At 49.7% G+C, this 71,487-nt stretch overlaps 1 protein-coding gene across 1 annotated transcript; it reads left to right on the top strand.

The window, feature by feature from the left end:
- The first annotated feature begins 19,307 nt into the window (after positions 1-19,307).
- LOC143651335 (cadherin-15-like) lies at positions 19,308-56,871 on the top strand. The gene is given in 12 exon segments (XM_077122289.1): positions 19,308-19,527; positions 19,913-20,110; positions 40,963-41,072; positions 44,874-44,972; positions 45,344-45,529; positions 46,216-46,469; positions 46,819-46,965; positions 47,046-47,152; positions 47,155-47,574; positions 47,663-47,796; positions 47,959-48,076; positions 48,079-56,871. Coding segments are annotated over 12 exon segments (2,076 nt in total). The 3' UTR covers positions 48,162-56,871.
- The last annotated feature ends 14,616 nt before the right edge of the window (positions 56,872-71,487 follow it).

The following is a 71,487-nucleotide window of genomic DNA, read 5'->3' as shown; positions in this document are numbered from 1 at the left end:
CTAACATACAGAGTTACGTGGCTTTCCAAAGCCTGTGGCTTTCCAAATGCAGCTGTCTGGTGGGCACTTGATGACGCAGCAGGGGGGCAGAGGAGTACCTGGGTCAAGAGAGAATGACGTGGGTGCAGTGGGCCCAGGGCAGCTGCGGGGATGTGACAGGCAGAGGCAGAGAAACGTCAGGGCGGCCTGACTGGGAGGCAAGGTCGGAGGAGAAGCAGAGGCGTGGGGTTGTGGAGGCCCATGGGATTGGGGCTTTCCAGCAGGGCTGGTGAGGAGACTGGGAGGTGTGGAGAAGTCAGGAAGGACCAGAACCTGCCCTGTCTATGGGGCAGGGCCACCAGGGCGGCCGGGACCTCTGGGGCTGCAGGTCAGGGTGATGGGACCAACCACTTCCATCAGGCGAGGCCCGGGGGGAGGAGAGGGAAGAAGCGGAGTGCACACGACTTTTTAACAAAGCCTGAGGAGAGCCAAGGCTGCAGCTACAGGAGGGACACTGGGGGCCGATGGAAGGTGTTTTGGTTTCTCAGCTGCTGAAGCAAATGCACACCGTGGGCTGCCTTAAGCCGCACGGTTTATTGGTTCATGTCTTGAGGCCAGGAGATGTCCAGATGGAGGCGTTGGCGCAGTGGTGTTCCGTGCTGGCTGCCGGTGGCCTCGGTGCTCGGCTTTTCATTGCCAGGCAAGGCGCATTCTGATGGCCTCTCCCTTCTCTTCCGAGTTCTGTGGACTTCTGGCTTCTTGCTCTTCCTGAGGCTTCTGCTCTGTGTCCAGTTGCCTCTGCTTATGGGGCTTCAGCCCAGCGGGTTGGGACCCTCCCTCAGTCACTGTGGCCACACCCCAGCTCATGTCCTCAGAGGTCCCACCTCCAGGTGGGTTCACGGCCCCGGAACCTGGCCTTGGGCTCTGAACCTGCCTTCTGCGGCCGAGTCCCCAGTGAAGGGGGTTGTGTGTGGGTGTGTGTGTTACTCTAAGTGTGCAGGAACCTGGGCTGTTGTGAGTGTTGGTGCCGGTGGAAAAGGAGATGGTGAAGAACTGGAGAGAGCAGACGACATAGACAAGCAGGTCCTTGAGGAGGTGGGGTGGTGGTTGCTACAGTGGGACCCGGGAAGTGGGGGAGGGTAGTGGGGAGCCTGAGAACCCAGCAGGTCTGTCTCTGGGCAGTGAGGAGAGAGGTGCAAGGATCCAAGGTGAGAGCACATGTTCGTGTTAATGCACAAGTAGTTTTATCATGATGTGGTTTATGATGATACCTAAATACAAACATTATTCAATGAAGAAAACTTACATGATCATACACAGCTGCACACAATGGATAGTACCACCACCTTTTGTGAACTCAGATGCAGGTTATGGTATCTTCAATGTTTATTGCATGCTGTGAAATGTGGCAGTGCTCGTGCAGGGGGCTGCTGTGAATGTGAGTGGCGGGCTGTGAAGTTGTTTTACTTCCTAGCAGATTTGGAACAGCAGAAGGCAGGCCCTGGCCAGCAGGGTGGGCTTCGATTCACAGCAGCCCCCTGCACGAGCACTGCCACACTTCACAGCATGCAATAAACAATGAACATCCCATAACCTGCATCCCAAGTTCACAGAAGGTGGTGGTACTGTCCGCTGTGTGCAGCCGTGTATGATCATGTAAGTTTTCTTTATTGACTAATGTTTGTATTTAGGAATCATCATAAACCACATCATGATAAAACTACTTGTGCATTAACACAAACTTGTCCTCTCACGTCAGATCCTTGTACCTCTCCCCTCACTGCCCAGAGACAGACTTGCTGGGTTCCCAGGTTCCCCACCCCCCTTCCCCTGCCCTGGCCACTGAGGTGGGCGCCCGGCCCCCCAGGCAAACCTACCCTTCCCGGGCCCCACTGTGGCCACCACCACCCCTGCCTCCTTGAGGACCTGCTTGTCTATGTCGTCTGCTCTCTCCAGTTCTTCACCATCTCCTTTTCCACCAGCACCAACACTCACAGGAGCCCAGGTTCCTGCACACTTAGGGTAACACACACACCCACAACCCCCTTTGCTGGGGACTCAGCCACAGAAGGCAGGTTCAGAGCCCAAGGCCAGGTCCTGGGGCCATGAACCCTCCTGGAGGTGGGACTTCTGAGCACATGAGCTGGGGTGTGGCCACAGTGACTGAGGGAGGGTCCCAGCCAGCTGGGCTGAAGCCTCATAGGCAGAGGCAACTGAACACAGAGCAGAAGCCTCAGGAAAAGCAAGGAGCCAGAAGACCTGGCAATGAAAAACCAAGAACCGAGGCCAACGGCAGCCAGCACGGAACACCATTACCCCAATGCCACTGTCTGGACATCTCCTGGCCTCAAACCATGAACCAATAAACCGCCTTGCTGAAGGCACCCCACGGCGTGCATTTGCTTCAGCAGCTGAGAAAGCAAAACACCTTCCCTCGGCCCCCAGTGTCTCTCCTGCAGCTGCAGCCTTGGCTCTCCTCACACTTTTTTAAAAAGTCGTGCACACTCTGCTTCTTCCCTCTCCTTCCCCCGGGCCTCGGCTGATGGAACCGGTTGGTCCCATCATCCAGACCTGCAGCTCCAGAGGTCCTGGCTGCCCTGGTGGTCCCGCCCCACAACAGGGCAGGTTCTGATTCTTCCTGACTTCTCCACACCTTCCGGTCTCCTCACCAGCCCTGCTGGAAACCCCCTGCCCCGCGGGCCTCCACAACCCCATGCCTCTGCTTCTCCCCCGACCTCCTCTCCCTGTCAGGCTGTGCTGACATTTCTCTACCTCTACCTGTCACATACCCACAGCTGCCCTGGGCCCGTGGTGCCCACGTCACTCTCTCTTGACCCAGGGTCTCTCCTCTGCCCCCCTGCTGCGTCATCAAGTGCCCACCAGACAGCTGCATTTGGAAAGCCACAGGCTTTGGAAAGCCACGTAACTCCGTATGTGAGAGCCTGGACTTGACGTCTTTGTCCCCAAGCACACTCTGCTTCCAGGACGCCTACTTCGGAATGGCATGGCAATCCCAAACTAGAAATCTGTGAGTCCCTGACCTCTCTTCCCTCATCCTCGTCACCCAAGCTCTGTCCATTCATCGCCCCCAATGACCGCCATGGCCCCTCTGCCACCATCTCCGCTGGCTCAACCACCAGCCTGTCCCTCCTAACTGTTCGCTGTCCTGGCTAGGACTGGTTAGAAACTGCCCTCTGCCCTCAAAGCTCAGTCCAGGCTCCTGAGTACGACCTCCAGGCCACCAGGACTGGCGACTGGCTGTCACTCCAGCCCTACCCCTGCACTTCCTCCAGCCACAAGCCCAGCCCCTCCTCACAGCCCGCGTGCCTCCCTCCCTCCAGGCCCTTCCCCTGGGGATGCGTATCCTCCAGGATGTCAGCTCTGGGCTGTCACTGACTGCCCTGCCAGACCTTGAGATGTGGATGTAACCTGGCACCTGGGAGGACAGGGTGGTCACCTGAAGGTGACCTCCCCATTTCACAGATCAGTGGTCGCAGCGGGGCAGGGGAAAGCACACACTTACCACTCTTTCCAATGCCTGCAGACATGCTTTGCTCCACTTCCATTCACCTGAAGGGAATGTCAGAACTGTCCGAAGGGCTCATGAACACACTGAGCCCTGAATCACCACAATAGGCACAGCCCAGGGTGGAGATCCCTCTCGCGGAGCTCCTGGGCGTGCCCCCCAAGCATCGGCACCACAGAGTACCCCAATCTCCTCCCAAGAGCAAACCTGGGGGGCGCCGGCAAGCCAGACGGGAAGAGTTCCACAAGTGGGGTCAGGGCGCATCGCCCAGCCCAGATGCCGGTCGAGGGCCCAGAGGGCATCACAGGTCACCAGACAACAAAGTCCTGATACCGAGAACAGAGATACATGCCGCATCAGACAACAAAATCTTTAAAAAATTAAAATCCAAACTTAAGAGGCAACTTACATACAAACAACCAATTCAAAACAGGCAGCAGGTCTGGAACATCCCCTTCTATCTCAGCTTCCTATGCACGGGCTGCAGTGACACCACCTCAGTGCACATGCTCCTGGGGACTGGCACGGGGCAGGGGGTAGGAGGTTATTCTTTCTTACAATAAAGTTTGCCAGTTAGAAGTTTTCAGTTCCCAGCCGGAGCGTCAGTGAGGGCATCATCAAAACGAGTCTGTCCCGTTTCCCCCAAACGTCCTTAGAGATGGAGAGTCGTATAGGCAGAAAAGGAGAGTCAGGTGTATGTTCATGGCCAAGGGTGACCACTCTGGGGCTCATACGAAGGTGACACTGACTGAATAACTCTCTCGACGAAAGGTGATGGCTCGGACACGAGCTGAGGATGAACCACATAAGCTGCGCTTGCTCAGACCACCCCCATCATATAGCCAAGTCTGCGCCCAGACTTCCAAAGGGATTTGTCCTCAAAATCAGTGTCTAGCTTTGACATTGGGGCCTGCCTTTTTTTATGTAAGGAATCAGAACCCTACTTTGCTCCTTCAGGCTCCCCACACCCCAGAGCCCTGGCTATCCCTCACCCCCACTCCCAAGTAGCCCCTGCTGGCTCTGGGCAGCCCCCTCCCCATGCCCTCAGGTGTACCCACCTCCCTCCCCAGGTGCAGCAGCCAGTGCCTCATCCCTCCTGCCCCCAACTGCCCCCTGCATGGAAGAGCCTTCCCTGGCTGGGTGTGGGGTGGAACTCTATCCCCACTGGCAGGGCAGCTCCAACAGCACTGGCAGAGCTGTCAGCACAAAGCAGACTACCCTCCTCGGCTCTGCAAAAACCACTTGTACACTGGGACAGCTTATCTGAACTGTCCATCTTGTTGGCAACCTGTGTCAACCCTTCTGCCCTCTGCACCCCGCTGTCACCCTGTGTCTATGAAGCTTCTGCTTGGACTTCCTGGGATCCAGGCATCACATCCTGAAGTCAACAGGACCCCTGCTCTGCATGGCTGCAACCCCAGCACCTCTGCATGTTCCTCCTGGGCTTCCCAGACAGGTGTCTTCCCGCGAGCCTGTGCACTTTCCAGTGTGCCCAGGGAAGGCTTTGGTGAGCCGGTGGAGGAGCCGTGGGGACCCACGCCAAGCAGACTCTGGGTAGAGGCTGCGCCACTGAGAACGGGGACTTTTTGGTAGTTGCTTTGACACCCAAGCCCCACCCTTGGGCCTCCCATGCCCAGCAGTCACAGAGCTTCCAGGCCCTTCCCTGCACCCTTCACTATCAGTCCTGAAAAGCTTCTCTCCTTTAGCACAGCCTTCCCCTCCCAAATGCAGGGATGCCCTGGGACCCTCAGGCCATAGCGCCTGCCTGCGTGCTGTACCCTTCGGTGGAAAAAACTCATCCCAAGGGAGCATGTATGTGCCTCATTAATGCCGCCCATCCAACACCTGTGCCCCCCCCCGCCCCGCCCCTGGCAACTTTACAGATGCCCCACTGTGGGGGAGACCCCAGTGGCAGGGCGGTCACTTTCCCTGCGCACCTAGTACAGTGGCACACCACAGCGAGTCCCTCTTTGGGAGTTACTCAAAATGCAAAGAAAGACAAGGAGAAGAGGAAGGCCAAAGACAAGGTAGCTATTACCCAGTCTTCTCCTGCCCTTCAGATCCCACGGCCCCCAGAGCACCGCAGGAGCCCAGGACTGTTCCACCAGGGGCACGCTGGGGGCTGCGCAGAGACCCGGCCCCAGCGGAGGGCGATGGGTGCAGAGGCCGCCTCACCCGCACCTGTGACCCTGCAGGGAAAGAATGAGTAGCCGCGAGAGAAAAATCAGAGAAGCCGCAGGCCGGATGCCAGAACCCGCGCGCGCCTGCTCACCTGACAGGGGTGCGGGGCCTTGCCCGGGCGCACACCATTGCGCACCAGCTTGTCTCGGATCAGGATCTTCTGCTTCAGCCGGGGGTGGCTCATCCTCTCCCGGGTGCAGGTTCCCCGCGGAGCTGGCTCCAGCGGCCGAGTGCTCTGAAGGTTTCGGGGGACCCGGCGTCGGGGAGAGGCAGCGGCTTGAGCGTGAAGTAGAGGCCGGCGGTGGCCTCGATCTGCTCCCGCAGGTGGTCCACGTCCTCCAGGAGGCGGCGGCGGTGCATGGGCGCCAGCACCCCGATGGCGTCCAGGTCGGGGTCCCCGATCTGCCGGCACATCTCCAGGTCATCATAGCTGGTGTCCAGGAATGAGTGCGCATACTGCGCGAGCCGCAGCGCCCGCAGCCATTTTTAAACCACGCTGCTGCCCTTGCCGGCGCCGGCGCTCCAACTTCGGGCCTCGGCGTGCAGGGACTGACAGCGCGGAAGTTGTCATCGAGCCATGGCCGCGGGCGGCTCTGATAGAGGTGCGAGCGCCTCCGGAAGCCAGCCGCGGCCGAGAAGCAGCATCGAGCCCCGAGTTGTCGCTGACTCCGGGTGCCCGCAGTGGGTGCGCGCCGGGCCCTGCCGCCTGGGTACGCCCGGGGTCGGGGCCTGGCGGGGTCAGCGCATCCGGGGGCTGCTGCTCTGCCCGCGCGCGCCCGTCCCCGTCCGAGGCTGCGCCTCCCGCGTCCAGGCGCTTCCCCGCAGCCACACGGCTCCCTCCACACTCCCGCGCACCCGGTGTGCAGCGCGTGAGACACGCGTCCTCCCGCGGGGGAGGGTCCTGGGAGCCACCCGCGACCCGTGGCGCCTTCGAAAGCGCCCGGGTTCGCTGCGATCCCGCCTCCGCCCGGGCGGGCCCCGCGGGCCTACACCAGTCCGTCCGGGCCTGCGCGCCCCAGGCTGCTCCAGGGCCCGCCCCGGGGTCGGACGCGGGGGGCGGTCCTGCGGCCTCGGCTACCTTGGTCCGGTGGGGGCCGCGGGGTCACCTCCCGCTGCTGCTGCCGCTGGGCTCAGGGATGGGGGGAGCGGCACTTTCTCAGGGACAGCGCGTCCCATGGGCACCCTCTCCTCGCCTGAGCCTTCCCTAACTCTCCTCCGGTCTCCCTGCCCGTCCCCTCCCACGCTCTCCGGCACCCTCTCATTCTCTGGGCCCCTCGGTCTCTCTGTCGCGGTCCCCACCCACCCCAATCCCTGCCCAGGCGGCTCTGGCCAGCAGCCCCTTTGGGCCGCCTGGGCGCCCCAGAGACCCTCGCCTCCTGGCTCGGCTCTCAGGGACTTTTCGGAGCTTCTGGTCCGTTCTGCTCCCAGGGTGAGATCTTGTCGCTGTCATCTTCACAGCCTCCTAATGCGAGACTGTCCAACTTGGACCTGCCCTGCGTAGCGATAGGGGCAGGGCCTGGGGCAAGGCAAGGGTCATGGGCTAGGACAGGGGCAGGGGAAGGGCCGAGGGGTGCAGCAGGGGCAGTGGCAGGGCCAGGGGCTGGGTTAGGGCTAGGGGTAGGCGCAGGGCTGGGTAGGGAGAGGTGCAGGGCCAGGGGTAGGGCCAGGGCAGTGGCAGGGGCAGGGCCAGGGGGATGGCCAGGGGTAGGGCCAGGGCAGGGGCAGGGGCATGGCCAGGGACAGGGGCAGGGGAAGTTGCAAGGCCAGGGGCAGGGACAGGAGCAGGAGCAGGGGCAGGGCAAGGGCACGGTCAGTCCAGGGGCATGGCAGGGCCAGGGTCACAGTCAGGGCCAGGGACTGGGCAGGGGCAGTGGCAGCGGCAGTGGCTGAAGCAGGGGCTGGGGCTGGGGCATGACTGAAGCAGGTCCAGGTGCAGGGGAAGAGGCAGGGGCCAGGGCACCCAATGGGCAGGGGCAGAGGCAAAGGCAGGGCCAGGTGCTGGTTTAGGGCCAGGGATCAGGCCAGGGACTCTGGCAGGTTCAGGAGCTGGGCTAGGGGCAGGGGCAGGGCCAGAGCCAGGGTCTGTGGCAGGGGCAGGGCAGGGCCAGGGGCAGGGACAGTGGTAGGGGCCTGGTCATGGGCAGGACAAGGGGTAGGGGCAGGGCCGAGGTCTGTGGCAGAGGCACGGACAGGGCCAGGGACTGGGATGGGGCAGGACCAGGGTCAAGACAGGCAGGGTCAGGGACAGGGTAGGGGTACGGTAGGGCCAGTGGCAGCCACAGGGGCAGGTGTTGGGGCAGGGACAGGGGCATGGCAGGGGCAGGGTCATGGCTGGGTCAGGGCCCGGGCCAGAGTCAGGGCCAGGGACAACAGGGGCAGTGGCAGGTCAAGGGCCAGGGGCTGGGCCAGGGGCAGGTCAAGGGCCAGGGGCTGGGGCAGGGGTAGGGGCAGGGCCACTGATAGGGGCAGTGGCAGGGTCTGGGGCAGGGCAAGGGCCAGGGGCTAGGGCAAGGGCAGGGGCATGGCCAGGGGCAGGGGCAGTGATGAGGGCTGGGGCATTTGCAGGCACACGGCCAGGAGATGGAGCAGGGGCAGTGGCAGGGCAGGGCCAGGGGCAGGGGCTGGGGCAGAAACATAGGCAGGGGCAGTGGCAGGGGCTTGGCTGGGCCAGGGTCACAAGCAGGACAAGGGGCTGGAGCTGGGGTAGCTCCATGGGCATGGCAGGCCAGGGGCAGGGCAAGGGGCAGAGGCAGTGCCAGGGACATGGCCAGGGGCAGGGGAAGGGTCAAGGACTGGGGCAGGGGCTGGGGCAGGACCATGGGCTGGGGTAGGGGCAGGGGCAGTTGTATGACAGGGCCAGGAACCAGAGTTCCAGAGGGCCAGAGTTATGGCCAGCAGCAGGGACAGGACTGAGGGCAGAGGCAGGGCAGGGGTAGGGGCAGGGGCAGGGCCAGGACCAGGGCCAGGGCCTGGGGCAGGGACAGAGCAGGGGAAGGGGAAAGGCCAGGGGTAGGGGCAGGAACAGGGGCAGGAGCAGGATAGGGTCGGGGCAGGGTCATAACCAGGTGCACGGGCAGGACAGGACCTGGGCCTAGGTCAGGGGCAGGGGAAGGGCCAGGGGCTGGGAAAGGGCAGGGGCAGGCCCAGGGGCTTGGGCAAGGGCAGGGGCTGGGTCACAGTCAGGTGCAGGGGTAGGGCAGGGGCAAGGGCAGGGCCTGGGACTGGGGGAGGCACAGGGTCAGGGGTAGGGTGGGGCAAGGGCATGGGCCAGTGGCCGGACCATGGCCAGGTCTGGGTTAGTGAAGTGACTAGTACAGGGCGAGGGCCAGGGCCAGGGCCAGGGGCAGGAGCAGGGGAAGGGGTATGGCAGGGTAGGGGCAGGGGCTTAGCAGGGCCAAGGTCAGAAGCAGGACAAGGGCCAGGGCCAGGGGCTGGGGTAGGGACAGGAGCAGGGGCAAGGCCGGAGGCAGGGCCAGGGGCAGGAGGAGCAATAGCAAGCCCAGGGGCAGGGCAGGGGTGGAGGCAGGGCAGGGTCAGGACAGGGTCATCACCAGGCACAGGGGCAGGGGCAGGGTCAAGGGCAGGGGCAGGGGCTGGGGCAGTGCCAGGGGCAGAGGCAAGGGTAGGGGCAGGACCAGGGGCTTGGCAGGTACCAGGCAGGAAAAAAGGCAAGCCCAGGGGCAGAGGCAGGGGCAGGACCAGGGGCTTGGCAGGGTCGGGACAGGGTCATGACCAGGTACAGTGGCAGGGCCAGGGCCTGGGTCAGGGGCAGGGGCAGGGCCAGGGACTGGAGCAGGGGCATTGTCAAGAGCACAGGCTGGGGCAGGAGCCTGAGCAGGGCAGAGGGAGGGCCAGGGGCAAGGCTAGGGGCAGGGACAGCGGCAGGGGCCTGGTCATGGGTAGGACAAGGGATAGGGGCAGGACCGAGGTCTGCGGCAGAGGCACAGACAGGGCCAGGGACTGGGATAGGGGAAGGGCAAGGGTCAGGACAGGCAAGGTCAGGGACAGGGAAGGGGTATGGTAGGGCCAGTGGCAGCCGCAGGGCCAGGTGTTGGGCAGGGAGAGGGGCATGGCAGGGGCAGGGCCAGGGGCAGGTCAAGGGCCAGGGGCTGGGGTAGGGGCAGGGGCAGGGGCAGTGATGAGGGCTGGGGCATGTGCAGGGGCACAGCCAGGAGATGGAGCATGGGCAATGGTAGGGCAGGGCCAGAGCCAGGGCCAGGGGCAGGGGCTGGGGCAGAAGCATAGGCAGGGGCAGGGCAGGGGCAGTGGCATGGGCTTGGCTGGGCCAGGGTCAGAAGCAGGACAAGGGGCTGGAGCTGGGGTAGCTCCACGGGCATGGCGGGCCAGGGACAGAGGCAGTGCCAGAGGCATGGCCAGGAGCAGGGGAAGGGCCTAGGGCTGGGACGGGCAGGGCATAGGGCAGGGCCAGGGACTGGTACAGGAGCCAAGGCAGGGCCAGGGGTTGGTGCAGGGTAGGGGCAGAGGCTGTGCCAGGGGCAGGCCCAGGGTCTGGGGCAGGGCCAGGGGCATGGCCAGGGCAGGGCATGATGAGGGGCAGTGATTGAGGCAGGGCCAGGGCCAGGGGCTGAGGTAGGAACTGGGGCAGGGCCAGGGGCTGGGTTAGGGCCAGGGGCAAGTGCAGGGCAAGAGAAGTTGCAGGGCCAGGGGCAGTGGCATGGCCATTGGCAGGACCACAGGCTCGGGAAGTGGCAGGGGTTTGGCAGGGGCAGGAGAAGGGTCAAGGACTGGGACAGGAGTGGGGGTTGGGGCAGGGCCATGGCCTGAGGTAGGGGCAGGGGCTGGGGTACGGCCAGGGGCAGGGGCAGGGCAGGATAGGGACTTGGGCAGGGGCAGGGCCAGGGCCAGGAGCTGGGGCAAGGACAGAGCAGGGTAAGGGGCTGGGCCATGGGCAGGGGAAAGGCCAGGGGCAGGGCCAGGGGCAGGCTAGGGTCAGGGCAGGGTCATAACCAGGTGCAGGGGCAGGGCCAGGGCCTAGGACAGGGGCAGGGGCAGGCCCAGGGGCAGGGGCAGGGGCACGGCCAGGTGCTGGTTTAGGGCCAGGGATTGGGCCAGGGACTTGGGCAGTGGCAGGGCAGTAGCAGGGGCTGGGATAGGGCAGGGGCAGGGGCAGGGCAGGGACAGTGCAGGTGCAGGGGAAGGACCAGGGGCAGGGCTAAGCACTTGGGCAGGGGCAGTGGCAGGACCAGGGGTTGTGGAAGGGACAGGGACAGGGGCTGGGGTAGGGGCAGGGGCAGGGCCAGGAGCTGGGGCAGGGCCATGCGCTGGGGCAGGAGTAGGGCAGGGGCAGGGCCAGGGACTGGGACAGGGGCAGGTCCAGGACCAGGGGCTGGGGCAGGGTCAGGGTCAGGTCCAGGACTAGGGGCAGGGGCAGGGCCAGGGTAGGTTCATGGGGATTTGCAGGGCCAAGGGCTGGGCCAGGGGCAAGAGAAGGGGCAGAGGAAGGGGTAGGGTTAGGGTCATGGGAGGGGCAGGAACAGGGTCAGGGACAGGACCAGTGGCTGAAACAGGGACAGGGGCAGCGGCTGGGACAGTGGCTGGGGCAGGTCCAGAGGCAGAGGCAGAACAGGGGCAGGGCAGTGGCAGTGGCAGTGGCTGGGGCAGGGCCAAGGCCAGGGACTGGGTTAGGGGCAGGGCCAGGTGCCTTGGCAGGCCCAGGAGCAGTGCCAGTGTCAGGGTCAGGGTCAGGGCCAAGGGCAGGGCCAGTGGCTGGGGTAGGGCCAGGGGCATAGCAAGCAACAGGGCCAGGGGCAAAGGCAGGTGCAGGGGCCGAGGCAGGGGCTGGGACTGGGGCAGTGGCAGGGTCAGGGTCAGGACCAGGGGCTGGGGCAGGGACAGGGGCAGGGGCAGGGGAAGGGGCTGAGGCAGGGGCTGGGGCAGGGCCAGGGGCAGGGATAGGGGAGGGTTAGGTACAGGGGCAGTGCCAGGGGCAGGGCCAGGATCTGGGGCAGGACCAGGGGCATGGCAGGTGCAGGGCAGTGTCAGGGGCAGTGATTGAGGCAGGGCCAGGGCCAGGGACTGAGGGAGGAACTGGGACAGGGACAGGGCCAGGAGCTAGGGCAGGCCAAGGGGCAGGGCCAGGGGCAGGAGCAGGGGCTGGGGCAGGGCCAGGGGCTGGGTTAGGGCCAGGGGCAAGGGCAGGGCAAGGAAAGTTGCAGTGCCAGGGGCAGGGGCATGGCCATTGTTAGGACCATGGGCAGGGGCAGTAGCAGGGGTTTGGCAGAGCCAGGGGCAGGGGCAGGGGAAGGGTCAAGAACTGGGACAGGGGCAGGGCCAGGAGCAGGGGACAGGGTCAGGGGCTGGGGCAGGGGCAGGGCCAGGTGCTGGTTTAGGGCCAGGGATTGTACCAGGGACTTGGGCAGGTTCAGGAGCTGGGCCAGGGGCAGGGGCAGGGGCAGGTCCAGGGGCAAGGGCAGGGCTGGGCCAGGTTCGGGGGCAGTTCCAGAGCCAGGGGCAGGGCCAGGGGCCAGAGCAGGGCCAAAGGGCAGGGCCAGGGTCTGTGGCAGGGTCAGGGTCAGGACCAGGGGCTGGGGCAAGGACAGGGGCAAGGGAAGTGGCTGAGGCAGGTGCTGGGGCAGGGGCAGGGGCAGGGGCAGGGACACAGGCAGGTGCCGTGGCAGGAGCAAGGGCAGGGACAGGGGCATTGGCAGTGGCAGGGCCAGGGCCAGGGGCTAGGGGGAGACCAGGGGCAGGGGTAGGGGCAGGGGGTGAGGCTTGGGTAGGGACAGTGGCAGGGGCAGGGCAGGATACGGACAGAACCAGGGCCAGGGCCAGGCCCAGGGGCTGAGGCAGGATCAGGGTCAGGGTCAGGGGCTGGGGCAGAGGTAGGAGCAGGAGCAGGAGCTGGGGCAGTGCCAGGGGCCTGGGCACAGGCATAGCAGAACAGGGCCAGGTGCATGGTCAGGGGCAGGGTAGGGACAGGGGCAGGCCCGAGGGCTGTGACAGGGGCGGGGACAGTGCCAGGGGCTTTGGTAGGGACAGGGTCAGGGCAGGGGAAGGGACTGTGGCAGGGTCAGGACCACGGGCTGGGGCAAGGACAGGGGCAGGGGAAGGGGCTGAGGCAGGGGCTGGGGCAGGGCCAGGTGCAGGGGCAAGACAAGGGCAGTGGCAGGGCCACAGGCTGGGGCAGGGGCAAGGGCAGGGCCAGGGCAGGGCACAGGCTGGGTCAGGGTCAGGGTCAGGTGCAGGAGGAGGGACAGGGCCAGGGGTTGGGCAGAGTAGGTGCAGGGACAGGGACAGGGGCAGGGTAAGGGGCTGAGGCAGGGGCTGGGGCAGGGGCAGGGGCAAGGTCAGGGGCTGGGACAGGGGCAGGGGCTGGGCCTTGGCCAGGGGCTGGGACAGGGCCAGGGGCAGGGACAGGGACATGGGCTGGGGCAGGGGCATGGACTTGGCCAGGGGTTGGGGCAGTTGAGGGGCTGGGGCAGGGGCAGCCTAGTGACAGGGGCAGGGCCTGGGGAAGGCCAGGGGCATTGGCTGGGACAGGGGCAGGGTCAGCGGCAATGGCAGGGGCCGGGCCAGTGTCAGGGGCAATGTCAGGGCCACGTGCAGGGGCAGGGGAAGGGGCTGAGGCAGGGGCTAGGGCCAGGTGCTGGGGCAAGGCAGGGGCAGGGGTAGGGCCTGGGGCTTGGGGAGGCACAAGGGCAGGGTTAGGAAGGGGTAAGGGCCGGGGCAGTGGCAGGGTCTTGGCAGGGCTATAAGCAGGGGCAAGGACACGGGCCAGGGGCAGGGCCATGGCCAGGTCTGGGTTAGTGGCTGGTGCAGGTCAAGGGCCAGGGGCTAAGACAGGCCTAAGGGCAGTGCCAGGGGCATGGCATGGGAAGGGGCAGGGGCTTGGCAGGGCCAAGGTCAGAAGCAGGGCCAGGGGCTGGGGCTGGGGCAGGGCCAGGGCCGGGGGCTAGGGTAGGGACAGGGGCAGGGGAAATTGCAAGGGCAGGGGGAGGGGCAGGGCAAGGGCAGGGGCAGGGTCAGTCCAGGGGCATGGCAGGGCCAGGGTCACAGTCAGGGCCAGGGACTGGGCAGGGGCAGTGGCAGGGGCATGGCAGGGATAGGGCAAGGGCAGGGTCAGTTGCTGGGGCAGGGCCAGGGGCTGTGCCCGGGCAAGGGGCAGAGCCAGGGGCAGGGCCAGGGGTTGGGGTAGGGCCAAGAGTAGGTGCGGGGCAGGGTAGGGAAATGGGTAGGGCCAGGGGTAGAGCCAACGGCAGGGTCAGGGCCAGGGGTAGGCCCCGGGGTAGAGCCAGAGCAGTGACAGGGGTAGGGGCATGGGAACTTGCAAAGCCAGGGACAGGGCCAGGGGCAGGGCCTAAGGCAGGGTCAGGGCAAGGCCATTGGAAGGGGCTTGGCAGGGCCAGGAGCAGGGGCGGGGGGGCAGGGGCAGGGATAAGCTCAGGGGTAGGGGCAGAGGCATGGGCAGGGCCAGGGGCTGTGATAGGGGCAGGGGCATGGCTAGGCCAGGGGCAGAGCTAGGGCCAGGTCCTGGGACGGGCAGGGGCAGGGCCGAGGGCAGAGGCAGGGCCGAGGGCTGGGGGCTGGGGCACGGCCAGGGGCAGGAGTAGGGGCAGTTGCAGGGCCAGGGACAGGGCCGTGGCCAGGTCTGGGGTAGAGGCTGGGGCAGGGCGAGGGCCAAGGTCTGAGACGGGCCCAGGGGCATGGACAGGAGCAGGTACAGGGGAAGGGGCAGGGTAGGGACACGGGTAGGTGCTGTGGCAGGAGCAAGGCCAGGGCCAGGGGCAGTGGCAGGGGCTTCGCTGGGCCAGGGTCAGAAGCAGGGCCAGGGGCTGGGGCTGAGGCAGGGCCAGTGGCCTGGGCAGGGGCAGGGCACGGGGCAGGGCCAGGGGCTGATGCAGGGGTAGGGACAGGGACAGGGACCGAGGAGGGTCAGGTGCAGGGTCAGGGCCAGGGTCTGGGGCAGGGTAGGGGTAGGGGCAGGGCCAGGGTGAGGGGCAGGGGCAAGGGCACCCAAGGGGCAGGGGCAGGGGCAGCACCAGGGGCAGGAGCAGGGCCAAGTGCTGGTTTAGGGCCAGGGATCGGGCCAGGGACTTGGGCAGGTTCAGGAGCTGGGCCAAGGGCAGGGGCAGGGGAGGGGCAGGGGCAGTGGCAGGGCCAACGAAGTGGCAAGTGCAGGGCCAGGACCAGGGAAAGGCGCAGGGCCGCGGCCAGTGCCTGGGGCAGGGACAGGACTAGGGGCTGGGGCAAGGTCTGAAGCAGGGGCAGGAGCTTTGCAAGGCCAGGGGCAGGGCTAGGGACTGGGGAAGGGACAGGGTCCTGAGCAGGGCAGGGACAGGGCTCAGGGCAGGAAAAGGGACAGGGCCAGGGGCTGGCACAGGGGCAGGGTCAGGGCAAGGTGCTGGGTCAGGGGCAGGGGTAGGAGCAAGGCAGGAGAAGGGGCAGGGGCAGGGCAGAAGCAGTGGCAGAGCTGGGGATGGGACTTGCAGGGGGACCAGAGAGCGGGGTTAGGGAGCACGCGGGCGGGGAGGTTGTGCCCAAGGGAGGGATGCGCCATCCCTGAGAAAGTGCCGCTCCCCCGTCCCTGAGCCCAGCGGTAACAGCAGCAGGAGGTTTCCACGCGGCCCCTGGCCAGCTAGAGGGAGCCGAGGCCGCGCAGCCAAGCCCGGCGCGCCCCACCCCAGTGCGGGCCCAGGAGCGGCCAGGAGCGCGCCGGCTGGGACGGGCCGGTGAAGGCACGCGGGGGCCCGATCAGACGGAGGCCGGATCGCAGCGAACGCGGTGGGGGGGGGGTGGCTGGAAGGCGCCGAGGGCCTCCGGAGGCTCCCAGGAACCTCCCCCGCGGGAGGACGCGGGTCTCGCGCTGCACACCGGGTGCGCGGCCATGCGGTGGAAGCCGTATCGCTGCCAGGGGACACGGGAGACGCAGCCTCGGACGGGGACCGGCGCGCGCGAGCAGAGCGGCGGCCCCGGCAGCTCCCGGCTGCGCCGACTCCACCCCGCACCGCCCCCGGGCGCAACCCAGCGGCGCGCCCCCTTACTGCACCCAGGACCGGTTCCTGGAGTCGGCGGCTGCACGGGGCTCGCTGCTTCCGCTCGGCCGCCGCTCGCTTCCGGAGGCGCTCGCACCTCTGCCAGAGCCGCCCGCGGCCATGGCTCGATGACAACTTCCGCGCTGTCAGTCCCCGCGCGCCGAGGCCGGAAGTTGGAGCGCAGGCAAGGGCAGCAGCGTGGTTTAAAAGTGGCTGCGGCGCCGCGGCTCTCGCAGTACGCGCAGTCCTTCCTGGACACCGGCTACGACGACCTGCAGATGTGCCGGCAGAACGGGGACCCCGACCTGGACGCCATCAGGGTGCTGGCGCCCGTGCACCGCCGCCGCCTCCTGGAGGACGTGGGCCACCTGCAGGAACAGGACGAGGCCACCGCCGGCTTCTATTTCACGCTCAAGCCGCCGATCCCGGGTACCCCGAACACTTCCGAACTCGCAGGGAACCCCGCACCCGGGAGAGGATGAGCCAGCCCCGGCTGAAGCAGAAGATCCTGATCTGGGACAAGCTGGTGCACGATGGTTTGCGCCGGGACAAGGCCCTGCAACCCCATCAGGTGAGCAGGGGGCAGAGGTCCGGCCTACGGCTTCTCTGCATATTTCTCTCGCGGCTGCTCATTCCTTCCTTGCAGGGTCACAGGTGCGGGTGAGGCCGACTGCACCCTTCGCCCTCCGCTGGGGCCGGGTCTCCGAGCAGCACTCGGGGCGTCCCGGGCAGAACCGAGTCCTGGGCTCCTGCGGTGCTCTGGGGGCCGTGGGATCTGAAGGGCAGGAGAAGGCTGAGTAATAGTTACCTTGTCTTGGGCCTTCCTTTTCCCCTTGTCTTTCTTTGCATTTTGAGTGACTCCAAAGAGAGACTGGCTGTAGTATGTCTTTGTGCTCAGTGCGCAAGGAAAGTGACCTCCCTTCTGCCCGGGACTCCCCCACAGCGGCTCAATGTAAGGTTGCCAGGGTCGGGGCTAGGCGCAGGGGTTTGATGGGAGGGGCGTTAATAAGGTGCAGGCAAGCTCCCTTGAGATGAGTTTTTTCCCCGGAAGGGTACAGAATGCAGGCAGGCCCTATGGCCTGAGGGTCCAGGGCGTCCCACACTTGGGAGGGGAAGGCTGTGCTCAAGGAGAGGAGCTTTTCAAGACTGAGGGAGGAGGGCGCCCTGAAGGGCCTGGAAGCTCCGTGGCTGCTGGGCATGGGAGGCCCAAGGATGTGGCTTGGGTGTCAAAGTAACTAACATAAAGACCCAGTTGCAAGTGGTGCACAGTCCACCCAGAGTTTGCCTGGCGTGGGTCCCCATGGCTGCTCCACCGGCTCACCAAAGCCCTTTCCTGGGCACACTGGAAAGTGCACAGGCTCGCGGGAAGACACCTGCCTGGGAAGCCCAGGAGGAACATGCAGAGGTGATGGGGCTGCAGCCTTGCAGAGCAGAGGTCCTGTTGACTTCACGATGTGATGTCAAGAATCGGAATCCAACTTTGCTCCTTCAGGCTCCCCCACCCCTAGAGACCTGGCTATCCCCCACCCCCACTCCCGAGGAGCCCCTGCTAGCTCTGGGCAGCCCCCTCCCCATGCCCTCAAGTGTACCCACCTCCCTCCCCTGGTGCCAGCAGCCAGTGCGTCATCCCTCCTCCCCACAACTGCCTCCTGCAGGGAAGAGCCTTCTATGGCGGGGCGTGGAGGTGGGCCCTATCCCCACTCGCAGGGCAGCGCCGATAGGATAGGCAAAGGTGTCAGTGGAAGGCAGACCACCCTCCTCGGCTCTGTAAAAACCACTTCTTCTCTGAGGCAGCTTATCTGAACTCTCCATCTTGTTGGCACCATGTGTCAACCCCTCTGCCCTCTGCACCCCGCTGTCACCTTGTGCCTATGAAACTTTTGCTTGGACTTCGTGGGATCCAGGCATCACATCCTGAAGTCAACAGGACCCCTGCTCTGCACGGCTGTGGCCCTAGCACCTCTGCATGTTCCTCCTGGGCTTCCCAGGCAGTTGTCTTTCCACGAGCCTGTGCACTTTCTAGTGTGCCCAGGGAAGGGCTTTGGTGAGCAGGTTGAGCAGCCATGGGGACCCACACCAGGCAGACTCTGGGTGGACTGCGCGCCGCTGGGAACTGGGTCTTTTTGTTAGTTATTTTGACACCCAAGCCCCATCCTTGGACCTGCCACTCCCAGCAGCCACGGAGCTTCCAGGCCCTTCCCGGCGCCCTCCTCCCTCAGTCTTAAAAAGCTCCTCTCCTTGAGCACAGCCTTCCCCTCCCAAGTGTGGGACGCCCTGGACCCTCAGGCCATAGTGCCTGCCTGCATTCTGTACCCTTCGGTGGAAAAACTCATCTCAAGGGAGCTTGACTGCACCTTATTAACGCCCCTCCATCAAACCCCCGGGCCTAGCCCCAACCCTGGCAACTTTACATTGAGCCACTGTGGGGGAGTCCCGGGCAGAAGGGAGGTCACTTTCCTTGCGCACCGAGCACAAAGACATAGTACAGCCAGTCTCTCTTTGGAGTCACTCAAAATGCAAAGAAAGACGAGGAGAAAAGGAAGGCCCAAGACAAGGTAATTATTACTCAGTCTTCTCCTGCCCTTCAGATCCCACGGCCCCCAGAGCACCGCAGGAGCCCAGGACTAGGTTCAGTCAGGGGTGCGCCGGGGGCTGCACGGAGACCTGGCCCCAGCGGAGGGCGAAGGGTGCAGAGTCCGCCTCACCCGCACCTGTGACCCTGCAAGGAAGGAATGAGCAGCCGCGAGAGAAAAATGCAGAGAAGCCGCAGGCCCGACGCCCGCTCCTGCTCACCTGACCGGGTGCTGTGCCTTGCTCCGGCACACACCATCGCGCACCAGCTTGTCCCAGATCAGGATCTTCTGCTTCAGCCAGGGGTAGCTCATCCTCTCCCGTGTGCAGGGGTCCCTGCGGGGCTGGCTTGGGCGGCCGAGAGTTTGGAAGGCTTCGGGGACCCGGTGTCGGCGGGAGGCGGCGGTTTGTGCGTGAAGTAGAGGCCGACGGTGGCCTCGTCCTGCTCCCGCAGGTGGCCCACGTCCTCCAGGAGGCGGCGGCGGTGCACGGGCACCAGCACCCCGATGGCGTCCAGGTCGGGGTCCCCGATCTGCCGGCACACCTCCAGGTCGTCGTAGCCGGTGTCCAGGAAGGAATGCGCGTACTGCGCGAGCCGCGGCGCCGCAGCCACTTTTAAACCACGCTGCTGCCCGTACCGGAGCCGGTGCTCCAACTTCGGGCCTCGGCGCGCGGGGACCGACAGACAGCGCGGAAGTTGTCCTCGGGCCGCGCGGGCGGCGGCGACACAGGTGCGAGCGCCTCCGGAAGCGAGCGGCAGCCGAGTGGAAGCAGCGAGCCCCGTGCGGCCGCTGACTCCGGGCGCGCGCCCTGGACACCTGAACGGGGCGCATAGCCGGGGCTGCCGCTCTGCCCGCGCGCGCCCGTACCCGTCCGAGGCTGCATCTCCCGTGTTCCCTGGCAGCGACACGGCTTTCTCCGCATGGCCGCGCACCCGGTGTGCAGCGCGAGACCCTCGTCCTCCCACGGGGGAGGGTCCTGGGAGCCGCTGGAGGTGCGCGGTGCCTTCGAGCGCCCCCCGCGTTCGCTGGGATCCCGCCTCCGTCTGGCAGGGCCCCATGCGCCTTCACTCGCCCGTCCGAGCCGGCGTGCTTCCGGCAGCTCCTGGGCCCGCACCGGGGTGGGGCACTCCTGGTGTGGCTGTGGCCTCGGCTTCCTCTGGCTGGCCAGGGGCCGAGTGCACACCTCCCGCTGCTGTTACCGCCGGGCTCAGAGATGGGGGGAGGGGCACTTTCTCAGGGATTGCGCATCCCTCCCTCGAGCACAACCTCCCTGCCCGTGGGCTCCCTAACCCTGCTCTCTTGTTCCTCTGCCGGTCCCATCCCCCACTCTGCCACTGCTCCTGCCCTGCCTCTGCCCCTACTCCTGCCTTGCCCCTACCCCTGCCCCTCACCCAGCCCCTGGCCCTGAACCTGGGCTTGCTACAGCTCCTGGCCCTGCCCCTGCCCATGACCTTGCTCCTGGCCCTGCCCCAGTCCCTATCCTTCCGTGCCCCTGTCCCTGGCCCTACCCAGCCCCTCCCCCTGGGCCCGCCCCAGCCCCTGGCCCTGCCCCTGCCCCTACCCCTGCCACTGGCCCTGCCCCCACCCCAGCCCTCAGTCCTGCCCCTGCTGCTGGCCCTAACTCTGTCCCTGGCCCTGTCATACATCTGCCCCTGCCCCAGCCCCTGCCCCTGTCCCAGTCCTTGACCCTTCTCCTGCCCCTGCCCGTGGCCTTGCCAAGCCCCTGCCACTGCCCCAGCCCGTGGTCCTGCTAATGACCATGCCCCTGCCCCTGGCCCTGCAACTTCCCTTGCCCTGCCCTTGCTCCCTGCTCATGGAGCTACGCCAGCTCCCACCCCTTGTCCTGCTTCATAACCCAAGTGATCACTACAGTGCTTTGGACAAGTGGTTGTTCAATAAATATCTGTTGAATAAATAAATGAAGGAGGCAAACATCGATGCTGAATGGATGGTAGTGTAGACATTGTTGCTGCACTAGAATTGAGGGTTTTGATCCCCACTTAAGACTACGGAATGGTAGACTTTTGGCTAGTTTAGAGATACAAAATTTTATGGATGAGATTAAAACAAAATAAAAGGGAGAAGAAAAATAATCAGATACACTGATGGAGACTATGTGGAAGAAGCAGATAGTTGCAGGGAAAGTGAGAGATGCTTAATGATTTACACAGAAAAGCAGGGATGGTACTGGAAGCCACACTTACGGACTCTGACACTTGCATAACTCTGAAGAAAAGAGAAATGAACATGAAGTAACATTTTAATGTGTTAAGCAGTTTATATATTTTCACAATTATAATAGAGATTAGCTGCATGTATTTCAAAATTGGAAGATGGTGATAGTGTCCTTTAAAAAGGGACAGGCATTTTGTGACAATGGATTAGAAAAATAGCTATATATAAAGAAGACATGCCCCAGCATGCACACACATGATGCTAGAGTATGACTGACGAAAGCAGAAGAAAGTATCAGAAATTATATTAGGAGAGTATTCTTCAAGGTTTCTGGATAGATGGAAGACACAGATAGTTTGCTTCTGATAGAGATCTGAAAGTTGACCCTGTGCCAAGTTACAGCTGGGGAATTTCAGTTATTAAGACGCTGGTAGAGTTCTCAACCTGCTAAGAAGCTGCATTTTTTGCGAGCTCATGACGTGCTTTGACAAACTGCTGACAGTCACACTTGCTGAAAGATAGGCCATTAAGAAAATAATTCTTCTTGCTCTAGCTCTGACATCTAGGAAGAATTATTGGCAAAGTGGAAGGAGCTGATGCTTGGGGGCAAGTCACTGTGGCATTGTTTGTGATAACCACAGTGGGGTAGCCTGGCATGGTGGACCATGGGATATGGGCTTCAAGAGGTCAGATTTCAAAGATCAGGTAGAAGAGGAGTGATTTCATGGCATGTCAACTCCAAGGGATGATGCCTGCAGGTTTGGGAAGTTCTTAGAAATAAAATTCTGATTCTGCAAACAGTAAGCCATGCAAGTAAAAAAATTATGGAGTATTTCTAAAAAAAAAATTCAATCTTTAAATAGAGACATAACCAGTGAACTCAGATTTTTAAAAAACAGGTATGTGATAGAAAAATGGGGTACAAATCAATGAAAAAAATTCCCAGTGTGGTCTTCATGTATAAGAATAATGTCCAGAAGATTGGGGTACACTGAGGTTTGTAGAAAGTGCCACAGACAATGAGATGGACTGTTATATTCAGAGCAAGAAAAATAGCAAGGAAGAAGTAGGGCTACAACACTTGAGAAGAAGAAGTATTGTTAACAACCCAGTAGAATTCCTTGTATCACCTTTGTTAAGATTTATCTCCATATTAAAAAGACTGGGGCAAACATTGGAACAGAAGGCAAACTCAAGGCAAATAAAGAGATGCAGGAACATTAGTAGGTCTATGAGTACAAATTTTATGAAGCGAATGAATGGCATCTTAGGGTACTCTGAATTGCTATGTGTTATTGTAGGGAGATTGTGGCGACTGGGCAAGATGTGGTGTGGCCGAGATCAGACAATTATCCTAATAGTTTTTTTTTTTTTTTTTTTTAAGAAAAAAGGTGATTTCTGAAAGCTATATAGTAGTTTTGTTTGGTTAAAATCTTAAGGAAGATTGTTTTAGACATTAAAAATATTTTATTTTGAAAATGTCAAATATGGACAAAGCTGATACGCCCATTTCTGTCAATATTTAGCCACATTTATTCATCTGTTACAACCCTTCCTCTTATTTTTGTCAGGGAATTTAAAAACAATCCCAGTGTATCAGTATTCATTTAAAAAATAAGAAAGGGTATTTTTATACATAACTATGCCAGCAAAGGCGGCTTATTAAACTAAGGTTTGTGATTTACCAGAAGTAGAAAATGATCATTGGAACATAGAGTAGAGTGACAAAAAGTAATACTAGATTCATCTCATTTCTTCCTTTGAAGGGATTTCCTGGCAGCAAATGTGGTACTGTGCATTTTCATTTAAGGAATCTGACAAGGTCTCCCTAATTTGGGAATGAGATGGAGACATATAAAATGAATTTTAGCATTTGATTAAAATAATGGAATCCTGTTCAATTGTAAGGAAATTTCTAATCTTAATCTTGTCATTTAAAAAATATTTTTGCCAATAACTTGGAAGAAGGTAAAGAAGGTCTGCTCATTCAATTTTTAGATAACAGAATCATTAACTAAAAAAATATTGTTAGCTGCAGGATAGACTGAATCCAATATGCTGAAATTCAACCCGGATAATCACATGGTTCTTTACTCATTTACAAAAATTCTGCCCTAAGAGACATGATTTCAGTTGTCAGCAAGTACACAACTGACTAAAAGTGTGATGTAGCTTTCAAACAAAAGGGAATGTGATTCCATGTTGTGTGAATACACCTAAGTGTCCAGAAACAGAGTACTTTTAGCCCCTTTTTTTACTCTGCCACAGTGGGCCACTTTAAGAGTATTTAGATGGATTGAATGGCCAAGGGATATAAAAAGGAATTACCAATATGTGTAAGAAACAAGCCATGTAACATCAACCAATCTGTGGAGAAAACTGGGAATAAATAATCTCAGAAAAGAGCAAATTTGGGTGCTGTCATAGTCAGGTTCATGTGTCAACTTGGCTAGGTGGTAGTACCTGTTTGTCTGGCTGGGCAAGTGCTGGCCTGTCTGTTGCTATGAGGACATTCCATAGAATTGAATCATGATCACATTGGCTGCATCCACAGCTGATTCCATTTGTAATCAGCCAAGGGGAGTGTCTTATGCAATGAGTGATACTTAATCTAATCACTGGAAGCCTTTTAAGGAGGATTCAGAAGAGACAGGCTTTGAAACTTCCTGCTTCAGCCAGCAAGCTTCTCCTGTGGAGTTCATCCAGACCCTCCATCGGACTCATCAACTTCACAGCCTGCCCTAAGGATTTTGGACTCTATGTTCCTGTGGTTATGTGAAACACTTCTATAAATTTTATGTCTTCAGATATTTCCTGCTGATTCTGTTTCTCTAGAGAACCCTAGCTAATACAGCTTTGTACTGGGCATAGGGTGGTTCTTAAGAAACAGAATCTTAAAAATGGGTTTTTATGACTAGTTTTCTACTCTGACTGGACTCAAAGGCACTAAGGACTCTGATTCCTGTAATCATAGTGATACCACCAATCTATGGGGTGGGTTGGCAAAATAGATAGTCAAAATATCACCATGGATTCTTCTAATGCATCGCTTGTATGAAGCCAGGCTCTGGAGGATAATGTTTCTGACACCTTTACAGAGTTTTGTGGAAATAGGAGGTATAGAGATGTTGGCTGGTTGTTGTTAGATACACTGTATACATCAATGAGTGAAAGGGCTGGGCCTAAGTCTTCAAATGAGAAGCTTACGTGCCATCTGACAGATGTAAACATTTCTAAGAGTGCCCTGAAGAAAAATCGTATTTCCTGTAGCCGTACACTCGAGATCTCCCAAAATCAGACTCTGAATCATATTTTTAGAGTAGCAACTTTATAATGTAAACTGAAATCGCAGTCTTTTTTGGTGTCTGCTGTTAAAGTGAGGCATTCATTGGAAAGGAGTGGGACACTGAAAAATGGGATGGTGACATATGGATTGATAATGGCGGTGGAGAGGTTGAAATCCCAGGTCATGCTGAGTCTTCTCTAGATAACCCTGTAATAGTCTGCCCTGAGGATATAGCCACCTCACCTTCAGCCTGCCCTGAGAAGTTGGCCACCCAACCTCCACCTGAAGGAATTAGCCCTAAAGGGATCAATCATGTTTCACCAAATGAAACTACAAATGAAGCAAATGGCTTGGAAGATACTTCTAATTCTTTCCATGACCCACCCCCACCATCCCTCATTTCTTCTGACCTATAACTAGACTGAAGTCCCAACAGGTCCCTAAAGGTGAGGTACAAAGTGTCACCCATGAGGTGGTACATTATACTTCAAAAGAACTGTGTGAGTTTTCCAATTTATATAGACAGAAATCAGGGGGATATGCATGGCAATGGATTATAAGCATGTGGGATAATGGTGGGAGGAATATAAAGCTGGGTCAGGCTGAATTTATTGATTTGGGCCCACTAAGCAGAGGTTCTGCATTTGATGTTTAACTCAAGGGGTTAGAAAAGACATCGACAGTTTGTTTGGATGGTTGGTTGAAACATGGATCAAAAGGTGGCTGACATTACCTGAGGTTGAATTGCTAGAACTGCCCTGGTGTAATGTGGATGAGGGGATCCAGAGGCTTAGAAAGATTGGAATGTTAGAGTGGATTTATCATGCAAAACCTGCTCTTACACCCCAGGAATGTCCAGAGGATGCACTTTTTACCAGAAATGAGAAATAAATTTGTGTGACTAGAGCCATCATCCCTGAAGTGCTCTGTAGTTGCACTTCTCTGTAGGCCAGATATTACTGTGGGAACTGCTGTCAATGAGCTGGAATCCTTAAACACAATTGGGATGACCAGATCCTGAGTTGGTAGAATCCAGGTGGCAGCACTTAATTGCCAAAGACAATGTGGATGTGGCTATCATAGTAGACAACAGATTCAAAGCAGGAGTCAAAATAATCTGACTTGCAGAGACTTATGGCATTGGCTAGTAAATCATGGGGAACTAGAAGTACAATAGATGGGCAGTCTACTAAATTCTTGTTTGAGCTGTATAAACAGAAGAATCCAGGTCAAGTGAGCAGAAGTCTAACCTGAATTACAAAAACAGAGAGTCATGGCCCCTTAATCAATTTCCAGACTTGAGAAAGTTTTCAGATCCAGAGCTCTTGAATGAGGGGAGGCCAGGTCCCTTTGGGGGGAGAACCCTGTTACACTGCCACAAATCTATACTGTTAATCTTCCTCCAAGCCTTCCCCAAGGAGACCAACAGCCTTTCACCAGGGTAACTGTGCATTGGGGAAAAGGAAATTATCAGATATTTGGGGGATTATTAAATATTGGTTCAGAAGTGACATTAATTCCAGTGGACCCAAAACATCACTCTTATCCATCAGAGTGGGGGCTTATGGAGGTCAGGTGATCAATGGAGTTTTAGCTCAGGTCTGTCTCACGGTGCGTCCAGTGGCCCCCCAGACCCATTCTGCAGTTATTTCTCCAGTTACAGAGTGCACAATTGTAGTAGACATACTGAACAACTGGCAGAATCACCATGTTGGCTCTTTAACTCATGGAGTGAGGGCTGTTATGGTTGGAAAGACCAAGTGGAAGCCACTAGAGCTGCCCCTATCTAGCAAAATAGTAAATCAGAAACAATAGTGGATTCCTTGAGGGATTGCAGACATTACTACCACTCTTAAGGACTTGAAGGATGCAGGGGTGGTGATTCCCAGCACATCCCCATTCAACTCTCTTACTTGGCCTGTGCAGAAAACAGATGGGTCTTGGAGGATGACAGTGTATTATCATAAGTTCAACCAGGTGGTAACTCCAGTTGCAGCTGCTGTTCCACATGTGGTATCATTGCTTAAGCAAATCAATGTGTCCCTTGGTATTTGGTATACAGCTATTGATCTGGCAAACGATTTTTCTTAATAGCTGTTAGTAAGGACAACTAGACACAGTTTGCTTTGCTGGCAAGGTCAGCAATATACTTTCACTGTCATACCTCAGGGATATATAAACTCTCCAGTCCTATGTCATAATTGTCTCCACAGGGAATTTGATCATTTCTCCCTCCCATCATCACATTGATCCATTATATTGATGATATCATATAGATTAGACCTAGTGAGCAAGAAGTAGTAACTACTCTAGATTTATTGGTGAGGCTTTTGCATGTCAGAGGATGGGAGAAAAATCCAACAATAATACAGGGGCCTTCCACCTCAGTGAAATTTCTAGGTGTCCAGTGGTGTGGGGCATGTCAAGATATCCCTTCTAAGGCAAAGGATAAATTGCTGCATCTGGCCCCTCCTATGACCAAAAAATAGGCACAACACCCAGTTGATCTCTTTGGATTTTGGCGACAACATATTCCTCATTGGGGTGTGGTACTCTGGTCTATTTATTAAGTGACCAGAAAAGCTGCTAATTTTGAGTGGGGACCTGAACAACAGGAGGCTCTGTGACAGGTCCAGACTGCTGTACAAGCTGTTCTGCCACTTGGACTATATGATCCAGCAGATCAAATGGTGCTGGAAGTGTCAGTGGCAAATAGAGAAGCTATCTGGAGCCTTTGGCAGACACCTATAGGAGAATCACAATGCAGACCCTTAGGATTTTGGAGCAAAGCCTTACAATCTGCTGCAGATAACAACACTCCTGTTGAGAAACAGCTTTTGTCCTGCTACTGGGCTTTAGTAGAGACTGGACACTTAACTATGGGCCACCAAGTTACCATGAGAAATGAGTTGCCTATCATGAGCTGGGTGTTGTCTGACCCACTAAGCCATAAAGTTGGGTATGAACAACAGCACTCCATCATAAAATGGAAATGGTATATACAAGATGGGGCCAGGGCAGGTCCTGAAGACACAAGTAAGCTACATAAGGAAGTGTCCCAAGTTTCCATGGTCTCCACTCTTGCCACATTACCTTCTCTTTCCCAGACCAGAGCTGTGGCTTCTTGGGGAGGCCGTTACATTGACTGAGGAAAAGAAAACTTGGGCCTGCTTAACAGATGGTTCAGCATGATATGCAGGTACCACCTGAAAGTGAACAGCTGCAGCACTCAAACCCCTTTCTGGGGTGTCCTTGAAGGACAGTGGTGAGGAGAAATCCTTCCAGTGAGCAGAACTTTGAGCAGTGCACCTGGCTGTTCATTTTGCTTGGAAGGAGAACTGGCCAGAGGTGCATTTGTGTACTGACTCATGGGCTGTTGCTAATAGTTTGGCAGGATGGTCAGGTACTTGGAAAAACCATAATTGGAAAATTGGTGACAAAGAGGTCTAGGGAAGAGGTGTGGATAGACCTTTCTGAATGGGCTAAAAACATGAAGATATTTGTGTCCCATGTTTGAAGTCACTGCTGGTGACTTCAGCAGAGGAAGGTTTTAATAATCAAGTGGATAAGATGACCCGTTCTGTGGATACCAGTTAGCCTCTTTCCCCAGCAACTCTTGTCATTACCCTATGGGTTCATGAACAAAGTGGTCATGGTGGTAGAGATGGATATTATGCATGGGCTCAGCAACATGGACTTCCACTCACCAAGGCTGACCTGGCTACAGCCACTGCTGAGAGCCCAATCGGCCAGCAGCAGAGACCCACACTCAGCTTCTGATATGGCACCATTCCCTGAGGTGACCAGATGGCTACATGGTGGCAGGTTGATTGCATTGGACCACTCCTTTCATTGAAGGGGCAGTGATTTGTTCTAACTGGAATAGAAACATATCCTGGATATGGGTTTACTTTCCCTGCATGCAGTGTTTCTGCCAAAACTGCCATCCATGGACTTACAGAATGCCTTATCCATTGTCATGGTATTCCATACAGCATTGTTTCTTATCAAGGAACTATACTTCACAGCAAATGAAATGCGGAAATGTGCATATGCTCATGTAATTCTCTGGTCTTACTATGCTCCCCATCATCCAAAGGCAGCTGGATTGATAGAATAGTGAAATGGCCTTTTGAAAACTCAATTATGGTGCCAACTAGGTGGCAATACCTTTGAAGGGCTGGGGTAATGTTCTGCAGGAAGCTGTGTATGCACTTACCATCTACTGCAGATACAGTCCACTGTATGGTGCTGTTTCTCCCATAGCCAGGATCCATGGGTCCAGGAAAAAAGGGGTGGAAGTGGGAGTAGCACCACTCACTATTACCCATAGTGATCCACTAGGAAAATATTTGCTTCCTGTCCCTGTGAACTTGAGCTCTTCTGGTCTACAAGTTTTAGTCCCAAAATGGGGAGTGCTTCCACCAGTAGAAACAACAATGATTCTATTGAACTAGATTCTAAAACTGCCACCTGCTCACTTTGGGCTACTCATGCCCCTGGATCAAGAAGTCAAAATTATGTTCCTGGCTGGGGTGTTTGACCCTGAGTATCAGGGCGAAATAGGACTGCAACTACATAATGGAGGTAAAGAAGAGTTTCCCTGGAATATAGGAGATCCCCTAGGGCACCTTTTAGTACTACCATGCCCTGTGATTAAAATCAATGGAAAACTGCAGCAACCCAATCCAGGCGAGACTACCAATGGATCTGAAACTTCAGGAATGAAGGTTTGGGTCACCCCACCAGGCAAAGAACCATGGCCAGCTGAAGCACTTGCTGAGTAATGGCAACATGGAATGGGTAGTGGAAGAAGGTAGTGATAAATACGAACTACTGACCACGTGATCAGTTACAGAAATGAGGAGTGTAATGCTGTTTTGTTTATGTCATAGTATTTAAATTGTAAGATATCATGTTTAAGAATGAATATTACCCAAGGACTTGTATCATATTCTGGGGAGATTTAATGTGTTTCTGGTTGTATGCAGGAAAGTTGAGTATTGTTAGGTAAGGAAAAAAATGTGTCTTTTATTGTTTTCTATTTAGAACTTAAGTATAGTTTAAGGTGATGTGTGTAGCTGCCAAGTTGACAAGGGGTGGACTGTCATGGTCAGGTTCATGTGTCAACTTGGCCAGCTGGTGGTACCTGTTTTTCTGGTTGGACAAGTGCTGGCCTGTCTGTTGCTATGAGGGCATTTCATGGAATTAAATCATTATCACTTTGACTGCATCCACAGCTGATTCCATTTTTAATAAGCCAAGGGAACTGTCTTCTGCAATGAGTGATGCTTAATCTAATCACTTGAAGCCTTTTAAGGATGATTCAGAAGAGTCAGGCTCTCTTCCTGCTTTGGCTAGCGAACCTCTCCCGTGGAGTTCATCCAGACTCTTCATGGGAGTTGTCAGCTTCACAGCCTGCCTTGCGGATTTTGGACTGTATGTTCCTATGGTTACATGAGACACTTTGATAAATTTTATGTCTTCAGATATTTCCTGCTGATTCTGGTTTTCTCGAGAATCCTACCTAATATGTGCTGTGATAAACATCTTCTGATATTTGAAGGGTTGTCATGTGATTGTACAATTTGAGTTTTTGTGAAGACTTTGGTGTTAGCCTTTTTTGTAATGTTTTTTTTTATTTAAGAAAACAAACACTAGAACCACCAATAATGAATATTTTAGTTAGCTTAACAATATGCATATTTAAATAAAGTATCCATATAATCATTGTAAAGCCTGTGTTTGCACAGTAAATTTCATAAACCAGCTTAAAATTAAGGCAACAAGGAAAAAATCTTTAAATTCAGATAGCAAAGTTCTTAAATTCAAATGGGTGTTATCATTTTAACCAGTAATAGAACTTGCAGTGAGAAAGATTTTGGCTCAAGATAAGGAAGAATTTTCTAATGGTCAGAGTCATCTAAAGTGGAACATGTATGATTTTTTATTTTATTTTATTTTATTTTTTTATTAATTAACGGAAAAAAATTAACCCAACATTTAGAAATCATACCATTCTACATATGCAATCAGTAATTCTCAACATCATCACCTAGATGCATGATCATCGTTTCTTAGTACATTTGCGTCGGTTTAGAAGAACTAGCAACACAACAGAAAAAGATATAGCATGTTAATATAGAGAAAAAAATAAAAGTAATAATAATAGTAAAAAAAAAGACAAACAAACAACCAGACAGACAAAAACAAAAAAAACAAACAAAAAAACACAAAACAAAACAAAAAAAACAAAACAAAAACCTATAGCTCAGATGTAGCTTCATCCAGTGTTTTAACATGATTACTTTACAATTAGGTATTATTGTGCTGTCCATTTTTGAGGGTTTTTTTTTAACTTTTTTATTAATTAAAAAAATTAACAAACAAAACATTAAGAGATCATTCCATTCTACATATACAATCGGTAATTCTTGATATCATCACATAGTTGCATATTCATCATTTCTTAGAACATTTGCATCAATTTAGAAAAAGAAATAAAAAGAAAACAGAAAAAGAAATAAAACGATAACAGAGAAAAAAAGATTATACATACCATACCCCTCACCCCTCGCTTTCATTTACCACTAGCATTTCAAACTAAATTTATTTTAACGTTTGTTCCCCCTATTATTTATTTTTATTCCATATGTTCTACTCTTCTGCTGATATAGTAGCTAAAAGGGGCATCAGACACAAGGTTTTCACATTCGCAGAGTCTCATTGTGAAAGCTATATCATTGTTCAATCATCATCAAGAAACATGGCTACTGGAACACAGCTCTACATTTTCAGGCAGTTCCCTCTAGCCTCTCCACTACATCTTGAACAACAAGGTGATATCTACTTAATGCATAAGAATAACCTCCAGGATAACCTTTAAACTCTGTTTGGAATCTCTCAGCCATTGACACTTAGTCTCATTTCACTCTTCCACCTTTGGTCGAGCATTTTTGAGCTTTTGTATCTAGTCCTGTTGCACAGTCTGTATTCCTTTGGCTCCAATTACCCATTATCTTACCCTGTTTCTAACTCCTGCTGGACTCTGTTACCAAAGACATATTCCAAGTTTATTCTCGAATATCGGTTCACATCAGTGGGACCATACAGTATTTGTCCTTCAGATTTTGGCTAGACCCACTCAGCATAATGTTCTCTAGGTCCATCCATGTTATTACATGCTTCATAAGTTTATCCTGTCTTAAAGCTGCATAATATTCCATCATATGTATATACCACAGTTTGTTTAGCCACTCTTCTGTTGATGGACATTTTGGCTGTTTCCATCTCTTTGCAATTGTAAATAATGCTGCTATAAACATTGGTGTGCAAATGTCTGTTTGTGTCTTTGCCCTTAAGTCCTTTCAGTGAATACCCAGCAATGGTATTGCTGGGTCGTATGGCAATTCTATATTCAGCTTTTTGAGGAACCGCCAAACTGCCTTCCACAGTGGTTGCACCATTTGACATCCCCACCAACAGTGGATAAGTGTGCCTCTTTCTCCGCATCCTCTCCAGCACTTGTCATTTTCTGTTTTGTTGATAATGGCCATTCTGGTGGGTGTGAGATGATATCTCATTGTGGTTTTGATTTGCATTTCTCTAATGGCCAGGGACATTGAGCATCTCTTCATGTGCCTTTTGGCCATTTGTATTTCCTCTTCTGATAGGTGTCTGTTCAAGTCTTTTTCCCATTTTGTAATTGGGTTGGCTGTCTTTTTGTTGTTGTTGAGTTGAACAATCTCTTTATAAATTCTGGATACTAGACCTTTATCTGATATGTCATTTCCAAATATTGTCTCCCATTGTGTAGGTTGTCTTTCTACTTTCTTGATGAAGTTCTTTGATGCACAAAAGTGTTTAATTTTGAGGAGCTCCCATTTATTTATTTCCTTCTTCAGTGCTCTTGCTTTAGGTTTAAGGTCCATAAAACCGCCTCCAATTGTAAGTTTCATAAGATATCTCCCAACATTTTCCTCTAACTGTTTTATGGTCTTAGACCTAATGTTTAGATCTTTGATCCATTTTGAGTTAACTTTTGTATAGGGTGTGAGATATGGGTCTTCTTTCTTTCTTTTGCATATGGATATCCAGTTCTCTAGGCACCATTTATTGAAGAGACTGTTCTGTCCCAGGTGAGTTGGCTTGACTGCCTTATCAAAGATCAAATGTCCATAGATGAGAGGGTCTATATCTGAGCACTCTATTCGATTCCATTGGTTGATATATCTATCTTTATGCCAATACCATGCTGTTTTGACCACTGTGGGTTCATAATATGCCTTAAAGTCAGGCAGCGCGTGACCTCCAGCTTCGTTTTTTTTTTCCTCAAGATGTTTTTAGCAATTCGGGGCACCCTGCCCTTCCAGATAAATTTGCTTATTGGTTTTTCTATTTCTGAAAAATAAGTTGTTGGGATTTTGATTGGTATTGCATTGAATCTGTAAATCAATTTAGGTAGGATTGACATCTTAACTATATTTAGTCTTCCAATCCATGAACACGGTATGCCGTTCCATCTATTTAAGTCTTCTGTGATTTCTTTTAACAGTTTTTTTGTAGTTTTCTTTATATAGGTTTTTTGTCTCTTTAGTTAAATTTATTCCTAGGTATTTTATTCTTTTAGTTGCAGTTGTAAATGGGATTCGTTTCTTGATTTTCCCCTCACCTTGTTCATTACTAGTGTATAGAAATGCTACAGATTTTTGAATGTTGATCTTGTAACCTGCTACTTTGCTGTCCTCATTTATTAGCTCTAGTAGTTTTGTTGTGGATTTTTCCAGGTTTTCGACTTATAGTATCATATCGTCTGCAAACAGTGATAGTTTTACTTCTTCCTTTCCAATTTTGATGCCTTGTATTTCTTTTTCTTGTCTAATTGCTCTGGCTAGAACCTCCAACACAATGTTGAATAATAGTGGTGATAGTGGACATCCTTGTCTTGTTCCTGATCTTAGGGGGAAAGTTTTCAATTTTTCCCCATTGAGGATGATATTAGCTGTGGGTTTTTCATATATTCCCTCTATCATTTTAAGGAAGTTCCCTTGTATTCCTATCTTTTGAAGTGTTTTCAACAGGAAAGGATGTTGAATCTAGTCAAATGCCTTCTCTGCATCAATTGAGATGATCATGTGATTTTTCTGCTTTGATTTGTTGATATGGTGCATTACATTAATTGATTTTCTTATGTTGAACCATCCTTGCATACCTGGGATGCAAGGATGCAATCCTGCTTGGTCATGATGTATAATTCTTTTACTGTGTTGTTGGACACGATTTGCTAGAATTTTATTGAGGATTTTTGCATCTATACTCATTAGAGAGATTGGTCTATAGTTTTCTTTTTTTGTAATATCTTTGCCTGGTTTTGGTATGAGGGTGATGTTGGCTTCATAGAATGAATTAGGTAGTTTTCCCTTCACTTCAATTTTTTTGAAGAGTTTGAGGAGAGTTGGTACTAATTCTTTCTGGAATGTTTGGTAGAATTCACATGTGAAGCCATCTGGTCCTGGACTTTTCTTTTTAGGAAGCTTTTGAATGACTAATTCAATTTCTTTACTTGTGATTGGTTTGTTGAGGTCATCTATTTCTTCTTGAGTCAAAGTTGGTTGTTCATGTCTTTCCAGGAACCTGTCCATTTCATCTAAATTGTTGTATTTATTAGCGTAAAGTTGTTCATAGTATCCTGTTATTACCTCCTTTATTTCTGTCAGGTCAGTAGTTATGTCTCCTCTTTCATTTCTGATCTTATTTATTTGCATCCTCTCTCTTCTTCTTTTTGTCAATCTTGATAAGGGCCCATCAATCTTATTGATTTTCTCATAGAACCAACTTCTGGTCTTATTGATTTTCTCTATTGTTTTCATGTTTTCAATTTCATTTATTTCTGCTCTGATCTTTGTTATTTCTTTCCTTTTGCTTGCTTTGGGATTAGTTTGCTGTTCTTTCTCCAGTTCTTCCAAGTGAACAGTTAAATCCTGCATTTTTGCCTTTTCTTCTTTTCTGATATAGGCATTTAGGGCAATAAATTTCCCTCTTAGCACTGCCTTTGCTGCATCCCATAAGTTTTGATATGTTGTGTTTTCATTTTCATTCACCTTGAGGTATTTACTAATTTCTCTTACAATTTCTTCTTTGACCCACTCGTTGTTTAAGAGTGTGTTGTTGAGCCTCCACGTGTTTGTGGATTTTCTGGCACTCTGCCTATTATTGATTTCCAACTTCATTCCTTTATGATCCGAGAAAGTGTTGTGTATGATTTCAATCTTTTTAAATTTGTTAAGACTTGCTCTGTGACCCAGCATATGGTCTATCTTTGAGAATGATCCATGAGCACTTGAGAAAAAGGTGTATCCTGCTGTTGTGGGATGTAATGTCCTATAAATGTCTGTTAAGTCTAGCTCATTTATAGTAATATTCAGATTCTCTATTTCTTTATTGATCCTCTGTCTAGATGTTCTGTCCATTGATGAGAGTGGGGAATTGAAGTCTCCAACTATTATGGTATATGTGTCTATTTCCCTTTTCAGTGTTTGCAGTGTATTCCTCACGTATTTTGGGGCATTCTGGTTTGGTGCATAAATATTTATGATTGTTATGTCTTCTTGTTTAATTGTTCCTTTTATTAGTAGATAGTGTCCTTCTTTGTCTCTTTTAACTGTTTTACATTTGAAGTCTAATTTGTTGGATATTAGTATAGCCACTCCTGCTCTTTTCTGGTTGTTATTTGCATGAAATATATTTTCCCATCCTTTCACTTTCAACCTATGTTTATCTTTGGGTCTAAGATGTGTTTCCTGTAGACAGCATATAGAAGGATCCTGTCTTTTAATCCATTCTGCCAGTCTATGTCTTTTGATTGGGGAATTCAGTCCATTAACGTTTAGTGTTATTACTGTTTGGATAATATTTTCCTCTACCATTTTGCCTTTTGTATTATATATATCATATCTGACTTTCCTTCTTTCTACAGTCTTTTCCATACCTCTCTCTTCTGTCTTTTTGTATCTGACTCTAGTGCTCCCTTTAGTATTTCTTGCAGAGCTGGTCTCTTGGTCACAAATTCTCTCAGTGACTTTTTGTCTTAGAATGTTTTAATTTCTCCCTCATTTTTGAAGGACAATTTTCCTGGATATAGGAGTCTTGGTTGGCAGTTTTTCTCTTCTAGTTAATTAAATATATCATCCCACTGTCTTCTAGCCTCCATGGTTTCTGCTGAGAAATCTACACATAGTCTTATTGGGTTTCCCTTGTATTTGATGGATTGTTTTTCTCTCGCTGCTCTCAAGATCCTCTCTTTCTCTTTGACCTCTGACATTCTAACTAGTAAGTGTCTTGGAGAACGCCTATTTGGATCTATTCTCTTTGGGGTGCGCTGCACTTCTTGGATCTGTAATTTTAGGTCTTTCATAAGAGTTGGGAAGTTTTCAGTGATAATTTCTTCCATTAGTTTTTCTCCTCCTTTTCCCTTCTCTTCTCCTTCTGGGACACCCACAACACATATATTTGTGCGGTTCATATTGTCCTTGAGTTCCCTGATACCCTGTTCAAATTTTTCCATTCTTTTCCCGATAGTTTCTGTTTCTTTTTGGAATTCAGATGTTCCATCCTCCAAATCACTAATTCTATCTTCTGTCTCTTTAAATCTATCATTGTAGGTATCCATTGTTTTTTCCATCTTTTCTACTTTATCCTTCACTTCCATAAGTTCTGTGATTTGTTTTTTCAGTTTTTCTATTTCTTCTTTATGTTCAGCCCATATCTTCTTCATGTCCTCCCTCAATTTATTGATTTGGTTTTTGAAGAGGTTTTCCATTTCTGTTTGTATATTCAGCATTAGTTGTCTCAGCTCCTGTATCTCATTTGAACTATTGGTTTGTTCCTTTGACTGGGCCATATTCTCAATTTTTTGAGCATGATCCATTATCTTCTGCTGGCATCTGGGCATTTAGACAGATTTCCCTGGGTGCTGGACCCAATAATTTTGAAGATTTTTCTGTGAAATCTCTGGGTTCTGTTTTTCTTATCCTGCCCAGTAGGTGGCGCTCGTGGCACATGTTTGTCTGCGGGTCCCACCAGTAAAAGGTGCTGTGGGTCCTTTAACTTTGGAAAACTCTCACCGTCGGGGAGGTTCGCCAGCTGAAGTGGCTTGGAAGAGTTCCAGCCGGCCCGGGGTCCGTACGCGGGGAGGGTCGCCGGCCGCCGCAGCCCGGGAGAGCGCCCGTCAGAATTTCTTAGTCGGCCCAGGGCGCCAAGCATGACGGCAGGGCGCCAGCCACCACGGACCGCCCGGGAGAGTGCACCGTTCCTGGGGAGTCACGTGTTTGGACGGGGCCCCCCCCATCACCGTTCTCTGTGGCCTGGGGATTTCCGATCCAATTCTCTCAGTTGGTCCGGGAGGGCCGCGCGTGGTGTGGGCGCCAGCCGCCGCGGCTTAAGGGGACTGCCTTTCCAATTCTCCCAGCCAGCCCGGGAAGGGGGAAGGGAGGAACTCCGGCCGCTTGCTGCCCCGCCTGGTGAAGCCCGCGCCCCTCGGCGATCTCACCAGAGCGGGTTCTCTCAGCCAGTCAGCCATTCCAGGATGGGGTACGCTGTCTGTTTGATCTCTGTCGTGGCTCTGGGAGCTGTTCTGTATTGTTTCTACTCCCCTAGTAGCTGTTCTGGAGGAGGAATAAGATCCGCGCATCTTACTAAGCCGCCATCTTCTCCGGAAGTCCAGGATTTCTTTATATATTCTGGATATTAAATGCTCATCAGATAGATGAGTATTTTCTATCTCCAAGCCTCTGTCTCTCTGTCAGCTGTGAAGCAACCATTCTTCAAGCATCTGCATCCACTCTGAACTCCCTCCAAACTGAAAATATTTTCTTCCATTCTGTAAGATATCTTTTTACTTTCATGATAAAGTCCTTTGATTCACAAAATTTCTGATTTTGATAAAGTTACATTTATTTATGTTTTCTTTTATTGTTTGTACTTTGGGTTTAAAGTCTATGAAGTCACTACCTAACACAAAGCCTTGAGATGCTTCCATATGTCTTCTTCTAAGAGTTTTAGAGCTTTGGGTCTTATATTTAGGTCTTTGAACCATTTTGAGTTAATTTTTATATATAGTATGAGATAGGGATCCACCATCACTTTTTCATTCCAGGTCATCGGGTTTTCCCAGCACCATTTGTTAAAGAGACTATTCTTTCCCCATTGAATGAATTTGCTACCCCTGTCAAATGATCAATTTGCCATGGATATAAGGGCTTATTTATGAGCTCTCAATTCCTTAGTCTATATATCTCTCCTCATGTCGGTGCAAAAATATGAATTATCTGTAAATCTGTGCTTATTACCTGATTTTTTCCTCTTGGTTTTCAGTCATTTTGTCATTTATTTTCATGCCTGGTAATATTTGATTGCATGATGTGTATTGAATGTAAAAATGTCTTTAGGTTCTAGACGGCAAGGTGCTCCCCCAGCGAGCAGGCTTTCCTCCCTCTAGCAGTTGAGCACACCAGGACCTGACACAGCCAAGGCTGGTCACAGGGTGTGGGTACTCAGGGCTTCCTGGTCTGTCCTCACTTTATGCACAATATTGCAGGATCCTGGGGGCTAAGTGAATGGCTGGAGTGTTGACCAGGGTGCCCTCCCCTTGGTGGAACATGAACCCTGTGCCAGTTTGAAAGTGCTGTGCACCCTAGAAGGGTCACGTCCTTTAATCCTGACTCAGTATTGCAGGGTGGAAACTTCAGATTATCTCCACAGAAATGTGGCTCCAGCCATTCAAGGTGGGTGTTGATTAGTTTATGGAGTCCTTTAAAAGAGGAAACAGGGGTTGACTTCTCTGTCTTTGTTGCCCCTTCATCTCGTGCTGACTCTGGGCATGTCTCTTGCCTCGTGTCTGCTCCAATGTGACCCATAAAAGCTCAGGACTGAGGGTTTGGGAAGGTAAGGTGTGTGGAGGCTGGAAGCAGGGAGGTAAAGAATAAAAATTCCCCTTTTGAGAGGGTGCAAGGGTAGCTCAGTGGCAGAATCTGGGTTCAATTCCCAGCCCATGCACTCCCCCCCCAAAAAAAATCCCCGTTTGAGTGGACATGGCAGAGAAGAATGAGAAAGCTCACATGCTAATACATTTTATTCCATTATAAAATTGACAACCACAGTGAGAATCTGCTCATATTCAAGGTTACTTACAAATGTCAGGTTCTTTCCCATTTTGTCCTTTTCTTTTCACCCTTTCCTTGCATCCCACTTCTCTGCATTGATGTCTGTTTCACTCCACTCTAGCCAGATTGGAAACTTCCACTTCTTTTGCTCAACAGAACCTGATTGCACACTGCTGCCAAAAGGGTACTGCCTAGAGGGAGAGACAGAGAGTTCTGTTCTAATGGAAACCTCCACACAGATATTAATAGATTAATTGCATGACATAAATTTAATAATTTTCTCAGCAGCATTACATTAAAGACATTTTTCAATCCAGTTGTATCCATGGCTCAACAGTTTCCACATGGTGAGTCCTAAAGACTCAAAAAATAAAAAAAACCACCCAAAAGAGTGAATTCATGTGCAAATTCTGAGCATCCATCCCTCCCTAAATAATGGTTCTTTTTGGGCCATTCAAAAAGAGATGCAGAAGGAGCTATCATCAACACAGAAGATGCTTGGTGGTGTTTATTTATAAACAATCCCCTCTTAAAGACAGTCCTTTAAACATATAATAGTACAACCTTTTTAAGATTAGTATGAATATAATTTTTATTTTTTCTCATGCCGAAGAATTACAGGATCATCATTTAAAAAGGAAACTGTAATACACAAATCAGATAAATAAGAAAAACATAACCTCCCCTCTAGAAACTGCATTACTAACAAGTTTCTATTTTCTTAGACTAATTATGCAGATTTTTCCTTGAAAAACTACATCATTTAGCATATTCTCTCTTACAAATCACTTTATTTCACTTATCAACATATTGATAATATTTCCCATGTCCATAAATGTTTATCAAAGTACTGTTTTAATGACTGCATAATTTTATATTTTGTGAATATACCACATTTCATTTAACTAAGCTTCTATATTCGGAAATACATTTTAAAATTTTTTTCAAATTTTCACTTTTTTAAACAAGAGTGTGGTGGTTATTCTTTTTTCCAAATCTTTGTATAAATGCTTAACTATTTCCTTAGGATACATCTCAATAAGGAGACTTACCATAATAAAGGACAGGAATGTTTAAAATTTCTGATAAATTTTAAATGGGAAATAGGTCCAACTTTTCCATTGGACCTATTTCATACGTTCACTATGAGTATATCACAGTGCTCACACCTCTAATCTTTGTTGATGATTTTTATATTTTTATAAGTTTAGACTTCCAAAACAGGCATCTCATTTAATTTTTAAAGTTTTAACTATTTTGCTGGTGTTTTTCTTTTAGCTTCATGAAATAGGAAGCCAGGAGAGTAAGCTAGCAGATGACGCCGTGTCTGCCATGTGCCCTTCCAGCCGAGAGAGAAGCCCTGACTGCGTTCGCCATGTGCCTTTCCAGATGAGAGAGAAACCCTGAACTTCATCGGCCTTCTTGAACCAAGGTATCTTTCCCTGGATGCCTTTGATTGGACCTTTCTATAGACTTGTTTTAATTCTCGGCCTTAGAAGTGTAAACTTGCAACTTATTAAATTCCCCTTGTTAAAAGCCGTTCCGTTTCTGGTATATTGCATTCCAGCAGCTAGCAAACTAGAACAGATTTTGGTACCGGGAGTGGGGTGCTACTGCTGCAGTTTGCAAATACCAAGCATGTTGGAGTGGCTTTTTAAATGGATATGGGGAAGATTCTGGAAGAGTTGTGAAAAGCTTGATAGAGAAGGCCTAGAATGCTTTGAAGAGACTGTTGGTAGAAATGTGGACTCTAAAGATACCTCTGATGAGGCCTTAGACAGAAATGAGGTCCGTGTTATTGTAGACTGGAAGGAAGGCGATCCTTGTTTTAAAATGGCAGATAATCTGGCAAAATTGACTGGTAGTTTTGGCTGGAAGGCAGATTTTAAAAGCCATGAACTTGGATATTTAGCAGAAGAGATCTCCAAATTAAATGTCAAAAGTGCAGTCTGGTTTCTCCTTGCAGCTTATAGTGAAATGCGACAGGAAAGAGATAAGCTGAAAACTGAACTCTTGAGTAAAAAGAAACCAGAAATTGAGGTCCCAGAAAATTCTGGGCCTACAGAAAGGGAGACTACAGAGTATAGTGTGGATTTAACCAAATGTGGAACCAGCCAGCCATTTCAGAGAAAGTCAGGATCGGACATGGCGTTATCCAGGAAAGATCTGTGGAAACTCCTTATGTCTGATGGGCATGATCCAAGGCTACTGCATAGAAAGCCAATGAGAGTGCTGTGGGACCTGTATAAACAGAGCCGCTGCCAGTCTGGACTGAGGGGTTCAGAGAAGGGACACATTGGAGGAAAAATAACTTCAGAGGCAAAACCGTGGAGACTGAGGTCTGAAGTCAAGAAGCCTCGGGCAAGGAGAGCAGACCCACCCAAGCCCATGGAGAGGGTGAGTTTGCCCCAAAGGCAGAGAATGGGCCTCCCACCTCATTGCAGTGGAAGAGTCATGCCACCTCAGGCCTTGGAGAGGGTGAAGCACGTTTCTTGGGGTTTGGGGGGAGCCTGGCTGCCACCACATGGAGGGGTTGAGCGTGTGCCCCGGAGATGGCAGAGAGCCCGGGTGTGGCCCCAATGCTTGGAGAGGGTGGAGCTGAGAGAAAGGTGGTCTCCCCAATATCCCCCAAGGTTGCATTCAGAGAGAGGCAGGCGTAGGCATTTGGAAAGGGTGGGACTGCCACTTTCTAAAGCCCTGAGGATAAATGAGTCTCAGACTTTGAACTCTAATGAACTTTGCCCTGTGGGTTTTCAAAACTGTATGGGTCCGGTGACCCCTGTGTTCCTTCCTCCCTATGGAAATGTGTCTATGTATCCTATGAATGTTCCTCCTTTATATGTTGGCAGCAAATAACTTGTTGTGAGTTTTCAAAGGTCCAGAGCAAAACTAGGTATCTGTATTTCTAATTTGAATAGTTATTTTGTGTTATTTTTGCATGAGAAAGATATTTGTTTTAGTTATTAAGATATTTGTATATATTAAGATATTTGTATATACTAAGGATGATGAATTGACCTATTTATTCAACAAATAATTTCCAGAACCTACCATGCACCAAGCCCTGCTCTAGAAACGGGGATACAGTGGTGAAGAGGCGGCATAGAAAGACGCACATTTACATTTCACAGTTGCTGGGTGGAGACGCACAATGAACGATGCAGATCAAGGAGAAAGCACAGCAGGCTACAAGGTGGAAAGGTAAGGGGGGACTAACACTGGAAGGGGGAGGGGAAGAGCTGTGGTGACAGCTGTCCTGCGGTGCAAGGGAGTGTCTGTGAGGGGTGGCCTTAGGCGAGGGGGGCGAGCTGCTGGGTGACCCCCTGAGGGCCCAGAGCGCACCTTCCTTACACCCTGCAGGGTCCGACTCGCCACGCTCTGGGCCGCCTCCTTCTGAAGAGCCACTAAGACTCATGTGCTGCCCAGGGTCTGGGACAAAGCGAGAGGGTGGACACACATGCAGCAAGGCTGTTCCCTGTAGGGAAAGGAGGGAAGAGGCTTATGTTGTGAAGAGTGGAGCAGGAATCCCATTCTACGAGTGAAAAGGTGAAAAAGGCCTCAAAACAGAGAGGCACAGATACTATCTGTGATTTTAGGGTTCCAAGTTTCCCAGAAATTAAAATAAAGTGAATAAAGCTCACAAATTCTCAATAACCACTATAAAATGACAGCAGCAAAGGCCACCTATAGATCAAGCAATAGCCAAGCTATAGCCAGGAACTTCTGATGCTGAAATTGTTAGAGAATATGAAATATTGCTTGTAAAACATTAAAGTTTTAAGAATGAAGTTGCAAAAAGAAAGGCAAACATGAGTATCATAAATAACCAGAATGATTTGGAAAGAATTAGAACATTTACAAATGAAAATTATGTTGAAATTAAAAATATATTTGTGAAATAATACATTAGAGCTAATTGAGGAAAAAAAATAGTGAACTGAAAGGTATATCTGATAAAATTACCCAGAATTCTGCCCAGAGGATAAAGTGATAATATGTAAAAGAGGTTAAAAACTAGGCCGAATAGAATAACGAGCTCTAATATATATTAAATTGGAGTTTCAAGAGATGGAAATAAATACAATGGATGAAAACCAATGCTTGAAGAAAAAATTGCTGATACTTTCCCCAAACAAATGGAAGACATGACTCCACATATGCAGAAAGCACAACATATACTAAATAAAGTATCTAGAACATTGTAGTAAAATGGCAGGGCATGTGAGACAAAGAGAGGATCTTAATATCATCTAGAGAAAAAAGACTGGTTAATAAAAAAGAACTACTTGTAGACGCAGAGGCTTCTTCCATGCTGGACATCAGGATGGGGTGAAAGGATGTTCTCAGGGTGCTCAGAAAAAAATTACTGCAAACCTAGAACTGTGTGTTTCAGAACTGTGTGTTCTGAAAAACTTTTTCTATAATGGGAGTGAAATAAAAAATTTGCTAATGGGTTAAAAACCAAGAGAAAGTTTGTCATCCGATTCCTTTTCTAAGTGATTTCTGAAGAATATAGTTGCAGGTCGAGCAAAGGGAAAATAATCCCAGAAAAGAAGAATGGGGAGCAAAGAAAAATTGATTTTTTTTAATTGTATGAAATTTAAAAATCGTATTTTTTACAATTTTTGTATTTAATTGCATTAAATTAAAAAAGTTTTCATTATAAATATAATGCTGATAATAATAATGTTCTAATTTGTTGAGTTAAAAAAGAGGGACACAAAATCTGAGCAAAAAAAGACTTGAGTGATTGGTGTTAACATATTCAAATGAATTTGCATTATTTGGAAGAAGGTTAAGATACTGATTAAATTTGTGATTTTAAGATTTTTTTTTAATAAACACCAAAGGTAATGAGTAAAATATTTGTTAGAGGATATATAATATCCAATGCAATAGAGAAGAAAAATAGAATAAGACAATTAACAACTGAGAAAAATTTATATCAAGTTTTTAAAAAGAAAGAAGCAGGGCATAAGGAGAGACAAAAAGAGTTACACAAAATACAGGGAGGAAATGATACACAAAGTAAAAATGGAAAAGATAAGTCCAAATATATGTTTTTTTAAATAAACATAAATGATCCAGTCTCACTAGCAAAAGCATATCTTTTCAGATTTGATTTTTTAATTCTAATTATATGCTCTTTAGAAGATGTACACACAGGTCCTTAGGTGGTGTTCGGTTGGGGGAATAAGGGAGGGCTCTATGGCTGGAATCATGGAGTCACTCCGGAACGGGAGGTGAACCCTTATGATCAAGGCCTTTGCGCAGCAAACAGCTATTCATGCATTATTCAACGGACATCTAACCACCCCTGCTCAACCCGCTAGCATAATAATCCTTTGTTTAATGTGCCGCCCCTTTCATGTCATCACCTAACCCCTGCCCTTAAAAACTGCACTCACCAAAGCCCCTGCGCGAACTCACCTCATTCCCTTTTGGGTGTGGTGAGCTCTGCCCAGGAGCGCAGGCAATAACTCACATCCATTTACAATCCTTTCGTCTACTTTTCTTTCTCTCAAATACCTCATATCTTAAAACCTTTCAGATCCTTAATTGTAACTTTTGAAGGAAGCCCTGTGTCATTCAATGCCACAAACCAAAAGCTTCCATGTTTAATGTTATCTTCTTGCTATATAAGTAAAGCAAATATATTTAGGCCAGGGTCTCACTGAGGGGGAGCTGTATTGTCATCTTCTACAGCAAGCTAAATATTTTATAAACATCTGCAAGTGACCCTAAATAAATCTAAAGTCTAAGGTAAAAACAAAAAAATGAAAAAGTGAAACCTCCTGAACGTGCAGCAGCCGACACGGGGGAGAGGCTCATCATGTTTTAGTTTCATGAATGAACAAATAAGTAGCAAGCAGCAGGTCATGAAGCCTTGTCAGTGTAGATAAATTCATTTTGACTTTTACAATATGTGCCTTGGGGTTGTGACGGGACCTGGGGGGAAGCGAGGTGGGGTGTCATGTCGGGCAGGAACAGATGTCCACATCCAGCCTTGTCATTACTGCAGCTTAATGTTCCAGGTGTTTTTTTTAATTTTCTTTGCTTTTAGAGAGAAAGAATCCGCCCAAGGTGTCTTGGGTCTGGGACCCCTATTTTAGGCTGTGTATTCATTCATTCATTCATTTATTCATTTATTACATGTGAATGGAGGATTCACCAAATAATAAGACCTATGGAGCTAGTCTAAGCTCCTTGTTTGGAAAAGGAGGAAATGGAGGTTCAGAAAGGTTAAATGACTTGCTCAGAGTCACAAAGCCAGTTCCCAACAGTTTTGAGATGAGAACCTCAGCCTCTTGCCTCCCAGTCTAGTGTTTCTTGGGCTTGTGGAGGCTGCCAAGAGGAGTCAAGCTGGCCCTCTGCCTTCAAAGAAGTTCTGGTCCAGTGGGCAGTGGCTAGCAGGGATGTTTTCAAAGGGGGCGGGGGCAGTGACTCTTCCGGCCTATGGCAGTCCTGCAAAGGAAGGTTTGGCCTGGCCCCATTTGCATTTCTGTCTGCCCATCCATCTGTCTGTCCTTTGTGCATCTCTACCTCCTATTGGGACGCCTACTGCCCCTGCTGCCTAAAGATTCCTCTTGGGAAACCCTTCTGAGACCCGGCCCAGCCTCAGTTTACCCACAGCTGCCCGGCATGGAGCTCTGTCTGGTCACTTGCTGTCTGTGTGGGCCTTGTCCATTTCTTTTGGTCTCTGCCACAAAATCATGGTCCCCAGGGGCAGGGACCAGTGTGTCAGTGCTGGCCTGGCCCGGCCCATGGCCCATGTCCATGATTCTACCCAGCCCGACCCCTGGGCTCTGAGTCGGCAGCTGACAGCGTGTCATCGCCTAGCCCCTGCCTGGACACAGGGTGGAATGCTCAAACTTGGGGGCCTCAGGACGCTTGCAGGGCTGCCCTGGAGGGACTGAACCCCCTATTCTGAAGGGCCCCTAGCACCCTCTCATGCCACCACCCATCCCCCAGGTGGTAACCATTTACAACTTGACCCTGCAGGTGGCCGACATGTCTGGGGACAGCCTCACTGCCACGGCCTCTGCTCTCATCACCCTCAATGACATCAATGACCATGTTCCTGAGTTCACCAGGGATGAGGTGACCCCCAGGGCTGCCCTGCGGGAAGCACAGAGTCCCAGTGTGGGGCCAAAGTCGAGAGACTGGAGGGATACCTGGGAGCCCGGGGGCCGGGAGCAGGGGCTGGTCTTCCCCAGGCCCCTGCTGTGGGGTTGGGTGCCCTGCCCCCCAGGAGCCGGGGATTCCCCAGCATCTGCATACACAGGGGCTCATGGGGCTGCCCGGGGGCATGGAGAAGGTGAGGAAGCAGTTAGGGCATCTTCCTCACAGTGTGGGGGTGCAGAAGGGAGCTGGGAGAAGGGGGTCCGGACCGAGGTGAGTGATCCCTGGCACCCAGGCTGTGGGAGGACCCCACTCTGTAATCCTGCAGGTAACCGGGGTGCCTTCCTCAGTTTTTCTTGGAGGCAGTGGAGGCTGTGAGTGGCGTGGACATGGGCCGGCTTGAGGTGCAGGATGCGGACCTGCCAGACTCCCCCAACTGGGTGGCCAGCTTCTCCATCCTGGAGGGTGACCCCAATGGCCACTTCACCATCTGCACAGACCCCGGGACCAATGCGGGCATCCTGTCTGTGGCAAAGGTGGGGGGCACCCCATTGTGTGTGGTGTGGAGGGCAGGGGGCAGCAGGGACCCCCATTTCTGAGTTGCCATCAATGACCCGAGGAAAGGACTCAGGGGTGCAGATTCTGGGTGTGTCCTCAGGAGGGGGGAGAAGGTGCAGCCCCAAGACCTGCTCCCCCTACCACTCTGCATGTGTTGCCAGGTGGAATCGACATAGGTGGGCCATGCGGCACACCTCTGCAAGCAGGGCTCGGCCCGAGGCACAGCCAGGGGTGGCTGTGTGCACGTGTGTACACACACATACCCAGACACACATGGACACATAAGTACACACACATAAAGGGATTTGCTGTGGGGAACGGGCCTGGCGATGGCGGGGGGGCAGGCAAGGCTGGGGCAAGGGCTGGGCTCTACCTGCGAGCTGGTGACTGCTCAGAGCCACAGCGCACCTGCGCAGCCGCCCGCCCACGGAGCTGACCTCGCGGCACCCAGCAGACTTGGTTGGGGCGGTGACTACCTGTCCTATTATTTTTACCTTTGTGCACACTTTTTAGTTTTCAAGGTTAGAAGGGGAAGGAGGGAGTGCAGGGCTCTCAGCACAAGTCCAGGAGCTGCCACCCTGGGCCTTGGCCACCATGGGCCTGCCCTGGGGTGAGGTGGTGCCCGCGTGCCAGGCAGATGCCATCAGCCCTGCTCCTCCCACAGCCCCTGGTCCATGAGAGCTGCGCGCTCCACCAACTCCGCGTGGCAGTGCAGAACGAGGCCCTGCTGCATGTGGCTGCCCCGAAAGTCAGGCGGGGCCAGGCCACTGTCAGCGTGCAGGTGCAGGATGCCAACGAGGCCCCCCAGTTCCTGGAGCACCCACTTCAGACCAGCCTGGCTGAGGGGGCGGCCCCAGGGACCCACGTGGCCATCTTCTGTGCCTGAGACCCCGACACCCAACACCTGCAGAGGCTCAGGTGGGGGAACCTGCGTTTGTTAGGGCGAGCCTGTGGGGGTCGCAGATGGCCTCACCCCCTCCTTCCTGGCCAGGCCGGTGACCCAGGTGCCTGGGCGGTTGGGGGTATGTGGAGTGCCCTGGAGCCCCGGAGCAGGACGGGATCCGTTCACAGGGGCCGCCTTAGCCAGTCAGTTCCTACCAGCCAGACTGTCTGAGCTGCGTGGCCACCCACCTGGGGGTCCTGGCCGCCCCCACCCCCACATCCCCAGGGGTACCAGCACCAGCTGAGGGCCGAAGGGGGCTAGCTTGGGGGACTGCAGAGGAGCCCGGGGTGGGGGGAGACTCAGGGCCACCCCACCCGCCCCCAGCTACTCCAAGGACTACAACCCCGAGGACTGGCTGCAGGTGGCCCGAGCCACGGGCCAGATCCAGACGCTGCACGTGCTCAGCCCTGCCTCGCCCTTCCTCAAGAGTGGCTGGTACTGTGCCATCATCCTGGCCAGTGACTACGGTGAGTGGCCGCGCGGGCGGGGTGCCGCTGGGGCACCCCCTCAGGATGGGGACACGCCGACCCCAGCAGGTGCCCCACCCGCAGCCCCCCACCGCGCATGGCCACTGGCACCCTGTCCATCGAGATCCAGGAGGTGAACGACCACGCGCCCGTGCTGAGCCCGCCAGCCGGCAGCCTGTGCGGCGACCCCGGCCAGGGCCCGGCCTCCTGCTCGGGGCCACGGACGAGGACCTGCCCCCGCACGCGGCCCCCTTCCACTTCCAGCTGAGCCCCGGCGTCCCCGAGCTCGCCCGCAACTGGAGCATCACTCAGGTTAACGGTGAGGCCCGGGATCCGGGGGCCCGCCCGAGAGGAGGCGCGGGGCGCACCGTCGGCTGACGGAGCCCCCCGCCACCGCAGCTCCGGGTCGCCGAGGGGCTGCACCGCCTCAGCCTGCTGCTCCGGGACTCGGGACAGCCGCCCCCGCAGCACAAGCAGCCCCTGAACGTGACCGTGTGCTGCTGCGCCCAGGACGGCGCCTGCCTGCCCACCAACACCGCGCGCTGGGCCGCGGGCGCCGGCCTCAGCCTTGGGGCCCTGCTTATCGCGCTGGCCAGCACCGCCCTGCTGCTGCGTGAGCCCCGCCCCCTCCTCCCGGTCCCTCCCCCTCCCCCTCCCGCCAGCCCCAGCCTCCCGCCTCCTCCCGCCTCCTCCCCGCCCAGTGCTCCTTCTGGCTGCCCTCCTTGGGAGGTTCCGCCGGCAGCCTCTGGACAAGACCCTTCTGAACGGGCCATGGGATGACCCACGGGACAACGTCCTGGACTACCATGAGCAGGGGGGCAGGGAGGAAGACCAGGTGAGGGGCAGAGTGGCGTGGGTGCTGAGTCTGAAGAAGGGCTGCCTCGAGCTTGCCAGGAGCCCCGGGCCAGTCCTTTCCTGGAGCCCATTTGGGCTGCCCAGAGACTCAGCATGGGGCCCCGGCCTGTGGTCCAGGGTTTGCTCCCCTCTCTCCCCGCAGGACGCCTATGACATAAACCAGCCGCGCCGGCCGACAGGGATGAGGGCCCCAGGTGTCCCTCTGGGGTGGCCACCCCTGCGCTGTGACGCCCCGTTCAGCCACAGCCCCCCTCCTCCCAGCCACCTGCCAGCCCCGCCAACATCGGTGACTTCATCCATGAGGTAGGTGCTCCTGGGAGCCCGCCACCCCGGACCCCCAGCTGACAGCTACTGGGCACCCAGCCAGGGCTCTGGTGGACACAGGCAGCTGAGGGTGCATGTTTGGGGCACCAGCGCAGCCTGTGGGGCCACCTCTGTCTCAGGGGCCTCTGCAGAGTGGTTCTGGCATCTTCTGCACTGCCCTAGGCAGCTGGAAGACTTAGGGTTCTACACCGGCCTGTGTTGAGGATCCGGTTTCTTTCACCAGCTTTACTGAAGAATAACTTTTGGAGAGAGAGAGGGGCACAAAAGCATGGTTCAGAGCCTCTGGCGACATGCCCTGTGCTCAGGCACCTGCTTCTGGAGATGGCCAGAGGCGCAGGGTCTCAACACTCACCCACCAGGGGCAGCGTCATGACTGGACGCTAGGCTGTGGTGGAGACAGTGCTACTGGGGCTGCCCTTCCCCCTCCCTCAGCAGGCTGCCCCTGAGTCCTACTCAACCCCCTGGCCTGTCCCCTCAGTCCTCCTCCCAAGGAGTGTCCTCTCACACCCGGGGCCCTCTGAGTAGATTCTCAGCCAGAAAAGCAAACAAGAAAGGGAAGGACATGGAGGAGAAAGGACAGATGCTTCCTCAGGCACGGGCCTGGGGGTCCCCAGATGGAGGGGCCATAGGATGCAGGCAGCCCTCAGGGTGCACACCCTGCTTCAGGGGCAGTGTCTGTGGTCACAGCCCCAAGGGATGCAGCATCCTGACTGGCCAAACAAGTGAGCCCCACTGCCCTCGGCCTCTCATGCCAGGCTCTGCCCTTGGACTTTGTGCCTCCTCAAGGAAGCAGGACACCAAGCAAGGGCCACATGCTGGGACGTGGGTCATTAGACTTGGCAGGGGGCAGACAAGAGAACAGGAGGACAGAGGGCCATGATGTGCCAGGTCACAACCACTTGGGGTGCAGACTGCCCAGGGCTGTCCTGACCCTGTGGGTGGCTAGACGAGCAGGCCCTTGCAGGCCTCAGCATTTTCTCTTCCCCACTGTGCTTGGAATGGCTTGGCACCAAGGGCTGTGAGGTGGGCCAGGAGATGGGCCCAGCATTTTTCCAAGCCCTCATGGGCCCCTCTATGCTGGAAGGATGGGCTGGGAGATGGGTCCTTGGTAGCCTTGATGTGGCTGCTGACCTGACCAGGCATCACGCTGCCTCTGGGCACAGCCATGCCCTGCTGGGGAGCCTGGCTTGATATGACCACTTGGGGCTCCTCCAGTGAGCTCACAGAGACACGGGCACTGCACAGGAGGGCCGCAGAGGGGCGCATTGTATCGAATGGCTGGTGTGCGTGTCCACTCTGCTCCCCATGGGAGCCCTCAGGGGCTGGGGCAGCTCCTTCTGACCCCCAGGAAGGAGAGGCTGGGAGGACAACCAGCCAGTTGAGCAGAAAGGGGTCTGCACCTGGCCTTACCCCTCAGTGTTGGCTGCCACGGGGAGCCACCCAGAGTTCCTACCAGGGGTTAAGAGACACTGAGCATTAGGGGTCTGGCCTAGCAGGAGGGGGTGGCTGTCACTGACCCCTTGAAACTGTCTCTGAGAGCTGTCGTGCTGGGCTCCAGACAGAGCCGAGTCAGCACGCACTCCACTCGCGCTGGCTCTAAGAATGGCCGCACTGTGCTGCTCCCTGCCTTGTTCTAATGCTTCCACGATTCAGAAAGCTTCACGTTTTATGGCGATTAGACACTAACCTGCAGTCTAGCTTTTGGTGGGGGTGCCCGGGGCCCCGGTTTCCACGCAGTAAGACCAGCCCCGTGATACCCGAAGAGGCACGCACAGGGACTTCGAGTCATGAACCCAGCTGCCAGTGCACGGGCAGGCACTGCCACCACTGCTCCTTCCCCAGGGCAGCTGCACCCACCTAGACCACAGCAGGGACAGACCCCCAACTCAGAGGGACCAGGTTTGGACTTGACCCACGAGCTGAACCTGTGGCCTGTTCCTTCTCACATTCGTGTGTTCATTCATCAGACTATTGGGCCACGAGTGCTAGGCAAGATAGGGCTCAGATGGGCAGAATCTGCTGCTTAGGGGGAGGTGGGCGCTGTGAGCATGGGAGCCAGGCAGGGCAGGACGGTACAAGGGTGGCAGTGCAGATGGCCAGGATGGGCCCTGGCAGGCTCCCACAGCCCTCCTTCCTCTCCTTTCCCTTTTGGCTCCTGTGAAGACCCCTGCCTCTGCACACACAGCACCTCCACTTCCCCCTGAGCCGGTCCCTGCCTCTACAGGGCACCCCCTGTCCCTGGGCCGGGCTGCCCCAGCCTGGCTGCTGCTGGTTCAGCCCTCTGGAGACCCTTCCACAATACCCCTCCCATCACACATCCATATCAGGCCTCAGCCCCGCCTCCCAGCCACGGCAGCCACCTTGCCCTTTTCCTGGTCTTTCTGGTCCATCAGACTGCTTGCTGTGCCCCCTCCCTCCTCTGGGGCCCTGTGGCCCTAAGGCCAGGCCTCCTGGCATGCTGAGCAACACCCCAAGCCTATCTCCACGACCAGCCTCGAGTAGTACTGATGGCACATCCCATGGGCTGCCTGGACACTGCCTGAGCCACCCTGGGGGTGAGTGTGCCTCTGCCTCGCTTGCAGAGGAGACCCCTCACCTGCCTGACCTGCCCAGCAGGGCCCCTGCCTCTTGGCCTTCCCCTCCCCAGCCCTCAGCATACACCACTCACCTAGAAACACGGGCAGACTGGGGGAGAAACTACAGGCTGACTTCCTGACGTTGGAGGTGCTACTACACCTTTCCTTTTTGAACAAGGGACTTCAGTGGAGGGGCGGGTGGCTCTGGGGAGTGTGGGTGCAGGTTGGGGTGTAACTTGCAGCAGAGACTCTGGGCATGCAGGTGAGTGGGGACTGCAAAGCAGCAGAGACAAACCCCAAGTGCAGGCGGGGCCCCCAGACCACCCCCAGCCATGCACCCATTCACAGCAGGCAGCCCAGGCCCACCGAATGGTCCCTGCCCTGGCACGAGCACACTTTAGGGAGAGGAGCCTCTGAACCCAGATTGCCAGCTCAGCCTTGCTGTGCAAGCTTAGCTAAATGTGGCTTTTGCCTGAAGAACAGAATTCCTTATGCTGGTTTCTAGGAAAATCTGAAAATAGCCTAGGAGCCTTGATTTGAGGAATTTCCCACCTCCTGCCGATGTGCCAGGATTCTCAGGGTGCTTTGGGGGCGGATTTCAGGGCAGCCCAAGTGGGCCCTGGGGCCGCACAGAGGTGCACCTGCGAGCACAGCGTGCAGCCTCCCGGGGCCTCTGCAGTTTCCGGGCCCAGCTGGGAGGTGGAAGGAAAGCAGCAATTCGACATCACGCCTTCTGTGGGACAGGGACAGTTGATGCGCCAAAGGCTGGGACTGTTCCTTAATGTTTATGAAAGCTGTCGTTACAGCAGCCCTGCGGCACACGTTGTCCAGCCCTTTCGGGGGGGCTGTTTCCTTGTGGCTGCGCGGGTCCTGGGAGGGCACCGCCCTGACCACTGCCCTCCCTTGCATGCACCCGCGGCCGGCAGGCCACCCCGGGGTAGCTGTTGGCCATGCACTCAGACACCCACACGCTGCTCTAGGGCACCAACCCCCTCAACCGGCAGAAACTGGACAGTGAGAAACTTCCAGGGATTTCACGACCTCCCTCACACGCAGTACAGGTCCACTTGCCCTGCATGGTGGGTCCAGTGAGGCCTCTTGGTGCCTTGGGAGAAGACAGGGCCCAGCTCCTGCCGGTGATACCCTCAGCCGCGGCCACTGTGGGTGCTGACCTGCACAGGCTGGTGGGCAGGACAGCTGTGTCGTGAGGTCTAGCACTGGGAGGGCGAGGCTCAGCCTGAGAGGTCTCACAAGCCCTGGGTTCTGATCGGTGGCCTCTGGGCAGGCAAAGACGTGAGCGCCACACTTCAGGGGTGCCTTGGGCAGCAGCTCAGGTCCAGGAGGCTGAGCAGATGACTCAGACCCCGAAATCCTGCCCAGCCACACTTCCCCATGCAGGGGCTCCCCACTACGCCGGCTCTAAGGCCTGCAGGCAATGCCAAGGAGGCCCACGAGGGTCCCTGCATGGCCAGGCACATGGTGCTCTCCCTGAGGTGCACCTCAGCTCCAAGAGCAGAAAACTGGTGTTTCCATCAGGCGGGGGAGCGGGGAGAGAGCTCTGACAGAGGATGGTGAGCACTGGAGGGCAGCGCCTACTCACCTCAGGCACAGGCTCCAGGCACCAGCAGCTGGCTGCCCCCTCTCTCCTGGATGGACCCAGAACAGCCGTCCATGATGGGCCTCCTTCCCTGGCTCCCTGCCTCCGCCTGTGCTGACCCTTCCTGCGCACTTGCCAGCAAGAGCAGAGAAGGGGGGGCAGGACCACAGCAGCTGTGCTCCCAGGGCCGTGGAGGGCAGCCGTCTCTCGTTGGCACCCACCTCACTGCCGCAGGTCTGCGTGGGCCATGGCACCACCCCCATGGCACAGCCCACACACACTTGCGCCTCTGCTGCCGGGGACCCCTGCCTCGGAGCACAGCGGGCTGGCGTGGGGCCTCGAGCAAGCCCTGTGGGGCCAGGCTGCCGTCAGCTGCTTCTGGAGCCCCCCTACTCCTGCTGACATGGCTGTGTAAAGGGACATAAACCTGCATGCTGGAGGAAAAGAGACAGGAGAGCAGGAACAGGCTTGTGAAAAACGAAGTTGGAAAGTGCATGGACAGGCGGTACTGACTCCAGAGCCAATGCCAGGAATGCCAACCCCCCCCACACACACCACACTCACAGATGGGCAGAGCCCCAGGACCTGGGCTGAGGGGCAGGAGAGGCCTAGGCAGGCTACTGAGAAGCTTTTAGTTCCTGTGTCCATCCTGTGGCCCCGTGGTCCTAGATCACTGCTTCCCTGTTTCTTCTCCAGAAAGGACAAGTCAGGGGTGCCTGGATGTGTCCGGAGAGATCATGGGCACCAGGCCCACCTCTCCACCCCCTCCCCTTTGGCTCCAGCCCACTGACCTCTGCCCTCCAGGCTGAAGACTGCGACTTCTCCAGGGGCTTAGCCTCCCACAGGAAGCTGACCTGGGATGTCCCCAGTGGTCTAAATTGATCTCCCATGTTGACACTCTTGGGGTCACCAGAACTGGAAAAACACTCCCAACAGGAAGTGGAGATGAGGACAAGGCAGAGCAGAGCCTCCAGGGGCATGGGCCAGCAGGACACAGTGGTCACAGCACCACTGCTCATATTCTCAAGGACAGGAGAGCCACAGCCTCTGAGCATGATCAGTGCAGTGGAAAAGGAAAAGGTGCAGGACTCTCAGAGGAGATTATAAGTTCAAACTCAGGAGCAGAGAGGGTGGAAGATGCATGCAGGGGCTCTCCAGGGCTTTCAGACCCGTCCCACTCGACAGGGATGCTACCTCCCTGCCATCTCACCACTTCTGGCCCAGCTTTAACCTCTCATATCCTGATGACCACCCTGACCAGAGACACTATTACTAGTTTACCTACCAGAGTAACCACTGCTGACCTCACACTTGGTTAGCAAAGGGCCTTCGGGTGACACTGCTCTCACAGCACACTGCAGATCACTGCCCGCCGAAGAACAGCTGAGGACTCCACGAGAAGCCTGCCTCCCTTGCCATGTCGGTCAGCCCACTGCCCCCATTCCCAGGCCTGGTGCCTCTGCAGCCTGGTCCTGGTGACTGTGTCCAGCCACAGGAGGCCCCTGCTGGGGCACTCGGGTTAGGCCAGCTGCCCTCTGCACCCACCATCTTCACAGGGGCTCAGCTGCCAGAGTGGCCTCCCTGTTTGGACTCCCACAGCCCACTGTCCAGCCAGCACATGGAGGTGTGTGTGTGAATATTTGAAACCCTCCCTTTTCATAATTTTGGTCTTTGCTTATCACAAAACAACAAAATGAAAATAGGTGATTGGTGTTTCAACAGCAGCATTATCAGCTCTAAGGTCGGGGAGTGAGCCCCAGCCTTCCCTGGGTGGACCCTGCTGCACTTGGGGTTCCCCACACCATACCGGTGAGTCTTGTACACACTGCTCGGGTGGGTAGAAAGAAATGGGGTCCCTATTCACATGCTGGGTCCCCCTGCATGCCTGAAGAGCTGCTGCTTGGAGAACTGGTCGTGAACCCCTTGGACCCCAGCTGGCTGCCTGGGATCTGGCCACTCTCTGAAGGCAGAGTCCCATCTGAAAGCAGTGGGAGCTGGAATGTTCCTTAATAAACCATGTGTGGAATCTGTCACAGGTGGTGTGCGGGCAAAGTAGGGAGCAGTTGTTTGGGGAGACCCACCCTTCCTGTCCCAGCCCTGTTCCCCCAACTGCCCCCTCTCTGTCCCCCAGGAACCTCCAAAAGGGTGTGAAGGGAGGCAGAGCCAGCCCCATTATAAACCACCCTCCCTTTGCAGCTGCATCTGCAGACCCGTGTGACCTGCCTGCTCATTCCCTCAGCAGATCTGCTCCTCGTCACTGCTTGGGCAAGGAATTGGGGTACAAGGAGGGCACGGCGAATGGGCACTGGCCTTGCAGTAAGGTCAGGCTGGAACCTGTGCCTCTGTTGGGAAGCAGCTGACTGACAGCCGTGCACACTGCAGAAGCAGCAAGGGAGGGGGGAGGCCATGGTGGGGACAAAGGTTAACCCGCCAACTGCAGCAGGAGGGCCCCCGGGTGGTCCCTGAGCTGACCTGTTGTTTGGCCCTTTCATGATCGAGGCTGAGAGGTGGCCTGAGTCGGGCCCAGGGCCTCTGGGGTGTCTGGCCGGCATGGAGACACAGCACAGGCCATTGAAGACCCCGGGAAGCCTGCTCCCTCAGCAGCACACCAGCATCTCAAGGGCGCCCTGTTTTTAAGTGGAGCATTATACCCGCAGCCTCGCTTTGGCGCAGGCATGATGTGCCCCCAGACTGCAGGTTTCTCCCATCAGGCAGGAACCCTTTTATCTTCTCCTGGAGGCTCCTGGGGCCTCTGAGCCCATCCTGCCCCCCTGCCCTGGAGCGTGGCATGGAGGGCCAGTCCAAGCCTCTGACCCCACAGCCACCTCAGGTGCAGAAGTGGACCTGGGCTCTGGCCAGGGACGTTGCAGGGAGCACAGGACGCATGCGTGGTTTGAGAGAGTGATGCCTGCACTCCTGGGCTGGCTCCTCTGCGGCTCTGACATCACAGCTGCTCATCCACAAACCCTGGGGTGTGGAAGTGTCCTTCAGAGAAGATGTGGCCTTCCTCACTGTTCTAGTTTGCTAGCTGCCGGAATGCAACACCAGAAATGGAATGGCTTTTTAAAGGCGGAATTTAATAAGTTGCTAGTTTACAATTCTAAGGTCGAGAAAATGTCCCAGTTAAAACAAATCTATAGAAATGTCCAATCTAGGGCATCCAGAGAAAGATACCTTGGTTCAAGAAGGCCGAAGAAGTTCAGGGTTTCTCTCTCAAGTGAAAAGGCACATGGTGAACATGGTCACAGTTTCTCTCTCAGCTAGAAGGGCACGTGGCAAACAGGGCATCATCAACTAACTTTCTCTCTTGGCTTCTGGTTTCATGAAGCTCCCCAGGAGGCGTTTTCCTTCTTCATCTCCAAAGGTCACTGGTTCGTGGACTCTCTGCTTTGTGGTGCTGTAGCATTCTCTGCTCTCTCAAATCTCCTTCATTCTCCAAAATGTTTCTCTTTTATAGGACTCAAGAAACTAATCAAGACCCACCCACATGGGTGGAGACATGTCATCACCTGATAATCCAGCTTAACAACCACTCTTGATTAAATCACATCTCCGGGGAGATGATCTCATTACATAGAGTATTGAATAGGGATTTTTCTGCCTTTATGAAATGGGATTTTGATTAAAACATGGCTTTTCTAGGGGACATACATCCTTTCAGACCAGCACACTCCCCAAGGTCACCCACAAGCCAGCAGGCAGTGGAGGCCAGAGCAGTCCAGGCCACCAGCCCCACGCCATCCAGCCAGGAGCTAGGATTCCAGGTCAGGCAGTGGACACAGGCTGGCCAGATCCAGAAAGGCCCCGGGCTGGGTTAAGGAAGTTGCTAGAGCAATGAGCTCATCAGCGGCCTGTGTCTTGCAGGAACAGGTGGGACCCCACCATGCAGAGCTGTCCTGGGTACACCTGGAAGCCAGAGGAGACAGAGTTAGGGCCTTCTCCCTCCTGACGGGTCTCAGGCCTGTTGCCTTGTTCAGCCAACACTGGGATTGCACCGAGGAAGCTGAGATGCTGGGACCTCATGGCCAGGACTGGCCTCAGCCTTCCATGGTTTCCTGGCAGCTGTGCAGCCCGAGAGCTTAACATGGGTGTGAACAGGGCCAGAGGGTGGCACAAGGAATGCACCTGAGTGCTGCTAGTGCCCAGGCCTCACCACAGATATTTGATCCTACACTCCTGCTCCTTGTTTGTAGCTAGAGGGGCTGCTGGAAACCCCACAAGGTAGAACAGGTTTGGGGAGCTGCAGGAGAGGCCCCGTGAGGTGCCCAATAAGTGCTTGTGGGTGTTTAGTTGTCCCATGCAAAGTGCCAGCACAGGCCTGAGGTCCCACTGTGGCTGTCCCTCCTCTCTGAGGTGCCTCCCTTTCTCCTGCCTGCTCTCTGAGGAGTGGGCTGCTGCTGGCCGTGGGGAATGAGAGGCCCCCCACAGGCTCTGCTGGCTGAGACCCTGCAGTGGGCTCACACTGGTGCATGGGAGGGGGCAGTCCTACTTGACACGGGATAGTCGTACTCGGGAACCATTTGCACAAACAGAGCACAGATGTGCTCTGTGCATCACACATGCCTCTGCCCTGGTGGGAGCATCCAGGGACCAGGCAACGTGCACAGGCTCCTCATTTCCAGGATGAAGTTTAAGAAGCAGATAGGTCTTATCCATCCTCTCTTTATCCTCCTTCCCATAGAAAGAAACCAAAAAAAAAAAAAACAAAAACAAAAAAAAAACACTGGATTCCTAAGGCACGGGGATGACAAACATTTCTATAAAGTGCCGGATAGTAAATATTTCAGACTCTGAGGGCCAGGATTTCTATGTCACAACTATTCAATAGATTTTACTTCTTAGCATTAAACCAGAAAACATATATGTATTAGTTAGGGTTCTCTAGAGAAACAGAACCAACAGGAAATATTCATAAATATAAAATTTACAAAAGTGTCTGACGTAACCATGGGAACGTAAAGTCAAAAATCTGTAGGGCAGGCTGTGAAACCGATGATTCCGATGGAGGGTCTGGATGAACTCCACAGGAGAGGCTCGCTCGCCAAAGCAGGAAGAGAACCTGTCTCTTCTGAATCCTCCTTGAAAGGCTTCCAGTGATTACATTAAACATCATTCACTGCAGAAGACACTCCCCTTGGCCGATTACAGATGGAATCAGCTGTGGATGTAGCCAACTTGTTTATGATTTAATTCTATGAAATGTCCTCATAGCAAAAGACAGGCCAGCACTTGCCCAACCAGACAAACAGGTACCACCACCTGGCCAAGTTGACACATGAACCTGACCATGACAATAGGCAATATGTAAATGAATGAATATTCAAATAAAAATATTTATGTGCACTGAGACTTCAATTTAATCAATTTATTTTAACATTTGTTCCCCTATTATTTATTTATTTTTTATCCATATTTTTAACTCATCTGTCCATACTATTAAAAAAAGGAGCATCGGACACAAGGTTTTCACAATCACACAGTCACATTGAGAAAGCTACATCATTATACAATCATCTTCAAGAAACATTGTTATTGGAACAGAGCTCTACAGTTTCAGGCACTTCCCTCTAGCCTCTCTAATATACCTTAAACTAAAAAGGGGATATCTATATAATGCATAAGAATAAACTCCAGGATAACCTCTCAACTCTGTTTGAAATCTCTTAGCCATGGACACTTTATTTTGTCTTATTTCTCTCTTCCCCCTTTTGGTTGAGAAGGTTTTTCTCAAGCCCTTGATGCAGGGTCCCAGCTCATTCTAGAATTTCTGTCCCACATTGCAAGGGAGGTTTACACCCCTGGGAGTCATGTCCCACGTAAAGACAGGGATGGTGGTGAGTTTGCTTGCCTTGTTGGCTGAGAGAGAGAGATAGCCCAAATCTGGGCAACAAACGAGGTTCTCAAGGGGTGAGTCTTAAGGCCTAATTTTGAAAGCAGGCCTAGCCTATCTTTTGTGGGGCTAAGTTTCATATGAACAAACCCCAAGATTGAGGACTTGGCCTATTGATTTGTTGTCTCCACTGCTTGTAAGAATATCAGGAATTCTCCACCTGGGGAAGCTGAATTCCCCCAAGGGGGTCTTTGCAAAGACTTCTTTATTCACTGTTCAAATCACTCTGGGATTTATCAGGGTGTCACCCCGTATAAACCTGCAAAATCTCATGCCCTATTTAAGGTTCCATGCACTTATGGTGTTCAATTAACCTGTCTATACAAGTTATATTAGGAAATGTACTAGTCAAAATGTAAATTTTGTACCAAATATACAGTTTGGCTTTAGGGAGACTTAAATTTTGTATGATTTTAATGAAACATGGTTTTGTGTTTGATTCCTCAATTATTTAGAAATGTGAACCCTGCTCTTCACATTCTTAGCTTACGGACCGTGCAAAACAGGCGGGTCCCCAACTCCCTGCTCAAGCTGGAAGCAGCTTTGGTCCCTAACTTCCATGAGAAAGGTCACATGCAAAATACCTGCTTGGGACTGCTGCATCAGTAAGAAGTAAGCTACATTTAAGCCAGAAATTTATGGCTATTTATACCCATTAGTGTCATTTTACCAATAAAGAAATTAGCACCGAAGTGGGGTGCTCATGGAACCTTTACTTGTCACTGGCTTGGTGGCTGCCTGATGGGCAGCAAGGAAATTTATATTTGAAGTTGGAAAGTTGAAGATTTATGCAAACAATGGAAAACATTCAGTACCAAAATCTCTAGCATTAACTTGGAAAGTGAAATATGTGCTGATGAGCCAAAAGCTCTTTGAGAAGAATCATAAAAGACCAGAAAGTTAGGGTTAGCTGATTGTTCCTTGCAATATATAGCAATGTATGAAATGAAAGTGATGAGCTCAAAAAGAATTATTTGAATGACAAGCAGTATTTAAAAGAAATGAAATTTAGTATATTTTGCCTCTCACTTAGCAAAAACTGGAGATTTTGAGAGGCTGCTGCTTAACAAAAAGATTTGTCCATTAGGAAAAAAAATCAACTTGATCCTCAGGGCCTAATTTTAATGTTTGAGTTTAAACTATTTTAAAGGAATATTTTCATGTCTTCTTATTTTCTTTAAAGTTCTTCCAAATAAAAAATGGATTATTTACTTATTTTTAATTGAATGGCATTTATTTTATTTATGGGCTTATTAGACCGGTTTGAAAAATGAAGATCCATTATGGAGTTTAGTAATCTTATTTTTCCTATGTCTTGATATATTTTGCTAGTTCTTCATCCTAGGAATTAGTATTGTGGTACATATTACATTTTCCCAACTGTTCTAAAAATATACCAACATGTTAGGAAAATGGAAGAACAAAGGCATCTCCTAGAGGATGATGTTTGTGATGAAATCATTTGTGGCTCTTCCACCATCCTTCAGTTTTCTTATTGTGTCACCCAAAGTATTGTGTCAACTTTCAGAAAGGTATCAGATAAGTCTGGAGACACCTTCTTTGTACTCCCCTTTTTAGGTTTCATTAAACAAAATATAGAAAGCATAGTTTTTCATTATATGCCTATGATGTCAAAGAGAAGATAATTACAAAGGAAGAGGCATCACAATTATTACATGACTCAGCCGATGACTGTAGAAAGAATACAGCACTCTGGACTACACTGATTATAGTGAAATTGATCTTATAAGTGAACTCTCAGATGCTGAGTTTTCAGATGATGATATCCAGTTGAACTTTTTCAAACTCAAGAATCAGTGTATGAACAATATATTTCTAAATTGAGAAAGGAAATATGATATTTTCACCCAGTTTGTCTTTCAACAGGAAGAATTTTTGTTTTGACAATATTTTGCTACAAGAACCTAGACCGTCCCATTTTGCTAAAAGAATGTGTCAGTATTATTTCATATTTTATGACATTTGTGCAGTATGCTTTCCTTGATATGGTTCATAAATGGGCAAGTGGTGAAAGTGTATATTTATACAGAGGTGACTGGAGGAAAATTGGAAAAATGGAAAAAATGACGTTGACTTGATCGTTATGAATCCAAAAGTTAAAAAAAAAAGTTCACAGTTATTAAGCAAAGAAATTGCCTTTGTTTCAACAAAATTAGAAGCCACAAAAGTTTTTAAAATAACTTCTTTCAGTGATGTGAGTTCAAGAAGTGCCAGGAGTATGATAAGCTAAAGCCTATTAGAGATTTATTTTCAATCTGGAATCAGTATGTACAAGAAAAATTTATTCCTAGTTCATGCATGACAGTTAATGAACCCTTGGTTGCATTCAAAGGAAAATTCAGAGAACATCAGCCCTATTAGGATACAGAACATGTATACACAATGAAAAATCTCAAAGAAAGTATAGAAGATAAAATTTCTTCCAGAAAGTTGAGCAATAAGACAAAGAGTGAAAAAAATTAATGATAAGACAGAAAAATTAGAGAACTTGCCCTGAGTGCTGAATAGTAGGAATGCCAGAAGGATAAAAGAGAGAAAATAAGGGGAAAAAGCAATGAAAAATTAAGAAGCTTTCCCAGAACTGAAAGAAAAGTGTTTATAGATTAAAATGCCCTGCAGAGTAAGTAAGCAGTGGATGAAAAATGTTCCATGGAAAGGCATATTATTTTGAAATTCATAATACTGGGACACTAAAAGTTCCTATGAGTAGAGAGGAAGAAAGAGCAAGAGAACTAACTGGTCACAGCAAAGATCAGAATGAATTTGGAATTTTTCTTTTTTAAACAGCTAGAAGTAACACTAGAAGCAATTACTGAAGGTAATAGAATACCTTCAAAATTCTGAATGGTGTTTATTTCCATTCTAAAACTCATTTTCAGCCAAAAATCAATCAGCTGTAAGAGTAGAATAAAACACATTTTTTACAGCAAGACCTGAAAAATATTTAACTCACAAGCAATTTATTCTCAGTGAGCTGGAAAAATGAAAACTAGCTCTAAGAAAAGAAAAGAAAAAAAGAAAAAAAAAAAAGATTGGCCATCTCACAGGGGCAGGTCTCCAAGAAAAGTCTGATGAGATTGACTGTGGAAAATTTTACTAAGAGACTTTTAGAATATATAGGAAGACCACAAACAAAACTAAGCTGATTTTCTCTAGGAAAAACAAAAGAGAAAAGAACATAAATACACTATACTGTTCAGCTTGAAAATAACCTTTCATCAGAATAATATGTAAACACTGTCTACTATATTAAATAAATTGAAACATTAATAATGATATTTGGAAGATGGGAGAGAGGAAGCAAATGGGATGATAATTGTAAGAGAGAAATTCATATGTATTTGAATAAGAAGTCAATAGGTGATTTCTAAAATTGAAGTATCAAAATAGAGCAAGTTATGCACATTATTTTTATAATAGTTGAAAGGGATTGTCTTTGGCAGGGATGATAAGGGATGGAGAAAGCATCAGAAAACTACTGCATTTTGTTATAACCTTTTTGTATTATTTAATGTTTTTAACCATATGTCAGCTTATTAAAATGAAATTAACTGGACCAGGAATTGTATATAATCATTTCAGGCATAAAATATTAAAAAGTTACATCTTTTATAAAGAAAAATATATACCGAGGTTATGGTCACAGAAATACAAGTTTCCTGTTAAAATGTAAAAAAAGATTGAGTTTGTAATATTGATATTTCCCTGAGTTTATTTTTACCCTTAATTATTACATAAATTTAAATTTAAAAATCAAACTCCATATAGATGCCCCAAACCCCTTATATTTTGTGAAGCACTGATCTAAATTACTATTCCTTCCTCTTCTTATGATCATAAAATGACATTTGGGGGGGCACAATGGTGGCTCAGTAGCAGAATTCTCACCTGTCATGCCAGAAACCCAGGATCGATTCCTGCTCATGCAAAAAAAAAGGAGTTTAAGTAATTGCCATAGTTAATAAACATTATATTCCTAGTCCTGTGACTGCAGGACACTTGAACTCAATAACACCTTTAGTGATCAGTAACTTTTTGATTGTATTCCTAATCCTGTGACTGCAGGACACTTGAACTCAATAACACCTTTAGTGATCAGTAACTTTTTTATTGTATTCCTAGTCTTGTGACTGCAGGACACTTGAACTCAATAACACCTTTAGTGATCAGTAACTTTTTGAGGCCAGCCTCCAAAGCTTATATAATCCATTCTATAGCTTTTAGTTTCAATGACTTCATCCTTTTCCATAGGGCAGAGTTGATAGCTAATTTTTCTTTATCCCACTATTAGCTAGCATTGTGTCTGATACAGAGTAGGTGTTTAATAAATGTTTTTAAACCTTAGAAAGCACCTTATCCACATTCATTTTAATAAGCTTATGTGGGCTGTGTGGCTAATGAATCCTTCAATCATCAATTTTTCTCTGACAAGTGTTATAGTTTGCTGAAGCTGCTGGAATGCAATACACCAGAAATGGAACGACTTTTAAAAAGGGAATTTATTAAGTTGCAAGTCTACAGTTCTAAGGCCTTAAAAATGTCCAAATTAAGGTATCAACAAGAGGTTACATTCACTCAAGAAACGCTGAGACCATCTGAAACACCTCTGTCAGGTGGGAAGGCAAGGGGCTGCCATCTGCTGGGGTCTCTGGCTTCTGGACACCTCTCAGCTGGGAAGGCACCTGGGAATGTCTGCTAACTCTCCCTCCTCATTTCATAAGGCTTTCCCAGGGGCATTTTCCTTCTGCATCTCTGAAGATCTCTGGGTGTGTGGGCTTTGTCTGCACTTTCCTGAATGGGTTCCTCTTAAAGGGAACTATTAAGCAACCCCACCTTGAATGTCTGGAGATGCATCTCCATGGAAACCACGTAATCAAAGTTACCACCCACAATTCGGTAGGTCACATCTCCATGGAAACTATCAGAAAGATCCTACCCAGCAATATTGAATGAGGACTAAAGAACATGGCTTTTCTGGGGTACACGATAGTTTCAAGCCGGCACAGGTAGGATATATTTTTAATTCTTCTTTACTTCACAAATTAATAAAATTTGATGAAACTTATATCTAACCCCAAGAGCTTTTCTAACCAAAGTTAACAGTCAAGTTATTTAAGAAACAGTATGGTATAGGCAGCATTCAATGTGATTGGCTGCCTAATAATGAAGATTAAATGTATTCATACAAATAGTGGGCATAGCCTTGAATGAAGCAATCTCATTCCCCTTTCGTGGGGAAAATTGCATTTCAGTCTCTAAATAATTAACTTAAATATTACAAATAAAATTAATCTGCTGCTCTGGTATTCCTGTATAAGACTGTGAGCTTCCTATTCAAAAATAAATGCTTCCAAAGAAGGCTTAGTTTCTTTGAACAAGTCATAGCTAGAAAGAGCAATATTTTTCTAAGCTACTGAGTCAGCATGAAGAAAGAGGGCACATTCAGTAGCATTAATGAAGTATGTCATGTCTTATTGCTGTTGAGTAAAGAGGCAGGAAATTACAGACCTGGATAAAGATGATCAGGTGTTGGGAATTTGATCAAATTTGCTTATTCACTGTGTGATTCAGATAGATGTACATCCCCAGCTGAATGTTCAGTCTGTACTGTGATCGTAGACAAGGAAATAGAAATGACTCTGGCATTTTCTTTGATCCTATGACCTCATTCCACTTCAGCCACATGAGCACCTTTTCTCCTTCACTAAAACCTCCAGCCCATTCTTATTTGTGACATGTCATTCCTGATAATACTACCCTCTTTGCCCAACATGTACTGACTGACACTATCACCCCATCAGCACCACAGTATCACATTTATCCTCTATCATTCAGTGTTTACCAGCACCGTAATGTGCCGTAAAATAGGCACCTGATGAATGCTGCAGTGGGCTTGAGCTTTCAAGAAGCCCATTTACCCTTGAGACCACACAAGATTTCTTATTGGTAAGGTAGTTCTTAACTTTGCTTGCATCCCTGATTTAATTGACGCTGATTTCCTGATTCCAATCTTGATTTTAGTTTTGTCACTCCATGCTATGACTATAGCCTCTAGTAACTCAGAAAGTCTATCGTTATTGTCATGAGCATCTTTTTTTATTAATTAAAAAAATTAACTAACACAACATTTAGAAATCATTCCATTCTACATATGCAATCAGTAATTCTTAATATCATCACATAGATGTATGATCATCATTTCTTAGTACATTTGCATCGATTTAGGAAAAGAACTAGCAAAACAACAGAAAAAGATATAGAATGGTAATATAGAGAAAAACTAAAAATAATAATAAAAATAAAAAATAATAAATATATATATATTAAAAAGGAAAAAAAACAAAAAAACACAAATAAACAAAAAAAACTATAGCTCAGATGCACCTTCATTCAGTGTTTCAACATAATTTCATTTCAATTAGATAGTATTGTGCTGTCCATTTTTGAGTTTTTGTATCTAGTCCTGTTGCACAGTGTGTAACCCTTCAGCTCCAATTACCCATTGTCTTACCCTGTTTCTAACTCCTGATGGTCTCTGTTACCAATGACATATTCCACGTTTATTCTCTAATGTCGGTTTACATCAGTGGGACCATACAGTATTTGTCCTTTAGTTTTTGGCAAGTCTCACTCAGCATAATGTTCTCTAGGTCCATCCATGTTATTACATGCTTCATAAGTTTATCCTGTCTTAAAGCTGCATAATATTCCATCGTATGTATATACCACAGTTTGTTTAGCCACTCGTCTGTTGATGGACATTTTGGCTGTTTCCATCTCTTTGCAATTGTAAATAATGCTGCTATAAACATTGGTATGCAAATGTCCGTTTGTGTCTTTGCCCTTAAGTCCTTTGAGTAGATACCTAGCAATGGTATTGCTGGGTCGTATGGCAATTCTATATTCAGTTTTTTGAGGAACCGCCAAACTGCCTTCCACAGTGGTTGCACCATTTGACATTCCCACCCACAGTGGATAAGTGTGCCTCTTTCTCCGCATCCTCTCCAGCACTTGTCATTTTCTGTTTTGTTGATAATGGCCATTCTGGTGGGTGTGAGATGATATCTCATTGTGGTTTTGATTTGCATTTCTCTAATGGCCAGGGACATTGAGCATCTATCTCTTCATGTGTCTTTTGGCCATTTGTATTTCCTCTTCTGAGAGGTGTCTGTTCAAGTCTTTTTCCCATTTTGTAATTGGGTTGGCTGTCTTTTTGTTGTTGAGTTGGACAATCTCTTTATAAATTCTGGATACTAGACCTTTATCTGATATGTCATTTCCAAATATTGTCTCCCATTGTGTAGGCTGTCTTTCTACTTTCTTGATGAAGTTCTTTGATGCACAAAAGTGTTTAATTTTGAGGAGCTCCCATTTATTTATTTCTTTCTTCAGTGCTCTTGCTTTAGGTTAAAGGTCCATAAAACTGTGTCATGAGCATCTTCATTATCTGTTGCTGGTACGGTCATTTTAGTTTTCAAAGTGCATTCATTTAAGTTATGTTTCCTCTGGCCATTACTCATGTGTTCACATACATGGACATTCCTCTCCCTATCCCTACTTATTAAGTCCTGTACTTTCTTCAAATTGGATGATTTTTCTATGAAGCCATCTGTATAAGAAAGGGTTCCAATAGGAAACAGATGGCACACTTGAAATTGGATTACTTGAGGAGGGTTTATTTAAAAGGGGGTTGTTTACAGAAGTTAAGTGCTGGAGAAATGCAAAGATAATACAGTAGCAAGCGATTTACCATCCCTCGGCCTAAAAGTTTAAGAGGAGAGTGCTAATACCAATATTCAGGAAGAAAGAGAATCATGTAGAGTCATTTGCTTGGATAAGTCCAGCTGGAAGCCAGGAAATTGGGTAGAGAACAGTGTGTAGTATAATTGAATTGATTATAATTTATTTTAGCAAGATTCTTTCATTCATTTGAAAAAAAAAAAAACAAGACTTTAAAAAAAGATTGAGTTAGAACCCAGGATTTTCTTTTCATTATCTACCAGATCTTGGAAAAAAAAATACTTAACTGATAGGCCTTTTTTTTTCTTGTGTAAAATTTGGGGTATTCTAAGGATTAAATGAATAACCATATAAAATGATTAAAATACTACCTGGTAATATTACTAAGAAATCAGTAATATTCAGCTACATACCTATTGCTCTTTTACTCATATCTTTATATTATTTTGAAGACAGTACCATTATTGATGCCAGTAAAAGGCACTGAATAAATGTCTCAAAAACCCCTGAAATTGTGAAATGCATCCACCTTGATCTCAATATTTCAACATTAAGCATCAACATTTACAGTGATACTAAATGCTTATCATGTTTTTCCTTTCAGGATGCTATCAGTGTCCTAATTATCTTGGATTTAAAATATAAAATCATCTCATGCTTGGCTGTCTGATTTTTTGTGTGCCCAAAGTTGACAAAGCCCTGTAGGAACTTCCCTCCATACCACTTTTTAAATCTGTCCCGCCGCTTCTTCATTTTATGAGAATCAGTCCAGCTAGTGGTGTGATTTGCATTTTCTCATGACTAGCAAAAAGTAAATTTAAAAAATGGAAAAGAAAATAAAAAGGAAATTGGAAATAGATTAAAATAGACTCTTTTGTTTCATTTGTTAATACTATTCATCATTAAAATATAGATTCTCTCAAATTGTCAAATGTAATTAATTTGTGACAGCTTCTTCATATTATAAGTGCTTTTTACCCTAGAGAATGCCACAGCCCTGAAGCTAAACACTTCTAGAATTAAGATGCGGGTAGAAGTATTTTTAAATGGCAGAAATAGTTTCAAGTATCATTTTGAGAATGCTCAAATCAAAATGACCCTTCCTAATGAAAAAACAATCCCTGATATCCTGTAGTATTTTCTAGAATTTATAATGCAGTTTCAGGTCCATACATTATTTAATTTTCTCAACAGTACTGTAAGGTTGCTATTGTTATTCCTAGTTTTCAGAAGATGAAACTATGACTGAGAGAATTTTAACAACTTGTCCAATTAGTAAATGATAGGTAGAATTTCAAATCTGGTCTTTTGAAAAATGGTTTTACTACATTTCCACTACAGCTTACTGCCTAATACATATCTAGAACCATTTACAAAATTTAAAATATTTTTCCTGTTAGTTTCATGAAAACAACTTAAGTGGCTTATGTCTTATAAATCACATTTTCTTGAAGTATATGAACAAGTATGCATTCTTAATCTTGCTCGTAAGGTATTTGAGACTTTGAAGGATAATACACTTGTGTACAAGCTTAAGTGACTCTACAATTTTAAATATCTCATACAGAAAAATAGAATATATTTAACTGTGACGTCTTTAGAATAATTTAGAACTGTGTTCAAATGCTAGTTTTACCATTTACTAATGTCATGGTCTGGTAGAGGTGATAATTCCTCTGAGTGTCAGTCTCTTCACCAATAAAATGTGGGAGGTAATTCCCTAAAAGATTTTGTGGGAGATTAGATAAAATTTTATATGTAACTCTTCTGACTCAGTCCTTGGCATAAACTATTCAGTATAATATAATTGTTATAATTATGTACACCATTATTCAAAACTTCAGAAGGTTGGGTATGTTTGTGTTCCTGTCACCATTTATTTAATATGCAAGGCACATGTGCACTTTATTGACTATAAACATACATACATACACGCAGGTTTTAGAAATTTTATTAATGACAATTTACATTCAATTTTAGGTTTATATTAGGCTTTTCCTTTTAAAATTTTATTTGAAATAATTTATAGGTTTATAGGAAATTTGCAAGCACAATACAAATAATTCCCAATCACTTCTCACACCAATTCCCCAAATATATATGTACGTATTTATATAAATATGTTCATATATAATTATTTTCTAAACTGTTTGAATGAGTTGCAGACATGATGCCTCTTTACCTCCAAATGCTTCACTCTGTTTTCTAAAAAAAAACAAAAGAAAATTTTTTCTTCTCATGTAAACACAGTACAATGATCACAACTGAGACAATATTGTCTAATCTACAGACCTTATTCAGAGTTCACTATTCATCTGTGAATAATGAATTACTTTCAGGTCCTATGCTTTTTTAGTCTTCTTTAATTTGGAAAAATTCCTTGACTATTTTAAGAATTTAAACCAATCATTTTGTAAAATTCCCCTAATTGGGGTTTGTCTCCTGTTTCCACCTCATGAGATTCGGGTTATGATTTTTTTTCCTTTGGCAGTGATACCACAGAAATAATACCCTAATTTTTCACGGTGTATCAAATTAGGAGGCAAATTACATGGTGTCGATGTGCTTCTTAGCTGGTGAAGTTGACTTTGATAATGTGGTTAATGTGGTAAATGTCAGGTTACTATTTTTTTTGCTTTGTAATGAAAAGGTAACTTGTGGAAAATAATTTAAGGGTATAAAAAGACTGTTATTTCTCAAACATTCATCCATTAATCTTAACATACATGGGTGATTTTTTTCTGAGTTAATTATTGTTTAATGGTTGCCAAAGAATGAATTTCTAATTTCATCATTCTATTAGTTAGCTTTCTACTTTTATGAAAAACTTGCCTTCCTTATTTATCTATTTATTTACATCAGTATGGTCTTATGGATTTTTATTTTACTCATTGGGTTATAGTCCATTACAATACTAATTTATTATGATTCTCAACTGTGGCATATTTGATCAGTGGGAACCTTTCAAATGGCAACTCTGTCCTCTTGACACATGCTTGCTTTGAGTGCTTTCTTGCTTTCTAGCACAGAAGATGTTCTAGGATCATCTTGAACTACCCCAGCTCCAACCTTAGAATCAGGCATTTCTTCAAAATAATTGATTCCTTTAGTATAAAATAGTATTTAAAAATCAGTACATGGGCACTAGAGGTTCTCATTCCTCTAGAGTGTTGTTGCTTATTAAGTCCTTTTATTGGCAGAGCTAGGATATAGAACTGGTATAAAGATGTTTATATAATACCACACCTGTCTATATCTCTCTCTCCCTCTCCATTTTCTTCTCCCTCTCGTTCTCTCAAGGTAAATATAAATATATATACATACATACATATTTATAGTTATGTTTATATAATTATTCATTTGTATAGATACTTTACATTTCAATTCATCACCATCATTCTTTTTATCTTTAACTTGAAGGTGAGTGTACTATTATTTCATACTATGTCCAAGGCTACTAGTATTAGGTCTCTCCTTACATTTCATTGTGTTTAAATTTCTCATTTGTTGTATGGTTCATTTCAGGTGTTGCTATTTACATACTGTTTTAGGATTCTTCTCCCATTATAACTCATGAGTTAATTAATTCATTGAATAATTTATTTGTCTATTTATTAAGTATGTGAAATATTAACATTGTTTCAAAAGTCAGAATTGTACAATAAGATATACCTAGGGAAGCATCACTCCCACCCCATATCTTCTATTTAAAAAACAACTGTGAAACAGAAATGAATAATGTCTTCAATTGGCTCCTCAAATGAGTTGACATCACTGAGTAAGCTTGAAACTACAAGGCAAAGAGAACTCAAAAGAAAGAACAACAAAGAAAGGTGGGACAAAAACAAAATGTGTCACATGTACTTAATTGGAATGCCAGAAAGAGAAGGAAATGAGAATGCAAGAGAAGACACATTTGAAGTAATAATATAAAGCATTTTCTTAAATCAATGATGGACAGTGAATCACAAATTCAGAGATAATAAAATATCAATCAAAATGCACAGGAAACAAAAACCAAAAGCAAAACCCACACCTAAGCATATCATATTCAAACAACAGAAAACCAAAAATAAAGGGAAAGTCTTGAAGGGAGCCAGAAAAAAAAACCTCCTTAACTAAAGAAGAATAAAATAATAATTAAAGTGAATGTCTCATCAGAAATCACAAGAAAGAGCAGTAAAGTAAAAGCATAAACTTCTTGAAAGAAAACAAATAAATAACAAAAAGTCAACCTAAAATTCTGTTCAGAAAAAAATTTCTTAAAAAATGAAGAATAAGACTTGCTCAAACAAACAAAAATAGAAATAATTCATTTACAGTAGCCTTGCTCTACAAAAAATGTTGAAAGAAGTGTTTTCACAAGAAAAATATCAATCAGAAACTTGAATTTTTATAAAGAAAGAATAAGTAAAATTAAAATTAAATATTTAATTTTCTAATTCTTTATCAAATGGATAACTGTTGGGCATAGAATCTTGGCCCCCCAAAAAAACATGTTCAAGTCTCACTCCACATTCCTGGGGGTGTGCATTCATCTGTGAATGGGATATTGGAAGATCCTACTTAGATGAGGCCAAATTAAATCAAGATGGGTCTTAATCTGGTTGGATAAAGACCTTATAAGGAGGGAAAATCTAAACATATTATGGATGATTGAGCAGGGGAAGTGGAAACCAAAAGGAGAAGCCATGTGCTGGAAACAGGATGCAAGCTAAGGAGCCACCAAGATTGTGGCAAGACAGCAGCAGAATCTTACAGAATTTGGAGAAAGCATGGTCTATTGAGACCTTGATTTTAGGCTTTCAGCCTCCAAAATCTTGAGAAAATAAACTATTGCTACTTAAGCCAACCCATTGTCTTGTATTTGTCCTAGCAGCCCTGGAAAGCTAAAACAATAACTTCTTAGCTTAAAGCAATAATAGTAACAAGGCACTGTGTGCAGATAACATATAGAAAAGTGACATGAATAGTAGCAGTGTCACAAAGGATGAGAGGGAGGGATTGGTAATATGCTGTTAAAGGATAACTGTGAAGAGGTATGGTATTATTTGAAGTGGAAATCGATTAGTTCAGCATGCATAATGTAAATTCTATGGCAACCACCCCCCCAAAAACATTAAAGGGAAATAAAAATGACAAACTTGGAGCTGAGATAAGATGGAATCACATAAAATGCTAAAGTAAAATCAGAGAAATAGAAAAAAAAGCAGAGAAATTATTAAGAGGGGAAAAGGAAAGAAAGAACACATGCAATTATTAATAAAGAGTGACTAACATAGCAGATGTAAACTCCACTGTATCACTTTTCACTTTAAGTGTGAATTGACTACATATAACAATTTAAAAATAGAGATTGGTAGAGTGGATAAAAAACAAACAGAACAGATCTATATATTGTCTACAAGAAACACAATTTAAATATAAAAACTCAGATGATTAAAAGTAAAAGTATCAAACTAACAAATATATCAAACCAACAAAATCAAAGTAAAGGTAGAGTATAGCTATATTAATTTCAGA

This window comes from Tamandua tetradactyla, chromosome 12, assembly GCF_023851605.1.
Source record: "Tamandua tetradactyla isolate mTamTet1 chromosome 12, mTamTet1.pri, whole genome shotgun sequence".
NCBI lineage: Eukaryota > Metazoa > Chordata > Mammalia > Pilosa > Myrmecophagidae > Tamandua > Tamandua tetradactyla.
This window is presented reverse-complemented; position numbering and strand designations above follow the sequence as displayed.